The sequence below is a fragment of the Nymphaea colorata genome, unplaced genomic scaffold (assembly GCF_008831285.2).
Source record: "Nymphaea colorata isolate Beijing-Zhang1983 unplaced genomic scaffold, ASM883128v2 scaffold0001, whole genome shotgun sequence".
Lineage (NCBI taxonomy): Eukaryota > Viridiplantae > Streptophyta > Magnoliopsida > Nymphaeales > Nymphaeaceae > Nymphaea > Nymphaea colorata.
Window position 1 is genome coordinate 7,086,546 of NW_022204507.1, and position 72,089 is coordinate 7,158,634.

At 36.5% G+C, this 72,089-nt stretch overlaps 1 long non-coding RNA gene across 2 annotated transcripts; it reads right to left on the minus strand.

Moving 5' to 3' along the window:
* Positions 1-27,621: 27,621 nt before the first annotated feature.
* LOC116267850 (uncharacterized) lies at positions 27,622-38,320 on the minus strand. Of its 2 annotated transcripts, none has more exons than XR_007572168.1 (4): positions 37,551-38,320; positions 35,181-35,359; positions 29,509-29,607; positions 27,622-27,644 (listed from the first exon to the last, which is right to left on the minus strand). It is a non-coding gene; the product is annotated as an uncharacterized LOC116267850 (long non-coding RNA). The 2 variants fall into 2 exon arrangements; XR_007572167.1 differs by lacking the exon at positions 27,622-27,644 and adding an exon at positions 29,146-29,168.
* Positions 38,321-72,089: the final 33,769 nt, after the last annotated feature.

The following is a 72,089-nucleotide window of genomic DNA, read 5'->3' on the forward strand; positions in this document are numbered from 1 at the left end:
TCCTCGTGATTTTGAAAATCAGCAATTAATGACAATATCTAATCTTGTTGGGGTTCAAAAAGAAATCCTTAGACTTTGATCAAGTTCGAAACCACAAAAGAAATTCAATTTTTTACAAAACCCATTTGGGAATACTTATTTCCAAAAATCCAATCATCTCCAAAATCATGCTATTTTCCAAAATCAATATATATCAAGCTATTTCCAAAATCAAAATTAAAGAATCATTTCTTCAAAAAGTTTCTTCCTAAAGGACTTCGTAAAAGTGATATTGCTACCCAAAGAGAAAATTTGTCAAAGCTCAAATTCTCCAAATTTTCAAACAAATTAATTCCTTTTGCCTACGATCTAGGATAAACTGAGTTGAAATCAGCCTATCAAATGAATTTTTGAAATCCTATTTCAAAACCTAAGCTTATTCCTCCACATCAAGTTGGGGCTTGGGGAAGGTCTTATATTTTCTACCTCCAAGATGGACCTATGTCTATGTGAGATCAAATTTAATTATTCATGGAGAGAAATAGAGCGAAGCATAAATATACATGCAGTTTTTCATGCATACATGCACTCACTTCATGAATGCACCCACTCATATTCACTAAAATCTAAGTGAATCAAGTCAGAGTTGCTTCCATGATTAAGTCGTATTGTGACAAAAACTTGAGCACCTCGCTTTGTTTGATGCAAAAGCACAAAATTTTCAACATGATTATAAAACCCAAACTTTCAAAATCAATTTCAAAATGATTCCATATTTTTTTCAAAATCAAACCGATTTTCAAATCCAAAAATTACGCAAGCAAAATTTCATAACCTTGAGAAAATTCCAAAAAATAAATCAAAATTCAAATTTTTCCAATCAAGAAAATTATCATAAAACTAGACTTGGACACCCAATTTCCAAATTTCTAATCTCATTTCAGTATCAAAACCAACCAAATAAAGTCAAATCTCTCAAAATGCCAAAACTAGATTCAAATATCAAAATCTTAAACGCAAAGATGTTTTTAGGAAAATCGATCAGGTTCGACCCATTCCAAACCCAAAATTTCAATCTAAAAGATTCGATTCTCGAAAATTTCAACTAGCCTTCAACTATCCAATCCATTTTTTCCACATTCAATTTTGGCTTCAAATCGGAATTCCAGTTCCAAGGCTTCCAAGAGTTTTCATGTACAATTTCAAATCCCCAAGTCCAAACTATCTTTGAAATTCTAAAGTTTAGCTCAAACTTTCAATTTTCAATTCCAGGATCCTAGTTTCAAAAACAAAGTGTTAAATGTCCAATCCCCAATTCAATTCAAAAACCAATATTTCAATTCTCAATTTCCAATTCCAAATTCCAATTTTTGGGACCAAATCAAATTTCAATTGCTAAAATCCATGATTAATTCAAAAATTCCATTCCAAGAATGATTTTCCAATATTGAAAATTTTTGAAATACAGAATTATTCTGAATCAAATCCAACTCTTTGTTTAAAATCAACTTTAAAAGTCTGAAATCGAATCCCCACAATTGCATGTAGAAAAAAAAAAAAAAAAACTTGTGAAGCTTGAGAAAACTCAGACCTTGGATCAATTACCCTTGTTAATGGTGGCAGGGACATGTCCCTTTCTCTTAAAATCAATTTTCAATCAAAACATGATTTTTCCTGCTTCGCATGCAAACTTCCTAGCCCACACCAAGCGAAGTGGGGTGCGAACAATAAGCTCATAGGTATGTTCAACCCAATTTTTGTTGTTAAAAAAAGTCACATTTTTTTAACACATTTTAAGAAGTAAAATAATGGTTTTTTAACTCATCAATCTTTTATGCATTGTGATCTCTAGAATTTATATACTAATTTTGATTTTTTTTTTCTACATTGGGACCGGGAAGAACGGAGGAAGAACATAGTTGCTTTCATGCATCACCTCTGTCTCGATCAGCTCTGTTTTCGTCCAATTGTAATAATCAATCAATTTAAACTCACGAGGTCGTATTAAAAATCAATTGCAACCAGGAAAAAGAACACCAAATCCGATTGCATTCACAAAAGCTATTGATAGGAGTGAAAAATACAGAAATAGAAATTTGTGAAAGAAATGCAAAACATTATTCCAAGAAATTCTGCATGAGAATTGAATCAATGAACAAGACGGCAAAGAAATGAAGAGTCTCAAGATGATTGGAGAAGGAAATAAAGGAGGGCAGCCAAAAATAAATAAAAATCCAGTGGAAGTCGACGCAAAGAATATCTTCGAATTTCCATTGGATTCTTCCCCCAGGTTCACTTATTCGAAACTCAAAGCAAAGGATAGCTGAATTTCCAATGAGTCCAAGGTCAACTTATCCTCCCCAATTTTTGTATCTCCAATAGCGGGTATCTAGACCTTAAAAGAAATAAAAGAAAAAATGAAAATTCACATGTGAAAAAAATGTTACAAAATTCACATATCTGATGTAAAAATTTTAAAACATTATATTTTCACTGTTGTTTTAAAACTATAAATTGGTCCCTCATGAAAAATTCCTGACTCTGGCCCTGCTTGTTTCTTAGATGGCAACATAGGAATCCGATGAAGACAAATGAGAGAGGAAAAAACATGGTCGATAAGGTCACAAACATAGAGCATGAGAAGCGAAAGTGAAAGGGCGAGAATGCACACAGTTGATACTTAGAAGGGTGGTGTTGATTAAAAGTCTATACCATTGAATAATTTTACATGCATAGATTTTTCTTTTATGTATAGTTTGATCCTATAGAAACCTTTAACTGGTAACTTGTTTCTAGAAAATTGTTTCCAGGAATCACTGGAATGGGAACTGTTGTCCCCATTCTAGTTATGAGCCATGTATGATCAGGGGCCGTACCAGGGGGCAAACTATAGTTTCAAAATTTTAACAGGGGCAGAAATACAAAAATGGAAATTTTCGAAATTTTTATATATATTAAACTAAAATTTTTTAAAGTTTTTAAAATCTGAGGGGAGGGAGGGGGCAAGGCTCCCTGCCTGCCCACCTTCCCTCCACTCCTTGCGTGTGATGAATGGAATGAAGTTTCAAGGATGAGTGTTCTCATGTTTGATGAAAAAAAATGGGCTTGGTGATAGGGCAGACCCTCAACCCCCTCTTGGCAGAAGTCATTCCATGGCCAATGCAAAGAGCAAGGTGCACATCTACCTTCACAATGCATCCAATTGAAGCAACACTCACTGAAGTGTTCTTGAACATACTATTATTGTGCTCTTCTTAATCCTGCCAAGTAAATTGCCAACCACTGTTGACTGAAGGTGAAGGAGAAAGGAGAAAAAGCTGCTGTGGGGGGAGGGGAGTGTGTGGGGGAGAGAAGGCCAAGCGGTGACAAGCAAGCAATAAAAGAAATGAGAGTCAACAAAAAATTAGTATCTTGATTCCGCAGCAAAGAGGCAAAGAGGACACTAGTTAGCAAGGTAGATCACAAGGCAACAGAGATGGCCTAAGGTATTGATGCCGCCCATTGTAAAACTATTGTTTTTTTTTTTTTGTAGTGTTAATCAGGTTTTCCATTGAAAAGAATAAAACTGAACCATTAAACCACCACCATAGACTTTTCAGAGCTAGAAATAAACAATGAAGATCAAATCTTCAGCAGCTGAACTTTGGAACGGTTAACAAACAGAACGATTTGTTGACAAAACAAAGCATCTCTCTCTCTCTCTCTCTCTCTCTCTCTCTTTCTTTCTCTCTAAAGTATAAGCTCTATTTCCTAAGAAAAACTACAAATCTAGCGAGGAACAAGAGCACAAATTGAATGTAAAAGAAGGTTGATCTGATTGTATTGAGATTCAGATTCAGTTTTAGATAAATATTCCATTTGATTTAAATGTAGATTGAATTTTAATAAATGTCTATCCAATATCCATTTATTCTGGAAGTCGATTCTTAAAATGTCAATTACTGTGGTTAGAATGATTAGTTGTTTATTTAGAAGTCGGATTTGAATATAGATACTAATTAAAAAGTCAAATTCATATAAAATTCAGATTATGAATATAAAAGTTAGATTGAAATGTTTCTACATTTGAATTTGAATTCAAGTACGTGGTCCGTATCCAATAAACCGGATATTTATAACTTGTGTATGGTTTTGAAATTTTTTCCGTTCTTAATAAAAGGTGGGAGCCTGCTGGTCAGTTTTCATTGGAAATTGGACATTATGAAACGATACATGTGGTTCAAATCCAATTTGTTGGCATCCAAAGGCTTAGAACACAAAAAAAAAAACATTATTTAGATGACAAAAAACGTCAACTAAAATTGTCAAAACCACCATTAATATTTTTATTGATGGATGCACATCCATCAGTGTAGATTGTGTCGTTGAATACTAACGGCTGTTGCTGTTAGTGTATTGCATTGGGTTTAACGACACTTGCTTACATCTGTCAGTAAGTTGTACACTTATTCTGACAATCATGAACATCACGTATTGCTGAGGATTTACTGACACACACCCACAGCCATTATTAAAGTCCACCAGATATACTAACAACTGGCTACCGTCAATGCACTTTTTACTAAAGGAAATACCCGTCAGAAGAATTTATATTTAATATTGATGATCACTTCCTGTCAGTAATAGCTATTTTATGGACGCCAAATTACATTTTTACTGATGTGAGATACCTGTCAGTAAAAATTTATAATATGTTTCATATTATACTATATTATGTACAACCTGAAAAATAGGAATACAAAAGAGCCTTGCCCGATATCAATAACAGAACAAAGATGCAATCAATGTATTATATAGAACATATGGTTGATCAACATACAAATGAATGATATTGTCTTGAATAACAAGTATATAGGTATGAATAAGTCTAACAAGGTTTTTGATACATGAAGTCCATCTTAGATATTCCAATGGTATTTATACATGATATTCAAAACATGAGACCAAGTCCAATACTCTAGACTTCAAATTTCCTCTACACGTATCAATGGCAGAAATCAGGAGGTGTCGTCAAACCTGCGTAGAAGCAGTAAAATATGTTACAGGAAATGGCATGCATATTAATATAAAATATATCTCTTTTCCTTTCTTTTATATGCAAACAAGCTTTTATAATAATCTTTTTTACTTTTCTTCTCATTTTTTTTCCTTTCCGTACCAATTTTCTTTCAATTCCTTTCCTTTCTTGTTCCTTCCATCCACTAAACATTTCCTTAAGTTTCCCTCCATCTAAACATGGCTTAAAAGAGAAGGCCGAAGAACCCACTAGGTGGCAAGACCTTAACCACTATGTTCGTCCAGCTATCTTATGCTTTGTTTGGACATTCCCTTCTATCCTTATATTTAGCGGTCATAGGCAAATGATCTAGTCATTAAATATAGGAAACAACAAAAACATTTCAACCAAGCCTTCGATGCTACCTATTGCATGCCTTGCAAATCTGGTTATTTGCACCATACTGGTGCATGAATTTTCGTGTGTTAGTATGATTAAGGACTAAAATGCCCTTAATTCACATAGAAAAAGAAAACTTTTTGTAAAGACAAAATAGAAAATAGAAAAAAATTAAAAGACTATAGAAGACATTTCTTTATAACAAATTACTAAAATACCCTTCCATGCTTTACTCTCCAAACCTTGTTGCTAGAGTTGGCATTGGGCTGGCATGGCTGGTTCATTCTTGGCTGCTAGAGCTGCTGGGTTAACTTCTTCGTGAGGCAGACGGACATGCTAGAATAAGTGGATGCAGCAAGGTTTGATAAGGGCGTAGGACCATACTAAGGTCTGGACCATGAGACAGCCTCCTTGAAAGCTCCTATGGTGGCTCTTGTCAAGTGTGGCAGGTTGTAGCTGGTTCAAGGGTAGATAAATAGATGCAGGTGAAGCCGGGACGACATCAACCCACTCCCCTTAAAATGGGCCTTCTTCTCAAGGCCCAACGAGTGGGCAACCTACCGGTGCACGTCTTCTTGCTTAATCCATGGTAGAAGGCCTGCCAATATCATGAGGTTGCCGAATATCATGCCAGTCGGCAAGTAGTGATTGCCTTGACTAGAGGGAGGCGTGAAGACACATGAAGGATGCTCAGAGGGGGCTTTGACCATTTCTTCAATCTCGTATGCTTGCTAGTGGTGGTTGAAGCTGCCAACATGTAAGGTCATGGTGACTCTGGCTTTCAGAGTCACCCAGCCACTTAAGTACTATTGAATCTAGCATGACAGATATTTAAAAGAAAAACAAAGAAAAAAAAAAGATGAGCATTTTTTAGTTAACACATTTTTCTGTTCGTTTTTCTCTCAATCTTTATCTATTTTCAAAGAATGACCTTGGTTAGATGGTGGAGTCATTATATATATATATATATATATATATATACCTTTAGCTTTGGTTATTCCATCGGAAGCTGACAACAACTTGTCCACTTCATTCCAAAACTTCACGGCTTTCAATTTTAGAAACAGCGCTACGGGAGGTTTGGCCTGAGGAGTACCATTCTCAGCTAAATCCTTGTCAGTATCTCTCTTCCCATACTCGCCAGATACCATCGCAAAAGAGATAACATACATACAAAGACACCTTCAAACCCACCAGCCAATGATTTTAATATATATATGAGCTAGTTACTTTGTGTCAACAAACTCGAAACAATGAAGATTTTCAAGAAAGCCAAATTCACTTCTACCAGCATCTTTTGGCGATATCTTCATATTCGATTAAAACTGTTCAGATTTTTCAATTTTTTAAAAAAATTTTAAACAAGTTTCTGCGGCAGCAAAAATGTTGGCTTTTGAACTCCAGGTGCCGCATTCCTCAGCTCTTGACATGATTGTATGCGGAATCTTTATGTTGTAAAATTAACATTCATGAGGAGAGCTGAATTAAAGTTTCTAAATTTTGATAGAGACCGAAATATCATTTTTCAAAATTTTTATATAGGACAAGTGAAATTTTCTAAAATTTACAAGTAAATTTTTTTTTTTTTGAGTGCGGTCTAGGGCCCCTCTGCCCCTTCTAGGTGAGAGCGGACTGCTGAGCTTGTCATTCACCTATAAAAGGTTCCCTCATAGCCAAGAGAAGACGACTGTGTCCATAGATAACTTTGCAAGTGTTCTTGTTTATACTTCGGCCATGGTGGATCATGGAATGGCTCTCCATGATTTCACTGCAAGCCACGCTGAGGCTTCACGGGTGGCATGTCTATAAATGTACCGGTTAAGGTCACTGTTAAGCCAAGGTGCGGGCTGCTCAGAGATGCTTGTTGCAAAGGACTGCTTTGGCATGGATGTGGCAACCAGCCAATGGAAGCAACACAATTTGAGTTGCTTGTACAGCTGCCGTAAACAGATAGTAGTGCTCTTGGAATGGCTTAATCGTCAGGCTGTGTAGGCTTCCTTCGCTTGAGTTGGCTTAGGATGTAAGCCAACGTGAAATTTTAGAAAAATGTTTGTTGATCTTAGTACCTTCAATTTGATATATTAATTACACAAAATGTCTACAAAACCCTCAATTTTACCCTAATTTTTGTCATCACCGGATTCCAAAGCATTGTGGCTGAATTTTGGCATCAAATTTAGACCATGTCAAATTCAGGTACACATATATTTATTCATAGAATATTATTTTGATTAGTTGTCATATGAATGTTTTTTTGGATGTTTGAATGTTTCCCGTCCTTAGCCTTTTTAGCCACCCATCAGTGTTTGTACTGAATTGTTTAAATGAGTGAAAAGTTATATTCTACCAATGGACTGTCTCGCTGCTGGTAGTGTTTTTACCAAAGGTCACTAACATGTTGAAAATAATATATTATTATCGATGTGAGAGGACGTCGTTAGTAGTCAATGTTTACCTATGTTTAGGTCGCGCTGGTGATACCATACACTGATGCTTTGTCCAATGTATCGATGATGACTTTTACCGACATTCCCTTTACCAACAAAAAAATGAAATGTCAGTTAAACCATTACTGACATGCATTCTATTTTCACTGACATTTTGTGGCTGCCAGTAATGCTTAGGTTTTTTGTAGTGATAGTTGAACTCTTGCCCAAGGAGTCCTCAGCTCAAAGCAGTCCCCTGCCCAAGGCAAGCCCTTCTCAAAACAACCCATGCCCAAGGCATCAATTGCTTGGCGTCGAACTACTCCCTACCTTCAAGTCAAGCCCAGCCCGGCCTCCCCTATTCTCCCCTGTTCTACCCTGCACGATTTAAAAGCAGTGCGATGGGTCTCCACGATAATATACATATTAAAAGCATATGTGCATCATGATTCTCACAACTAATCCAAACTAAATTTTCTATTTTTAAAAATTGGGAAATAGAGTATTCAAGCTGAGTTTATTCCATAAAAAAAAAAATCTAATTTTCAAAGAGTCCTCCTACCTGTGCAAAATTGGAAAGAGAACACCACTATGGCTTGGAAGAAAATGTTGTTCATTGTCTATGTGATTGAATATTTTAATGATGTATGCAAAGAAAAAAAAAAAACGAGTGAAGCCTGAATGGTTTCCTTACTCCTTGGACGAGCAACGAATCAGACTTCATTATCTCATCAGATCGATTCCACCAAGAATCTGATCCACACAATTTATGAGTGTGGTTTATATTGTAAATGGAATATATCAATTGCAATGAGCCCGTTTTAACCCATTTGCTTGTGAAATTTTCAGAAATCCTCGTGATTTTGAAAATCAGCAATTAATGACAATATCTAAAATCTTGTTGGGGTTCAAAAAGAAATCCTTAGACTTTGATCAAGTTCGAAACCACAAAAGAAATTCAATTTTTTACAAAACCCATTTGGGAATACTTATTTCCAAAAATCCAATCATCTCCAAAATCATGCTATTTTCCAAAATCAATATATATCAAGCTATTTCCAAAATCAAAATTAAAGAATCATTTCTTCAAAAAGTTTCTTCCTAAAGGACTTCGCAAAAGTGATGTTGCCACCCAAAGAGAAAATTTGTCAAAGCTCAAATTCTCCAAATTTTCAAACAAATTAATTCCTTTTGCCTACGATCTAGGATAAACTGAGTTGAAATCAGCCTATCAAATGAATTTTTGAAATCCTATTTCAAAACCTAAGCTTATTCCTCCACATCAAGTTGGGGCTTGGGGAACGTCTTATATTTTCTACCTCCAAGATGGACCTATGTCTATGTGAGATCAAATTTAATTATTCATGGAGAGAAATAGAGCGAAGCATAAATATACATGCAGTAGTTCATGCATACATGCACTCACTTCATGAATGCACCCACTCATATTCACTAAAATCTAAGTGAATCAAGTCAGAGTTGCTTCCATGATTAAGTCGTATTGTGACAAAAACTTGAGCACCTCGCTTTGTTTGATGCAAAAGCACAAAATTTTCAACATGATTATAAAACCCAAACTTTCAAAATCAATTTCAAAATGATTCCATATTTTTTTCAAAATCAAACCGATTTTCAAATCCAAAAATTACTTAAGCAAAATTTCATAACCTTGAGAAATTTCCAAAAAATAAATCAAAATTCAAATTTTTCCAATCAAGAAAATTATCATAAAACTAGACTTGGACACCCAATTTCCAAATTTCTAATCTCATTTCAGTATCAAAACCAACCACATAAAGTCAAATCTCTCAAAATGCCAAAACTAGATTCAAATATCAAAATCTTAAACGCAAAGATGTTTTCAGGAAAATCGATCAGGTTCGACCCATTCCAAACCCAAAATTTCAATCTAAAAGATTCGATTCTCGAAAATTTCAACTAGCCTTCAACTATCCAATCCATTTTTTCCACATTCAATTTTGGCTTCAAATCGGAATTCCAGTTCCAAGGCTTCCAAGAGTTTTCAAGTACAATTTCAAATCCCCAAGTCCAAACTATCTTTGAAATTCTAAAGTATAGCTCAAACTTTCAATTTTCAATTCCAGGATCCTAGTTTCAAAAACAAAGTGTTAAATGTCCAATCCCCAATTCAATTCAAAATCCAATATTTCAATTCTCAATTTCCAATTCCAAATTCCAATTTTTGGGACCAAATCAAATTTCAATTGCTAAAATCCATGATTAATTCAAAAATTCCATTCCAAGAATGATTTTCCAATATTGAAAATTTTTGAAATACAGAATTATTCTGAATCAAATCCAACTCTTTGTTTAAAATCAACTTTAAAAGTCTGAAATCGAATCCCCAAAATTGCGTGTAGAAAAAAAAAAAAAAAAAACTTGTGAAGCTTGAGAAAACTCAGACCTTGAATCAATTACCCTTGTTAATGGTGGCAGGGACAGGTCCCTTTTTCTTAAAATCAATTTTCAATCAAAACATGATTTTTCCTGCTTCGCATGCAAACTTCCTAGCCCACACCAAGCGAAGTGGGGTGCGAACAATAAGCTCATAGGTATGTTCAACCCAATTTTTGTTGTTAAAAAAAGTCACATTTTTTTAACACATTTTAAGAAGTAAAATAATGGTTTTTTAACTCATCAATCTTTTATGCATTGTGATCTCTAGAATTTATATACTAATTTTGATTTTTTTTTTCTACATTGGGACCGGGAAGAACGGAGGAAGAACATAGTTGCTTTCATGCATCACCTCTGTCTCGATCAGCTCTATTTTCTTCCAATTGTAATAATCAATCAATTTAAACTCACGAGGTCGCATTAAAAATCAATTGCAACCAGGAAAAAGAACACCAAATCCGATTGCATTCACAAAAGCTATTGATAGGAGTGAAAAAATACAGAAATAGAAATTTATGAAAGAAATGCAAAACATTATTCCAAGAAATTCTGCATGAGAATTGAATCAATGAACAAGACGGCAAAGAAATGAAGAGTCTCAAGATGATTGGATTCTTCCCCCAGGTTCACTTATTCAAAACTCAAAGCAAAGGATAGCTGAATTTCCAATGAGTCCAAGGTCAACTTATCCTCCCCAATTTTTGTATCTCCAATAGCGGGTATCTAGACCTTAAAAGAAATAAAAGAAAAAATGAAAATTCACATGTGAAAAAAATGTTACAAAATTCACATATCTGATGTAAAATTTTTTAAAAATTATATTTTCGCTGTTGTTTTAAAACTATAAATTGGTCCCTCATGAAAAATTCCTGACTCTGGCCCTGCTTGTTTCTTAGATGGCAACATAGGAATCCGACCAAGACAAATGAGAGAGGAAAAAACATGGTCGAAAAGGTCACAAACATAGAGCATGAGAAGCGAAAGTGAAAGGGCGAGAACGCACACAGTTGATACTTACAAGGGTGGTGTTGATTAAAAGTCTATACCATTGAATAATTTTACATGTATAGATTTTTCTTTTATGTATAGTTTGATCCTATAGAAACCTTTAACTGGTAACTTGTTTCTAGAAAATTGTTTCCAGGAATCACTGGAATGGGAACTGTTGTCCCCATTCTAGTTATGAGCAATGTATGATCAGGGGCCGTACCAGGGGGCAAACTATAGTTTCAAAATTTTTACTGGGGCAGAAATACAAAAATAGAAATTTTCGAAATTTTTATATATATTAAACTAAAATTTTTTAGATTTACATAAAATTTTTTAAAGTTTTTAAAATCTGAGGGGAGGGAGGGGGCAAGGCTCCCTGCCTGCCCACCTTCCCTCCACTCCTTGCGTGTGATGAATGGAATGAAGTTTCTAGGATGAGTGTTCAAATGTTTGATGAAAAAAAATGGGCTTGGTGATAGGGCAGACCCTCAACCCCCTCTTGGCAGAAGTCATTCCATGGCCAATGCAAAGAGCAAGGTGCACATCTACCTTCACAATGCATCCAATTGAAGCAACACTCACTGAAGTGTTCTTGAACATACTATTATTGTGCTCTTCTTAATCCTGCCAAGTAAATTGCCAACCACTGTTGACTGAAGGTGAAGGAGAAAGGAGAAAAAGCTGCTGTGGGGGGAGGGGAGTGTGTGGGGGAGAGAAGGCCAAGCGGTGACAAGCAAGCAATAAAAGAAATGAGAGTCAACAAAAAATTAGTATCTTGATTCCGCAGCAAAGAGGCAAAGAGGACACTAGTTAGCAAGGTAGATCACAAGGCAATAGAGATGGCCTAAGGTATTGATGCCGCCCATTGTAAAACTATTGTTTTTTTTTTGTAGTGTTAATCAGGTTTTCCATTGAAAAGAATAAAACTGAACCATTAAACCACCACCATAGACTTTTCAGAGCTAGAAATAAACAATGAAGATCAAATCTTCAGCAGCTGAACTTTGGAACGGTTAACAAACAGAACGATTTGTTGACAAAACAAAGCATCTCTCTCTCTCTCTCTCTCTCTCTCTCTCTCTCTTTCTTTCTCTCTAAAGTATAAGCTCTATTTCCTAAGAAAAACTACAAATCTAGCGAGGAACAAGAGCACAAATTGAATGTAAAAGAAGGAAACATGTACAAATGAAAGCCAAATAAATTTAGGGTTTTCAATTAATTATCATCTTCACCCACTCCAAATGAACTACCCATCCATTTAAATAAAGCTTCCTAACTAATTGTATTTTGGATCCCTTCTAAGATCCAATTCATGTGAACCTGCACCATTGATCCATTCTTCAATAAGATCTGAACGCACTTCTGCTGTCACTCTCTCTTTAAATGTCTGTATGTATAATGTAAGTGAAAAGCAGACCACTTGCGTAAGAGACAAAAACTAGACCTGTTAAAATTAATTATTAAAACATTTTTGGGCAATTTAACCTCATAAATATGATCTTAATAGTGATTTGATGAGAAACATATATTAAAATAGTCATTTTCTTATTTAAATACTTTTTTAATAATAAAAATATAAAACACTCTCATAACATTAGATTTTGACTTTGCAGTGGGGCAGAATGGTTTCAAACTTACATATCTACATCTCAGCATTCTGTAATTCTATTTGAAGATGTATGGATCCAATTCAAAGACACAAGAGTTGGATCTAGTTTGAAATTTTATTGCATTCGCATGTTTTAATATGTGTCGTGTATTTTGATTGGATCCAAATCATATCTATAACGATTACTAGAGAGAGAGGTGTAGAAGCAGTGGAGCATATGAACTTACAGTAAACATGGCACAAACACAATATTTTTGCGTGTACATGCTAGCACCCATTTGACTGTGTGTTTGAGAGGCCGGAGCATCTTGACAGTTGGAGAAATCCGTACATGTACACATGCACGTAGACACAAACACACACACATACACCAGGATTTCGCCAGAGTATGTGCCGTATGCTCAAATCCAACATCTAACAAAATTTTGGATTTTGACTGGTGGATCCTTTGGATCAAATTCATTTCAAAACTGTCATTTTGCATTAGTTCGTAGAATAGGCCGAAGCCACAGATATACCAAATCTTTTGTGGCACCCTTTAGTCTTCCTTACTCACACTCGATTACAGATGTCAGCTCTGGTCTTCTTGTGAGCTTCTACAGAGTCCCAGCACAGTTTCGTCAGTTCCGACTGATAATGACATGTTCCCAAATACATGATTAACCCAACATCCAGATGACTTTAGATTTTGAAAAGTCAAATATTGTACAAAATCTCATGTTAAATCAATGTTTGCATAAACAAACTCAAGTAATTGAAAGTTAAAGATTTAAAAAAAAGAATAACTTGAAGGACGTTTATATTGAAAGATAATTGAGGCACTATAGAAAGAACCTTTAAGAAAGTGTTTTTCGCATAAAAATGCAGTTCTGTATCAAGTACTTAACCTGCTGTGCGTTAAAAGTATATTTTAAAACTTGAGCAGTCTTAACATTGTGTAGCTTTTTTTTTAACTTCTTCGAAAGGAAAAATACCGAGATACAACTTGCCATGAAGCTACTACATAGTTATTGCATAAGAAATAAGAATAAAAATGTCAAATGGCAATTAAATGACGATACCATAATCAATATGGCTCTGTGTTGTGACTTGTGCTTTAGTTTTGGGGGCAAAAAAATTACCTTGGAAACAATCAAGTGAAAGTAAATACCCTGGCGTGTAACGGTATCCATGTTGCCATCTTGATACACCAATGCGGCATCGAGCAGCAACTTGTACCATAACCTCCCATCTGTAATGCTCCCGTCTCCCTAACACCTGATTATTGGATAGTTGACTGAGCTAGTGATCATGTGCCTATGAATTGCTGTAACCTTACCAATTATTCTTCGATGTCTAGAAAAAAATCTGTCATTTTTGCAAATGAATCTTCATGAATGTTCTATGAGTAGGACAATTGGATTTTCTTAGAAATCGTATCAAACCTAAAGCACTTTCTATGGGAGATGTCTCAACTAACTTGTCTGTTTCAAAGATCGTTAAAGATTTAAATTGCCATGTTATTTTGTCCTCCACTAATGTTATATTGCAAGAGAGTATTTTGAAGAGGAAGATTGGTGAGGGAACTCAAGAAAATGACTTATATATGCTGAAAATTAATGCATGCTCCTTGACTACGAAAATCAGTCATGATGGGGAGCTTTGACATGAGAGACTTGCTCATCCATCATGACACAACCTGAATATTTTATTACCAAATTTGAATTATGATTCCCGTGTTTGTGAAACTGGCAAGCATGCTAAATTGTCCATAGACTCTCATTCAATGAATCTTTGAATAAGCTTTGTCTCCATTTGAACTAGTGCATACTGTGTCGGGACCAGACCCAGTGAATTCATACTCAATTTTCCTTATTATCTCACATTTATTGATGAATTTTCAAAAACTACTTGGTTAATTACCATAAACCAAAGATGAAGTTTTTGCCAAATTTTCTAAAATTTTACAAAATAGTTGAAACTCAATTTGAAATTGGTATAAAATATTTTCAATCTGACAACGGTACTAGATATGAAAACCAGTTTTCTGAACAATTTGAAAGAGAAAGTGGGAGGAACCATCAATTCGCTGGTGATGGAGCTGAAGGAGTGTGGATATTGCTGGCTCCTAGAGGAGGCATGTTGGAGGGTGTGGTAGATGTAGCTCTAGTCTGAAAGCTACATCTACACCTTGATGGAAGGAGAGTGGGGGTGGTTTGCAGCAGAATTTTAGAAGGTTTTGACTACAGAGTGAAGGAGGAAAAAGGGAACCCTATGGTCGATTTGGTGTGTTCATAATGCCCATCTAACGGAGAGGGGAAATTTATTTTGTGCAGACCAACAGCTGCTCATAGTTGGTCTTCTCTTTTTGCTCATCTGGAGGGTTTAGTCAACCCTTTGTTTTTCTGATTGTGAAAATTAGCATTTGTAAAATGCTAACCTTTCCCTGTATATGTGATTTTGTTTAAATAAAGGTAAGAGGCTTAACCCCCATAAAGCTGTTATTGCAAATGGATTTGTTTTTACCTGCCAAAATTCAATAATATGCATGTTGAATCCATTTTCAAGCTGATATGAATCCAATCCATTTGCAGTGGGTGTGGTGTCACTCCCGACTTGAGGAATTGCAACTGGAAGGTTTCACTGGGGACATCACCTTCGGAGGATACTGGAAATGCCTCGCGAAACTAAGACACCTATGGCTTTCTGACCTCCCCAGTCTCACGTCTCTGGTGGACTTTAATAATATTACTCACCAGCAAAAAGTTGCAGTAGCAAGAACATGTCCCAGGGATGCAAATGAAGAGATCGCTGGATGAACCTAGCACAGGACTAGATTGTGAACCATGCAAAACAAGATGGAGATGGTGATGGCCAGCTTAGATTCACGTTGGTGGTATCAATTAGTGAAGGAAGGAGCATGATTTCGGCATCTACTGTTGGTGGTCTCAATATAGATTTTTCATATTCTAGATTTTATCAAATTTTATAAAGATAATTATGCAAAAAAGATTGTACTTATGTTCAAATCAAAATTTGTAGTGTGTGTGTGTGTATATATATATATAGCAGCCACAACTGGCACAATTTTCATGGTCATTTTTGTGGGTAATGCAAACAACTGCTTTGTTTGTTACACGCAACAGCCACGTCGTTAACTTGTGTCTGTTAAAAATGATAGACACCCCTAATAGCCACGGTGTTTACCTTGCCTGAAACCCAGTAGGCAGGAAAGCTATAACTACAGCTCCCTGAAGGACAGTGCATGCACCTTCCCTGAAGTGAAAAGGTAGAATTGGGCATGTGGCACATGGGAAATTAACTGTTATTAAACTGATGTCTGTTGTGCAGTGATGTGAGTCCTTAAGAGCTAAAAATCTGTCCGTCTTCTTCTGCAGGATGACCCAATGTTGATGATCAATCAAGAATTGCATGTTGTAACTTTAATTAGGTGTACTTATCTTGGTCAAGAAAATGATTGCTAATGGATGGACAGCCATTTGATCCCAATGCTCGTTACAATTTCTCATATGTTATGGCATTTTGATTATATATACATACGTACATACATACATATATCTATCTCTCTCTCTCTCTCTCTCTCTATATATATATATATATATATAGTGTTTTTGTGTGTACATGTGTGTAATAAAGTGGCACAACATGTGTTCAATTTTAAAATATAAGTTGAGAACCCAATGGGAATATGATTCAATCCATAGTCACAGAAAGCACGTGTTTTGTAAAAAAAATATGAAAAAAACATGATAAATTAAATAGCCGTTCAATACTTTAAAAAACACGTTATTTTGAAAAAAACGTTAAAAACGAAAACACATGTTTTTAATGTGTTTTTTTCACTTTTTTCATTTTCTTCAGCTTTTTAATGTCAAATAGTTTTTTTTATTTTCTATTTTTTATTTGTTGCAAATCTACTTATCTTGTGATGTTTGTGTTATTAGTTTCTCAATTATTTTATTTTTCTCTCATTTTTAGTTTTTAGATTTTGAAAAAAATTTATTGTATTTTTGTCATGTTTTTCAAGCTCGCCATATTATACTTGAGAAAAACCTCGTTGTTTAAAACCTCGAGACGTTATTTGTGACTATGGTTCAATCACATGAACTGATTCAACCAACTAACAATAATGTGTAATAAGGTCTGTTACTCCTAAAGAAATGTTTGCTCTACTCTCAAGAAAGAGAGTGCTTTCTCCTTCAAGAAAATTTTGGAACCAGCTAACTGAACGTAGGAATAAAGATGATGCACATCAGATAAAGATATCATGTAAGGAAAATCAAGAAAAGAGGGCAGTCATGTTGATAACGAACTATTTACACATGTTCAAGGGGTAGACTCTTGTTGATGTAAGTTACACTGCAAGGTTTGGTGATGTTGAAAACTTGAAACTGACATCTTGGATGTGCATACTCGTTCATGCATATCTATAGACATACTTGACCTAACATCCAGAACTTTGAAATTAATGTGGGGGATTGAGGTGAAGGACTTGTCGTTTTCAGATAGACATAGAAACTGAAAATTTGACCATCTATTATTGTCTTGGGATTTAAACCATGCTGTGCCATTAATGTTGAATATAGAACAAGTTTAAGATACACAGAGAGGGGAAAAAAATTGAGGAGTGTCATGTCAACATGAAAAGTGTTTGGTAAAGAGTAACATGGCTGCCATATGCAAAAGCAAAGTGCAGGGTCCATGTCATCCAGCCAGAACTTCTTGGTGGTTGGGGCCCCTGAGGCAATATCTCTTTGGTGAAGGAATCTCATTCCTCATGGGTGGACTCCTTTTTTGTCGCTCAACTGTGTCCTTTCTCTCTCTCTCTCAATCTCTCTCTCTCTCTTTCTGCCACACAAACATACACATATGCATGCAAGCATGCATGCATATTCACACATACAGAGTAAAGCAGAAAAAAATTAACTAGAAAATGTCAGATGGAAGTTTGAAGTTTGAAGAAATAGATAGAAAGTACTCCAGTTGTTGCTTCATGCCATGCATTTGTTGTTAAGCTGAGCAAACTTGCTCCATAGATTGCACACACAGACAAAAGATGGAAATTAGGCAATGTTCCAGCAATAAAAAGAGGCTATGTCACCAAATCAGTTGAAGTTACCATATGGAATGAACACACCCACACACACACACACACAGAGAGAGAGAGAGAGAGAGAGAGAGAGAGAGAGAAGGGTTAAAGGGGCTTCTTCCTCAATGAATGAGCAATGCAATCTTTTAGTGCTTAAAGCCAGTTCAAGCACCTTGCAGCCATTCTTTTGGGTCTATCGTAAATAAAATTCTCTTATCACTGTCTTTTTGTCTGCTGGATGCATTGGATTAAATTCATTTCATAACTGTCTTTTTTTCGCTTTAGTTTGTACAAATACCCTTTGTCTATCGTAAAGAAAATGATGTTCCCGTCACTTTGTCTATTTTACAGGTGGATATTATGGATTAAATTCGTATCAGAACTGCCTTTTTTTTTTGCTTTAGTTTATACAAATACCCTTGGTCTTTCCTAATTAAAATGATGCTCTTGTCACCTCTTAGATTGAGCCTATTGATTCCTTCCTTGAAGAGTTGGCTACCAAAGGGCCATTAACTCATGATCACCACATGGGTGCTCTCTAGTTTCCTTTAAAATAAAAACAAAAAAGAGGCAGAAGGGCAACCATGTGCATGGTGTCCTTTTCTTCCTTTCTTTTCTCCTTTCTTTAATGGACAGGTAGATTTGATTCTCCATTTTCAAATGGGTTGGCCCTCCATGATGTACAGATTGTTATTTTTAGAGTGAGTGGGAGTTTTTGAGTGCACCCATCAACATCATTGAATCCAAACCATTTTGGCTATGAAACTAAAAGGCCCCATTGTACTACCTCTGCAACTTAAATATTCTAAGTGTCACCCACTCAAGGACTGCCTAGCTCATTGATGCCCATTTCGAGCTATGCTTTTTCTTTTTGGCTTCTTTAATTGACAGAAAATGGTTTGTTATTTTAAAAGACAGGTTGGAGCATGGTAGGTTTTGAACCTGAAAAACTGAGGAACTCTGCTCCAGCTTGTCTTCTAAAATTGGCAACTAGAAATTAATGAAACAGGGATTATTCATTCTTATGAAATCGGCAACTAGAAATTAAAGAAAGAGGGAAACCTATTGTATTTATTCCCTCTCTCTCTGTCTCTCTCTCTCACTTGAAAATTGCTCCTCTTCCTCTTCCACCTACTGAAAAACCAGGGAAGATGGCAATAGTAATCGATGCACTTGCAGAAGCAGCCATTTCTAATTTGTTCCAGTCTGTAATGAGTTCGTTGAAAGACAAGGTGGAACTCATCCGGAATGCCAAAGTCGAACTCGAGAAGCGCCAAGAGAAGCTGAAACGCTTGCAGGAGGCCATCAAAGTCGTAGAGCGAAAACAGACCTAAGATCCAAATAGGCTAGGGGTAGGTTGGTCAAAAGTAGGTTTAAACCTACATAGGGATAGGTTTAACTGTAGTAAATGTGTTTGATATTATTCAAATCATGTGATATATGATATAAACTTCATTCATTTCATATGAATGGGTGTCTAAAGAAATTTGACAAGACAAAAAGGTTATGGAAATAGGTTCACAAGTAGGTGACTCTAAGACGGATATGAGCTAGGTCTTTGTGGACTCGATGTCTACATGACCTAAGGTTTTTGAAATCATTTAAATAATTTAACTTTCTAAATATTTTAGAAAAACATGATTTTGAAATGGTTCTTGCGTGAGAACCAAATTGGATTCAAGTTTTCACATACTTGGGTTAATGCCAAAGGGTATGCTACTAGGCTGACCCATTGTTCCACTAGTGCCTAAACATATAGAAGTCGATTGCCATTATTGTGAGGGAAAAATACAAGATAGAACCGTGCTAACTTTATATGCCAGAAGTGAAAAACAACTAACCAATATTTTCACCAAGAGTCATGTGAAAGAGAAGCATCAATGCATAGCCAGAAAATTTGGACAAATTGACATTTGTACACCAACTTAAGGGGGAGACTATAACGTGATTTCAGGAGAAGAGGTCAGCATCTTCACCCCCAGCTAAGGCATATCAGGTGGTTGCACATTTTTGGAAGTGATATCTTTTATTCCTAGAAGCTTATTGTTGTCATAGTGAATGCATTTTGGCTGTTCTTAATTTCTTGGTTTCGAGATTTCTTCCCATGCTCATTATCCTGTAGCCCTTTATATTCTCACTTTGTATGATGTCTCTTCTTCTCCTTGGATGTATGCTAATATGTCAAACCATGTAACCTTCTGTGTGATGATTTCTTCATGATTTCGTTGATTGATATCATGATTTAATTGATAAAGAATAATCATATATGAGTCATGACATAGCGCAAAGGTGGTTAATTTCAATGATTGCCCACATCGGACCTACCATGGTCAATTCATGCACCAACAGTTGACAAGGTAACTCCATAAAGCTCATACGTTTGTACAAGTGTGTAAGCATGTAAGGGAAAGAAAAACATGGGTTCATGTAAATGGGTGGCAAAATATATTTATGAGGAGGTTAAGATGGATGAAGATAAAAGATCAAATGTACAATTTTTTCATCTTTATGCATCGCATGGATTAGTAAAGTTTATTCAAACAACATGGAGTTGCTAGTTAATTATCAACTACAAAGACACTTAAGGGCAAAGGAGTTAGCACTCACAGATATAATTCATGATTTCCATGAGTCTAATAGACTCCAAAGTTTGATTATGCACTCCTTTCAAGCGTCCATGAAATGTTACACAATATGGTTGTGAAAATTATCGAAACCAACAATCTAAACCAGATCATTAATTCACTGGACTAAAAGATTAGCGATATATCAGATGTTTTTTGACTTACAAAAATCAGATGCCAGGACTAATGAACATAACTTTTTGTCCGTTTTTTAGTATCATAAACATATGTTATACACACACTTTAGCAGTTAGGTTTTCAAAATGATTGTTCAGAAACACTGGAAAAAAAAACATTGGATGGCCAGATGCATGTCGATCATTATGTGTACTGCTTGCAATCTTTTTTTTATTTCTTGCCCCATGCATCTTTTTTTATGCATCTTTTATCGTAGCTAATTAGTCAATAACAAATCGTGTTCTTGTTTCAGCAAACAGACCTTGATTATATATAGATAGTGTTTCTAAATTCAACATTCAAACTTTGAAAGTAATCACACCAATTCCATGAACAAGGAAATTGTGTTTTTGAACTTGTACTCTAAAGACATGTGATATATATGATGCAGGTTATAAATTGTATTTTTGAATCTACATGTTTTGGTAACTTTTTTTACGCTTATAACAGGTACGCCATTTGCTGTGATTATCTAATAGATGGATATGAATTCTTCTCCTTAGGAATCATGCAGCTCCTTCAAAAATTAAGTAGATTATATATTCAATTTTTGTTAGCTTTTTTTACCTTGTATACCCATAGACCTATATATTATCCTTGGCTAAGAAAAGAGAATTGATATTTTAAAAGGAATATATAAGGATTATTAGAAAAACTTTTTTTTAGATGAATATTAGAAAAAGCTCTTTGCTTTGCATGGTTTGTGAAAAACTTTCTAATATGCCATTTGCCGTGATTAATGACGGTTGCATATTAGGGGGTTGAAATTAACCAGATAGCCATCCTACTTGGAAAGGAGTATCCTTTCCTCTAGGAGAATAGAAAGAAGAAAGTCACTTTCTAAAGAATAATTAAAATATATATCTGATATTTGATCTAAAAATAACAAAAATCCCCATCTCCTCGAATGGTAGAAGGAACACACCCATGTTAAGCACCAAACATGCGAACTGCTCTATCTCTAAAGCCCACCCCTCTCTCTATTTTGAACACGCCAAGAAGATGTTTGAATGCCATAAAACCTAGTTTTCTTGGCTCGTAATAATTTATTTTTTCTTTTCCTTACCTTGGGTTTTTTCATATATACTTGTAGGACACAGTATTTCCTCAAATTGTTCTAGCCAGTCAACTCTTATTACCTTTTCATTTCTCCATTTTTTTCCAGTGAACATATCCAAATAATATTGCAAAAGAAATGGTTTAAAGAAAATAAAGAAGCATAGGGACCTAAAAAAATTGAAAGAAAAGGAGAGTAGGAGGAGGAGGAGGATTGATTCCTTTTGGGGAAGAAGAGAGAGAAGAGATGTTGTTAATTTTCTTTTTGTTTTTTGCATTTTATCATTACTATTTTATGAATTTCTTCCTTTAAACTAGTTGGCATAATTTTTCAAAAAAATTATGATTGATAATACCATTTTCTTGAAATTTACTACTCGACCTTAAACTTTTTGCAAAAAGTTTTATGGTCTTGGTGCATATGTAATATTTTAAAAGAATTTATGGGTTGAGAAGTGCCTGGTTGCCTATGTTTTCAAAAATGGTTTTCATTTATTTTTAGCCATTGAGTCGAGGTGATTAACTTAATTTATATTTTCTATGTGTTTTTCTCCTACAACTACAAAAAAATAATTTTTTGGGTGCACAAAGTGAACCCTATCGCTCGGTTGACATGCTGAAGCATCCCCTCCTTCCCCTTGCCCTTGGATAGAGACCTGCGTTAGGACTCCACTAAGGATGTTGAATGTACCTACTCATAATTAATGATTTGGGCTCCCTATATAGGCTAATTAAGTACTTCTCAACAGGTCAATGATGGGGTAATTTTATATTGAAGAAAATTCTTATGTGTTTCTTTTTCCTTCTTTTTTTGTTTATACGTAACTAAACTTTCACTAACAAACCTGGCCTAAATTGGGACCAAAAGCTAATGGGGGCATTATTCTTTGTTATATATGTATTGGCCTTTAGGTTTAAACAGCCAATGATCTAATAAGGTCTACTGGCAATCTAGGCTTGGGCATCTGCCTGGCACCGCCGATAAAGAGGCAGGCTCAGACCGGGCCTCAACAAATAACTGTGGCCTGGCCCCGGCCCAACACCCGAAACCCGAGCTCAGACCCGGCACAGTTAAAATTTAAAATATATATTATTAACATAAAATAATATATAGATATAATTAATTGTAATAAAATACTATAATTATATATATATATATAAAACAATAACGTTAAAACTCTTTTATCAGGCAGAATCGGGCTTAGTCAAGCCCACCTGGTTCAGCCCCATGCTTTTTTTGGGCTTGAGCCTTGTTCCAGTCGAGCCACGTATTGGGTACCCGGCCCAATGCCCTGATGCCCAGGCTTATGGCAATCTCAAGGAAAGTGGGTATTCCATGTGCAAACACCCTACATACGACAAGGCACCGGGGACCTGTCATGCAAAGGGGGTTCGGCCCATTGAGCTGAGACCCACTCTTCCCAAACATTAAAATTATTTTGCATATTGTTATGACCAATTTACCCATTTAAGTGATAAAAAAGTGTCTTCGTTTTTTTTGTCATACTCATAGTGTTATCTCATTATCTCATAAATATTTTGTTATATCATACTTATGTTTAGCGTCATTTCATACATCCATCATTACCTCATACCTATTTGTTATCTCATATACATTATCGCATACATATTTATTATCTCGTACCCATTTATTATCTCAAACATCCGTCATTCTTTTGTACCTATTTGTTATCTCATATATATTATCTCATATCTTTTTGTATCTCCTACCTATTTGTTATTTCATACATATTATCTCATATGTATTTGTTATTTTATATATATTACTTATTTGTTATTTCATATATCTGTTATTATCTCATACCTATTTGTTATCTCATACTTGTGATCTCATACCTATTTGTTATCTCCTACACATGCATGCACAATGTTGGAGCATTAAAGTAAACATGCATATTGGTAGTAGCATCCACAACCGGCGTATGCTCATTATATATATGGAGCGACATATAAAACTTTATCAAAAACATATTCTCAAATGTTAGAAGTGAAGTGCTAGAATCTAAGACAAAGTAGAGAAAACTATGAACATTTAGGCAACTACAAATTATGCACATCTCAATTTTCGGAGAGCTACCTCAGGATGATCATTAAATTGAAGGGACAATTTAAAATTGCTTACATTGACCAAAATTACTCATATTTATGATTTTTGTCAAGCTGCCTTCTGCCAGTCTACACCTTGAACGGGTTAGGTCACCTCGTCTAATTTATTCTACCAAAATCCATAGTACATGAATTTGTATATGCAATCATGTTTAAGAATTTGGCTTGATCCAAACAGGAGTGTGTTTCCAATGCAAAGCTTCTAGGGAAGTAGTGCTCCTATCCGAGCAGACCACTATTTCTGTATCATATTTTTTTGATAATATCATTAGGAATTTATTATCAAGGGAATTGCCACATAGCTTCTATCGCTTCCTTGTGAGTTTTTTAGGAGAATGTGATTTCTATCGGTTCTTAGTTATGCCATAGACCTTCCAAACAAATGCCATACTTCAGTGAAGAATGGGAAACTACTTTGTCAAGGCAAACAAAAGCAGGAAAAAAATCAGTGGTTGCCCATGTTTATATATATATATATATATATATATATATATATATATATATTAGCTTGGAAAAACTGGACTCTCTCTCCCAGTACTTGACCCCCTCCCCCTCACCCACAAGCTCTCCTCTCTCTCCCTCTCTCTCTGTGTGAAAAGCAGAAGGAGGAGTATGTAGATCTATACCTATTTGTGCACGTCAAAGCAAAGAGTGTAACACCCTAGAAGTTTAGTCATGTATCAAAGATTATGAGGGATCTTCAAGGACTTATAAAGGGAGACCATTAATGAGATGATTGTCCTGGTTCATAGCGAGGCTAGAGCCGAAACTGCCAGGGGGCGGGTTGGGATCAGTCGAACCAGGGAACCGAGCCCAGGAGTGGGCCGAGTTGTCATAGTGGTATCAGAGATGTTTCAACACTCGGACCTGTGGATGTCACCACTACCGGCGAGACAAGGAGTGGCCAGGCTCGCTGAAAAGATGAGAGAGCAGCCAGCACGCCCTGTGGACGTCACCACTACCGGCGAGACAAGGAGTGGCCAGGCTCGCTGAAAAGACGAGAGAGTGTGAGAAGAGAAGAGAGGGAATGATAAAAGCAAGGAAAGTTTGGGCCGTACATATTCTAGATTTCATAGTTCAGGTTTTGATGTTTTTAAATGAATGTTCCGCGGTTCGGTTTTATATATATATATATATAAAAGAAACGTCAATTTAACCCGACGCCAAATGGCGTTGCCTATCCGAGCTCGCCCGATCAGACGAACGAAATCGATGTTTCTTTTTTATTTTTTTGCAACCTCTTCTCACTCACCCTCTCCTCCCGAGCCGGCGGACGCCTTCACTTTCATTCCCTTCCCCGCATCTCTCTTCTCTTGCCCTATCTTCCCTCCTGATCGGATGGCGGCCTCCATCCTGCAATATCGCCCGACCTCCTTCTCACTGATTTTTGCGTCTAAATCTATCAACTTGTGACGCTTGTAGTGTTTAAACCTGAGTAGAAAGTTTAAACAAAATATATATTTCGTCTGCCCATCGGGTTTAGCAGCGGGGGGAGGGAGGCCACCGATGGAGAGGAGGGGATGCAGGAGGTCGGCGATGGTGCAGGGTTCCGCCGTCAGGTTTAGCAGAGAGGGAAAGGGGGCAATCGGCCATGATTGGAGGAGATGGTGAATGGTGGAGGCGGCCTCCTTCCGTCCTATCTGGAGGGAGGATAGGGTAAGAGAGGAGGGAGAGGCGGAGGAGCGCATGCAAAAATTGGTCACGAGAGGAGGAGGTCGGGCAATGGCGGAAGGTGGAGGCTGCCATCGTCCGTCGGGTCGGGAGGGAAGGGTGAGCGAGGGGAGTCGGGTTCACATACATATATATATATATGAACATTCAATAAAGCAACTACTCGTCCAACAAAATTGTATTTTCAAATCCATTTCCTTCTGAGATTCACCCGTTTCAAAATGCAAACCCAATTGGTGAATCTCATCCAAGTCTCTTTTTTTTTTCTGCTTTCCCTTTTCACAACAATTTCATAAATTTAAACCTGGTGAATCTCATTGAAGTAAATGGTTGAAAAAAAAAACACAATTTTATTTAAAGACTGTTTTCATCGTTTCTTTTGTTAGTGATGCATGTTTATACTTTAGAAATGGTTCATGATGCTTTTAGCAATGGTTTATGGTGAGTTTAATATTAGTTTTTTAATGTTTTTTTTGTACAGGTCTGACAACGACCTTCTTACTGTTAATATGTACAGATTTTGACTTATATTAAGTATGACACCATGAATAATGACATTGATATAAATCTTTCTTAATTGAACATTGTACGATAGGCATATAACAAATAAATAAATTAACTTAAAGTCAATGATATTAGAAACAATAGAAGTCAAAATCCAATATATGATTATATATGTCTGTGCAGTTTAATTTGTGTGATGGGTGGGGCTTAATTTGGTTTTTGTGAAATTAAGCAGTTGACGTAGGAAACAGCTAGCTATACGTAACCCATGCATATGACATCGGCGTAGCTTGTTAAAATGAAAATCTTCCTAAATCTCACTTTCTAACCCGATTTTCTCTCTTAAATAGTTTTGACCTACGTGATTTTAAGTTCTTTATAAAAATACGCAATTTGTATAAAGAAACAAAGGACTATATGAAAGGATCATTGATAATAATTTGTACCGTAAAAGAATTTTCGTTTTCATTTTGCGAAGGACTTATCTATCAGTTTATGTGAAACAGCCCAAAGCATATACAATCATGATGACCATATAACAATATGCATTCTGATTTGAAGTTACGTTCTCCTCTGGTTGAGACGCTAGTCTTTGAATTAACTTCCGTGTCAACCATAGAAGAAACATTGGGGAGAGATATAGAATCAAATTGACGGTTTTTCTTCTCCCCCTAAAATTGATTTTTGAAATAGGCTCGTGTCTCATCAAACTTCACTTCTCGAGATACAAACATTCTTTTTGATATAGGGTCGAAACACCGAAAACCCTTTGTTCTAGAAGAATAACCCATAAACACACATTTCATGGCACGAGTTTGAAGTTTATTTCGATGCTTAGGTGATTTTCAAACATAAACAACATAGCCAAACTTTTTAAGGTGATCAATAAAATGTTTACGACCTATAAGAACTTCAATGGGCGCCATATTTTCAAGATTGTGTCTTGACAATCTATTCATAATATAATTTGCCATAGAGAAAGCCTCATTCCAAAAACGTTCAGGGAGTTGATTTTGAAATAATAAAGTTCGAGTTACTTCAAGAAGATGTCTATTTCTTCTGTCTGAGACTCTATTTTGTTGTGGATTTCCCTGCATGTTTTTTGATGTTCCATGCCAGATTGATTTGAGAATGACTCAAAATTATGAACACCGTACTCAGTTCCATTATCTGTGCGAAAGACTTTAATTTTAGTTCCAAACTGAGTAGAAACCCTATTATAAAAGACCTGGAACTTTGAAAACACTTTATCCTTGGACCAAAGAAAATAAATCCAACTCACTTTGGAGAAATCATCAATAAATGAAAGATAGTATTTGAAGCTATTGTAATGTTCAATTGGGGTTGTTCCCCAAACGTCTGAATGCACTAATTCAAACATACTGCTGAAAAAGGAAATGGTGGTCGAGTAAGTTTTGCATATCGACACACCTCACAAGAATTGCAATCAAACTGGTTTAATGTCGAAACTATCTTTAATATTAGATAGTAACACTTTTAAAACCGGCCATATTATAAAAAGCGCCATAATCTATAATCCAAGAATTTTCATCTAAATATGATAGGAGACTGTATGTACCTGCATAAGGTCATAATAGGTTTTAGTTTCACATAAGAAAATAATGTGCAAAAGAGAAAGATATGGAAGTAAATTGAAGCAGCCCTATGGAAGAGGTTATTGTATCTGCATCATATAGTTGCATTAGAAGTTAAACAAGTCCAAAGGTGGACTGTACATGAGCACATTAATGTGTCAATATGGACTCACCATAAAGTTAATCTCAGGCTTTCTTCGTCAGACATGTTACCAACTTGTAAATAATATTGCCCATAGTTTTGAAAGCTAATGAAACACATAAATAAAATGATTGGTTGAGTGGGCAGTGCTTCCATTATGTATACTTCGTGTATGTGGATTGTGAAAATAAATGAATGACTAATCGAGTGTATGATGATCAATTATTATGTGTACAAAACAGAGTTTTGTTTTGCAATCATCACGACGACTGATGATTATATGAGATATTATAAAATTGATGAACTTGCATTGGAAGTTGTAATATATATGTAAGGTTAGAGATCTGAGTTTCAAATGTGATATAAAGTGTACCACTAAATTATGTTATAATACACATATCCTAGGGTGTTAACCATTGCTGGTTATCTGTTCTAAAGGCTCAGTCTAGCTTTGTGACAGGTTTTCAGGTTCCAACAAGCTAGGGTAGCAGGCAAATCAGAGGATATAGCTTGCATTGCACAAGGGAGGTGTTTCATATGTCGGTGTGCCAGTCTGTAATTTTATTATTGTTTCTTTTTTTGTATGATCTTGTAGAAAAATGTAAATTGGGCCAATGTCTATTTTGCATAACAGTGTCTGCACACATGTTCGATATATAGTGAAAGTGAACGGCCTGATTTAGGTGCTTTATGTGTTTTGATCAGTGTCATCGAGTCTAATCTATCACATCACCAAAGTTTTGTGTCCAACATCCATTTAAAAAAATGAGTAAGAATTTGGGGTGTTGACAATTTTAGTCCAAAATTTTATATTAAATTAAATGAGGATTTAAACAAAAAAAAGATGATGTCAAGGTGTTATCCTTTATAAAGAAAACACCCTTGCACTTGCAGTCCTTTTTAAATGTGACAACAAGGTGCTGTCTTGAGACAAGGGTTTACATGCTTTTTAAAGACAATGATAGAGTGAAGAGACGGGGGTGTCATTCATGACACCGTTTTTAGGAAGGGGAACAATGAGAGAGAAAATGGAAAAGGGAAAAACAAGAGAGGGAGGAAGGAAGAGAGAGGAAAGAGAGAGAGAGATGGAGACAGGTTTTTATAGTGATGTCACTACTCTCCGTGCTTAGTCTATAGTTACTGGTGATCAGAAATAATATGTTCCCACCATTGTCAATCAACGTTCGCCGGAGAGATGAGAAGGATGTCGGTGCAACTGCATGCAGGTGAGCTTTTTTTTTTTTCTAATAGGAAAGAAGTGTAAGTACAATCAACAGCAGCACTCAACTTGCATTGACCAAGTTGGGTGCCACACAGGCCAAATTTGCACCAGCCCACTACCTGTTTATAGCCATATCCATGGACCCTGCAGTAAATATACAACAAGAAAAGCACTGTTCTTACACATCTTAATTTTGTGAGAAAGTTTGACTTTGTATTGGAAAAAAAAAATCATTTAATTCTTGAGAAATGACCATCTCATCAAGCTCCATGTCTATAAAGAATGAAAAGTTTCATGCTTCCAGTACAAGCATCCAATGTCTTCAAAAGCTTTCAGTAGAAGTCAGAACATTTTCTTTTTGAGCAATTCATTGGATTGTTGATGGGCATTTTGTCATAATAGAGATCTGATTTCAAATTATGCAGGGAAAAATAAATGCACAAATTCAGTCATAGAAATAAATGTCTGCAAGAATATTACGTACCAGGTTGACATGATGAACACGAGTCAAAACCTTCAATTCAGCAAGAAATGATTCTGTAGATGAACTTGATTCCATTTCCATCCTCTTGACTGCAGCTTGCTGATCATGTCATATAATAAATATATAGTTACCTCAATGACAAGAAACCTAGAGGAAAGTTATTTATTGTGCAAAGTGAAAGCTATAGTTATTCTAAGTCTTGCTAAGGATAGGGATAAATATCTTATACACCATTACATAACGTTAAGATGTGTAAAGCATGTGGAGATGGAACAATGCAAAGAACACAAAACATAAATAGATCTCCAGTTCAATTGAGTTTATAAGAAACCTACATAGTTCACAATAACTATAATTGTTGAGTACATTGGAGAGAAAACAGCCAAAAAGTTCTTTTCACTAATCCTAATCTCCCTTAAATAGAGATTAGTCAGAAATTACAAAATAGTTCAACACAACGAAAAAATAATAACAAAAGAGGATTGATGACTTATTAAAAGTTTCAAATAACTACCCCAACCTGCTAACATATTTCTTTCAACACTCCTCAAGCTGGAGCACAGCTTGTCACAGCACTTTTGAAAAATGGAACTAGAGACAGGTTTAGTCAACATATCAGCTATTTGATCTTATGAAGCAACATGCATGGAAGATATATAACCACATTGAACTAAATCACGAACATAGTGAAAATCGACTTCCATATGCTTTGTTCTCTCGTTGAACACTAGATTATTTGCAATCTACATGGCTGCTATATTGTCACTTGTAGATCAGCTAACATAGATTTAATCTACATCACCTCAGCTACATTTTGAGTCATTGCTCTATATTCAGATTCTGCACTAGACCTTGCCACAACATTTTGCTTCTTTCTTCTCCATGTAACTAAGTCTCACCCTACAAAAACACAAAATCTTGTAATAGACTTTCTATCTTCAATAGGCCCTACAAAATTTGCCTCTGAATGTGCTACCACATCAATTGTTGATCCTTTCTTAAATAGCAATCTTTTGCCAGGGGAGGATTTTAAGTACACGAGAATCATCATTGCTGCATCTCATTGTACATTAGTAGGCCTGCTCATAAATTGACTAACTTTACTCACAGCCAAAGTTGTGTTTGGTCTAGTGACTGTCATATAAAGAAACTTACCAACAAGAGACCGGTAACTATTACTATCAACTAGCTAAGGTTGGCCATCACATAAATGTTTCTTGAGATCAATAGGAATATGAGCAGGTTTAGCACCCAGCATCCATGTCTCTTTTAACAAGTCCAGCACATATTTGCATTGAGATAATATGATTCCTTCTTTACTCTCGGCATCCTCAATGCCTAAAAAATATCCAAGGGTCCAAGCCTCCAAGGTCTTTTGTAAAAAATTGCTTCTGAAGATGTGCCTCTATCTTAGATATATCCTGCGTGTTGTTTCATCTTTCATGTCAATATAAATGTCATCTACATATACTACCATGACCACCACTACATTACTTGCCTTATTAAGTAGTAATGAATGATCTGATGCTGATATATAGAAGACAAAAGAAGACATAACATCTACTAGCTTTTGAAACCATGCACGTAGGCCTTGTTTCAATCCATATATGCTTTATTGAACTTGCATACCTTATTAGTTATTACACTTTCCCTAAATGTAACACCCGATGCAATGGATCTGGATCAAGGTCCAAATTTGACCCGTATTATTCCCGTGGGCTGTGAAGAGAGCCCAACGACAAGGGATCCTCTCGTCAGCTGAAGGCGGAAGAAGAGGGAAACACTGAAAGGATGTGGAAGTGGGAAGAAGAAGAACAAAGGAAGAAAGAGAGCTGAGGAAGAGGAAGGAGGAGGAGCAGAGGTAGGTTATGGGCCCTCTAGAAGAGCATCGGAAAGTCCAATAGTCTAATCCAGATTCTGATAAGGTTATGGGCCTCCACCTTCCTCGAATCCCCTGGCTGCCATTGATTGGCAACCAGTACTCTGCTGCCGACTTTCAGGCCCCAGGAGAGAGAACGACACTAATGTCATGTTCTGACGAAGCGTGGATTAGGAATTACCCTTCCCTACCACCGTGAATCTAATGGAAGATAGGTGAAACCACTATTTTTTGAGAAACTCAAAAATAATCGGATAATCCAATCTGCGAGCTTCGTAGTTACCTGCAATAGTGCCAATAGCCGAATAGTCAAAACGTTTCGAGAGTTGCCGATAGACTTCCTTAGGAATGAAAATTTGTTTGACACCATCGATTTCCGATTTCACCGGAGAGACAAACTCCTTTTCAGAATCCGACTCTTACCCATTGCATTGGACTATATTAGCCCACGACCGTTTGCCCCATCCCTCCCCTGCAGGCAGAGAGTCAGAAACAACCCATTGCTCCTCACGACCATCGACAACACACTCCATCAGCTGATCCCATTCGACCAGCCCCATAGTGTCCAGCTCCACCACAATCACCATGCTTGCGATTTCTTAATAAAATCTGTTCCACGTCAATTGCCCCTTTTGTCTTTCTTTTTTTCTTTTTTTTTTTGATGAGAAAAGGATAGATCAGATATACATCTGTCAGCAGAAATAGACGTTTGATCCCCTTCCTTTCTTGCCTTTTCTTAAGACGTCAGTGGCTGTTAGTGGTCAAATAATATTTCATGAACCGAGACTAGAACAGTCTGGTTTAAACAGAGATAAGATCACATATAATAATAATGAAGTTTAAATCAAAACAGATATGTGAATGACAGTAAAAGGGAGCCCAGAAAAGGAGGACGATAGACAGAAGGATAAAAAACAGGTATGGTGAATCAAAAGATATAACACATGACCAGCTGACGTAAAGAACAGAGGAACCAAGAGAGGACAAAGTAGATATGAAGATGATATAGAAAGGACAGACCTGCTGACGTGCAGAACAAATATAGAGAGAACAGAGTAGATCGACTGAAACAGAGGAATCAAGAGAGAAGAGGAAAATCAAAAAGCATTGTCAAATCTCGCAGGACACACCTTTTGGTTTCGAATCAGTCAAAGGCCCAGACCTGCTGACGCGCTTTGATACCATGCGAGTTTTTCCAGAAGCTATCACCAGAGAAAGCGAGAGGAGAGGAAGAGAACAGAGCCAAAAGAAAACCGCATGTCTCATAATACTCTAAATGTGGTTCATTCAATTAATAAAAATGAGGATCAATACCCTAAGATTCAGTCTTTACAATAATACCCTTAAGTAAAACATTATTTAAAGCATACAGCATAACTTATTAGAAATGGATCTGTAAAGGATCCAGGTCCAATCACTTACAAGCCATCACATCTTAACAGATGTGTTGGACCTAGTCGTGTTTCTAATAGGTCCCTAATTCAATATTATCTAGTTTTAGTTTATGATTTCTCTAGAGTAAGTTGGGTCTTTTCGTTAAATAACTAAGGTCATATGCATTCTCAAACGATTCATTATTGAAATAAAAGCTCAGTTTGATTTCATTGTTAAATTTGTTCGTCTAATAATGCTCTTGAGTTTAAGTCCTCAATATTACCACAATTTTACTCTGAATATGGAGCTCGACCACAATTGACTTGCCCATATACCTTCCAACAAAATGGAGTTGCAGAAAAAAGCATAGGAAACTCTTAAATGTTGCCTGAACCCTTCTGTTGCAAACAAATGTGCCTGCATATTTTTTAGGTGATGCCATGCTTACCACCTGCTATCTTACTAATTGATTGTCATCCTCGGGCACTGATAACAAAATACCTATTCAATTAATCTACCCTCAAAGACCTTGTTTCAAATTCCTCCAAAGTCTTTGGCTGCACCTGTTTTGTGCATATCCTTGGCCCCAAAAGAGATAAACTTGCTAAGCAAGCCATCAAATGTGTCTTCATTGGATATCCTAGCAACCAAAAAGGTTACGAATGCTTTGATCCTATAACTCGGAAAGAGTTTATCAGTGCAAATGTGACCTTTTTTGAGTCTCAACCTTACCTTCAATCCTACTCTAATTCTTGTCCTGAGGTACGAGTTCATTCCCTTACCGATTCCTCTAGAGTCGGTTCCTTGGTCTTTTCCTCCATCCATACATGTTTTTGTGATCCTTTGCTGGTCTACTCATGCCAACAGGACCCTCTCTAGATCGTCCATCTATCTCTTCTCAAGAGGTAAGTAACCCTGAACGACATGATCTTGGATCAAATGATTATTACATTGATGATGACCTACCTATGCACTTTACAATGTATTTAATGATCATATGAGTAATAGTTTACAGCAGTTTGCTTAGGATATCCCCACTAGTCATCAACAAGCATTGCTAGATGTAAAATGGAAACAACCTATGCAGGAAGAGATGGATGCATTGATATCACGAGGCACGTGGGAGTTTGTACATCCTTCAACTCAAGGTGACGTAGTTGGATCGAAGTGGGTCTTCACCATCAAGTATCATTCTGATGGATCTATTGAGAGGTACAAAGCTTGCTTGATTGCCAGAGGTTATACACAGACTTATGGAATGGATTTTTTTGAGACTTTCTCTTCAGTTGCGAGGTTATGAACCATCAGACTTATCAATTTGTCATTGTTATGTGAGATTGGTCCCTTTACCAACTTGATATAAAGAATGACTTATCTTTACATTGCTTAGCTTGAAGCCTTGATATTTGACCACACAATTCCATTCACATAACCAAAAGTGCAACCATTTATCTAAACCCATGCTAGTAGACCAGACCCATTCAGCCGATGTCTTCATTTTCAATCTCATTAGAAAAGTTGGAAGGGTGTTTCCCAACATTCTTATGGCAAGGGAATATGTGCATTGCTCAAAAATATATGGTGCAACAGGCTACCAATTATTACACCTATAAGAGGTAGGAAGATTATGATTGCAACACAACCTAGTTGGGAAACCAATAGTACATCATCTAATCTTTCTCTAACAACAGATAACCACAGCATCACCCTGTTCCATTAAACAATTAAGACCCTCTATAAGTCAAGCCAATTCATCATTGATTCATTATGCTATATATGAGCTCATCTAATAGACATGATAATAGAGCACAGGACATCACATACCACTCGATAGCATCCAACACTGGAGGAATTCCACATGTCACTTGCAAGACAGCATTTAAGTACATTATTTCAAGATCAACTAGCTTTCAGCATATCATGCATGTATATTCATGCCAAAATTCACAATTATGCCTCTCTAGGCTAAATAAATAGCATAACGCATGTATTTTCACATTTTATACACATTTAAGCATATACCTTAAATGAATGCATCATATGTACGGCAAACAATTTCATACAAGCAATCATAAGCCAAAATTCATAATTTCTAAAAAAGAAAATGTAAACAGGTCATTGTTTGAATAGGCTAGAAACAGGGATAGGGCAGGGCAGTCTTAGGATGCATTGAATATACATAACAAGGAATATATGTGATATGTCCATAAGAAGAAGCAACCAGTGTTTTAAGGTTTTACAAGAAATACCCATTATGCAAGCCTACCAATGTCAATAAAAACACTTCATATCATTTCTCTAAGTCAAATGCTTTAGAATAAATCAACTTTATGACCCCATTGCAGAAACATACTTTATCCTGTTTAGAGATATTTTTCATATGCTTTTCAATGGTGCACAAATAGTAAGTTTCAATTACCTCTCCTCTTAATTCAGCATAGTAAACAGCTCCAAATCCTCCTTGTCCTATTTTATTAGCCATGGAGAAGTCATTTGTAGCCTCTGCAAGCTCTTCATAAGTAAATTCTACAGACTTGTCCACAGTAATTCCTGAAGGCCCCAATGATACACCAAATTCATCTGATCGGTTTAAAGATCCTGCAGCCACCAGAAAAAGGGTCTCTTTTTTTATGATATCACAGAAAAAGAGTAGAAACAGGTGAAAAGGATCCAAAGAATGACAAAGAGAAAGTTCAAGGTTTTATGTTGTTCCAAAAGCAACATAAAGCCCAAATCCTGATAGATCAACTAATTTTTTGAAGCTTTCTAAAGATATTGATATAGCAACCAAAAAATAACTAAGGCAAAATGAATTATTTATGAAAGAAACAGGCATCAGTTTTGCATTTTTAATTTACACTGGAAAACACAATTTCATTGAGGAATTTGAACAAACAACCACAAAGAAATCAGTATTATAGAAACAAGGGCAGCATGAGCTTGCCAGAGATCTTATGTAAATACTGTTGTGTGTATGTGCAGGAAAATGTGTATTTATTTATAAATTCATTTTTTGTTTTTTATTTTTTGTTTTTTATTTTTGCTCTCCTACTGGTCAGGAAAAGATGTCTCACAAATTTTATCTACAACAAATATAGCAAATATCTGAACCTCTCAAACCACTATGAGATAAAAGTACTATTGGAACTATGTCACTCAAATAGTTGAACCAATAAAACCACTATGAGATCAAGAAAATGAGACAACAATGAGATCTATTCAACTTTGGACATACAGAACCAAAATTTAGAATCCTAACTATGACCAACCTACAGACAAAATGGACACGTATAAGATCATGTAAAATCTTTTTGGAAAGCTTGGGATGCTAAAATTCATCTCCAAGCAACAGATCATGATCTGATCACTGAGTGAGGAGCTATGACCAAATTACTACAGAGAAGTAAATCTAGAAAGAGCACACTTAGAGTACATAGACCCTTAGATTAGGTCTGGGTTGAGGATGTTAAAATGTGTATAAGGTTTGGGTCATGACATCTGGATCTGGATTCAGATCCAAACGTCATATTAGGTGTTTACTTTTTAAAGTTATGTTTTCTCATTAATGGCATGGCTGTAATATTTTTTGTTTTAAATAGGACTTATTAGTCCATGGTGTAAAAGATTGATTTTATAATATAATCTTAGGGTTCAGCAGACACTTACTGCTGCTGCCGTCCCTATCCTTTGGCACTTCTCTTCCCCTTCTTTCTTGTTTTTCTGTGCATAAGTCTTTGGTGGATGACACAGTAATCTGATATTACAAAATCTTTAGAGAGGAGCAGTTCAATGGCCCATTAGAACCATATAGGGATTTTGTACATACACTGACATCCTCGTTTGAGTCTATAACTGACACTCAAAGATGGTTTAAACACTTGAATTAGGATCGCACCACCATATTCAAATTACAATGTCAATCTAAGAAGAAGAAACATGGTGGCTAGATACTAGCATGGCACCTTTAGTAAGTAAAGATCAGATACATTTCTAAGGTTGTAAGTTGCAACCCCTTAATAATTTGAGAAATGGAATCTCCTAGATCCATATGACAAGGATTATGGATCAGAAAAACCCAAGGAAATTATTTGGCCTAAATAAGAAGACAAGGCTAGGATTTAATCAGGTTCTAGGTTGGTTAAATGGGTAAAAATTTCTAAGGTATAGTTTGCTCCACTGAAATCAACATTCTGGAATGTTCATTCTGAAATGTTGATTCTAGAATTGGTGGAATTGGAAATAGAATAGATGGAATTGGAAATTACAATCCCTAATTCTAAAACTGATTCATGTTTGCTTAAATTGATTTTGGTTTCCTGGAATTTTCACTTTTCATTTGATGGACATGGACAGTTTTGAAATTTTTTCAAAGGTCATGGGTATATGCGTAAAATTTTATAAGGGATTAACACTGTCCCTAAAAATTATAAAAAGTAGACAGATGCTGAGGTAACTTTTAGAAAAGGACGCAGCACCATTTTGAAAATTTGCTAAAATTCATGGGGCGGAGTTGAAAATTTGTACAAACCCCATTAAGTTGCATTCAACAACTTTTTTTTTCATTTTATCTTTCATTTCTCACTCTTCTCATAAACCCTTCTCTTTCTCTCCTCACCATTTACGACTTACTACCTATGTTTTCCATTATCACATTAGTATTTAGTTCACTTTAGTCATTAAATCAAATAGTACTTTTCAACATGCTGTGGTGGCTGGTACGTTATGCAAGGCCCTCCAAACAGGCAAAGAGTAATAAGAAATGTGCAAACAGGTAAAATCTAAAAGTTACCAAATGTTTGCTTGGAGATCTCAATGCCAGAATCAGAGGGAATCAACTGTCCATCCTTCTGCTTCCTTCTTTTAGCAAAAGCAATCCAAAGAAAAGCAGCCAAAAAGAGTGCAACAATAATTACAGCAACAGATATGCCAGCAATTTCTCCCACAGCAAGACCTGCTACAATTGAGTCTTAGTGGACTTCACATAAAGTTAAGTAGAATAGCCTACCACATAGCAGCTTGGGTACTACCGGGAGATCACGTATAACCAAAATCAGAGGAAGACAGAAGAAGATTGTGCCCTACATCATGGGGGTGCTCCATTTTGGCCACATATCAATGGTGACAGGAGCAAGTGCTATTTCATGTGTCACGTTTTAACTTTTAACATTATTTATTAACTTAATTCCATTTGACCCATTTTAGTTAAAATTACATCGGAAGTGAAAAAAATATAAAATGAAAACATCAGTTTGATTGTTTGAAAAAGTGACAAGTAACCATTCTTTCATCCCATCTCCGAAAGATTTTCTGAATTTACACGTTGAACCTGCATTTAAAGTAATTCCTCCCATGAATATGATATAGAGTCGAACCTTTCGAGCTGCAAAAAGGCAGAAATACAACAAGTTAGGAATGAAGAAAGGTTTAAGGAACGAAGTTTCTACTGTAGGAGATAGGTGAACACCATTCATGTCAAGAGAAGCTTGTCAAGCAGCAGAATATCTCATCATGATAAGTTAAAAACAAGTACTTAGTTGAAAGATATATTATGTAAAATAAAACAACACATAAAATAAAACAACTGTGCAGAAGAGAATCACAAACAAAGAGAAGGAACAAAAGAGACCTTTTTATCAAAACAACTAATCAAACATACAAGAATTACATCATGCATGCAGGAACCAACAGTTTGTCGATGCAAGATTGAACAACAGGGGACAAAAACAGAGGCAAGTTCAATTCAGATAGAGGGAGATACAAAAAACTGGGATACATTTAATGTGTACATCATATTTACTTACAGTGAGATGCTAAATCCAAACATATCGTGTAGTACAAAGGACTTATAAGATTTTCTCCTTTACAGTTAAAAACCTAGTTCTGCTAAATAGCAGTTATCCATAAAAAATTCCTTCTTATAGGAATCACAATTCTTTAATTGCAAAATGTGGTGTTCAAACTTCAAAGTATCCCATCGATGCCCATAAAGGCCCACCTTCTAGCAGTGACCGACCATATGTTCCTTACTTCATAAGGAATAGACATGACTGAAAGCATAAGAGGCACCCTTAGCTCAAGGTTAAGGCTGCATGTACTTTCAAGCAACTGTTTGACCGGTCAGATAGCTGAACTCAAAGACATTTGGTTTAGTTCTTAGAGTAGGGCCCACATACACCATCAAACATGAGATGATGAGACACTGGAACAAAAACCCTTTGCAACCTATCAAACTTCTTTTCCAAAATATGCCAAACAGAATGGACTAATTGAAAAAATGACCACCCAATATTCACCTCTTGTGATGAAGCCAACTGACTCCTTCCGGTCAAGGATCTACTATATCAACACCTGTAACATCCTCAAACTGACCTTTGGCGACTACTTCCCAGGTCAAGGATCTACTATATCAACACCTGAAGCCAACTGACTCTCTCTCTCTCTCTGTGGGGGATGAGAGCCTACAGTCTCTTTTTAATATACATGTGTCATCCTTTTAAAAGGGATGACCAAAGTAGTCCTTTTGAAAAGGGACGACTAGGCTGCAGTCCTTTTCAAAAGGACACAGGGTGTTGTCTTCAAGTGTTCTACAAAGTGGCACCCAAGACAGTTATCTACAGAAGATTATTACAATATAACATCTAACTGTGTCATTGTTCATATCATTTTTTTTTGCATGTGCTTGTTATACAAACATATAGTATTCTTTAGAATACATGGAGTCATTGTCACAAATATCATTTTTGGGGATAAAATGGCAAGTTTTTTTTCTCAGGAATAATACGACAAAGTTGTTTTTCTGGATAAAATCATGGTAAATTCTAAAAAGTTAAAAAACAAAAAATAAAATGTGAAAATAAACATCTGGTAATTAAGAAATGTAAAAAACATGAAAAAAAGCAAAAAAGACCAAAAAACGAAAAGGGCGAGAATAAAACACGAATAAAATGTGTTTTTATCGTCTTGGCGTTTTTTTGAAAAAAAAAATGTTTTCCCGTTTTTTTTGGCAGATTAGGTTTTTAACATTTTTTCCACCTTTTTTTCAAATAAAACGTGTTTTCTATGACAATGCATGGAGTATACCTGTTGGGCACTTATGAAATTATACTCAGGCTAAGCACATCAATCTTAAAATGGGTATACTACTTCAGTTCTATTAATCATTGTAGACAGTCATTCTTAGTTGATGTTCTTTTCCTTGTCTTTGTGCTACCTCTATAGATGGCAGAAAAACAAGATAAGGGTTACAATTTACAACCCAGCAGCAGTTAGATGATGCTTATATATGCATCAGATAGAGAGAGAGAGAGAGAGAGAGAGAGTTATGGTATTTGAGATTGCTCATCTGTGAGCAAAAACATGTTTTAGCTTCAGCCTTAATGATACGTTGAGAACTTACAGAATGGTACTCTTGTATGTACCTTTATATTTTATTTGTTCAAAGAGACGTAAGCTTTTGTGTTACTTCCAACATGTTCATTTTGTTAATACTTCCATGTTTGCCATATCTTCCAGTGTTTTGTGACAATGATATCCACAAAGTGTTACAGTTTACAAACCACTAGCAGTTAAATAATGTGTACCTGAGATTGCTAATGTATGAGCAAAAGCATGTTTTAGCTGCAGTTTTAATGATACCTGGAGAACTTATAGAGAGGTTCTCTTGTGTATACTTTATTTATTCAAAGAGAAAGCAACATGTTCATTTTGTTAGTGCTTCATGTTTGCCATAACCTCCAATGCATTGTAACAATGATACACAGAAAGTGACAACCATATTCAGAAACTTCCACATATTGTAAATTGTACCTTGGAGATAGGGGGTGATAGCTTCCATCTAAACCTGCCAAGAATTAAACAGAAAGGTCATTGCAAGAAGATTTGGAGAAAAGAAGCCTTTATGTGTCTTCCATGTCAACAATAATCAAAACAAGAAAAATAACTTTATGAAAGATAAGTAGATAGGGATGCATTAGCGTTTGGTTGGGAAGCTAATTTATCTTACCCTCACGAGACCTGATATCACCTTTGCGGTGAATGTTTTGAGCCAATTCATGCATGCGCCAACCGATGCACATCTGAAGGCTGTGGACAGAGTGCTATGCTACCTGAAGAAAAATCCTGGCAAGGGACTCCTGTATGTGAAACAAGAGACTGTGGAAATTGAGGGCTACTCTGATGCGGATTGGGCAGGTTGTGGTGATACCAGACGATCCACTACAGGGTACTGTGTCTACTTGGGAGGAAACCTTGTTGTATGGAGGAGCAAGAGACAGGATGTTTGCTCTAGATCCAGTGCAGAGGCAGAATATAGGGCAGTTGCTATGGGAGTGTCAGAGTTATTATGGTTGAAGATATTGTTGACTGACATTGGAATAGAGATTGAAGGACCTATGAAGATGTACTGTGATAACAAGTCTGCAATCAACTTAGCCAACAATCCTGTTCTTCACGATAGAACAAAACATGTTGAAATTGATCGTCACTTCATTCGAGAAAGAATTGATGCGAAAGAGTTGATCTTACCTTACATGAAGTCTGAAGACCAAACTGCTGATGTTCTGACGAAAGCTCTTCCTTCAGCTTCATTTGAGAGGAATGTATCCAAGTTGGGCATGTTTGATATGTATGCCCAACTTGAGGGGGAGTGTTGATAGATTATGTGTTTCGGGTCCGGATCCATACCCGACCCACCTTGTAGCCCGTTTTTGGGCTCTACTTAAGTCATGTAACCCTAATCCTTATGAGTTAATGATAATCTTTAGAGAGAGAGAGTCTGGCTGCTAGTGGGCACCAACTCCTCCTCATTCGTGGTTTTTTCTCCCTCGTGTTGAGGGTTTTCCACGTTACATCGTGATCATTGTTTCTCTTCTTCTTCGTCTTGTTCGTATTTCTACACTCATCTTTCTCACTTAATAACTTATATTGATTATGACCAGGTAGAATCTCAATAATAGACATTCAACTACTGATTTATACATTTTTTAGGCAAATCTCTTACATCCTGAAAACACAAGAAACACCAAAAAATCTGCTTATCTTCTATTAAGGCAGAATACAGAGCAATGGCTACTTAAATCACGGAAATCGTTTGACCAAGGTCACTAGGACCAAGGCCACTGCTGGAAGACATGCGTTAATCTAGATGAACCTACAAAATGTTGTTGTCATGCTAAAAGTTCAATCTGCATAAGCCTGTCATCATACATTTCATAAGCGAAGAAAGACATAGGATAGACTGCATTTTGCCAGAAAGAAATACCTAAAAAGGCAGTTGACCTCCCCTATATGGCCTCGAAGTTTTGATAGTTGGTTGAGACAAAAAAAAAAGTGCTTCTCCTTCCAAAGCATTATGTTCTTCTCGGTTTAATTTCTTTTTAACAAACACCTAGACATAACACCATAAGTTTGAGGGGGTTGTTAAGACTTAAGATAATGTAAATATGTTAAATATTTATCCATATATATACATTTCTTAATTATATGCATTTGCATACCATTGAGCATTCACACACACTCTCGTATATCAATGCATACATATATGTATGTATATAGGTATGTATGTGTGTGTGTGTGTGTGTTTGTGTGTGTGTGTACATAAGCATTGAACTAGCCTTCATTTGCATTATTTCTGCTATAATGCAGCAACAGGTAGCTTATAATACTGCCTTGCTTATGTTTTTCAGCTTGTGATGCAAATTGTGTTTATGTTTTGAATTCCTTAACAGTAAAAAGGTTTACTGTCTTCAGCCTTGGTTTCAGCCTTTGGGGATACTATCAGCAAGTCATATCTATTTACAGACTTGTCCCAGTCCATTTCCCACGGAGAGGATCTAACTGTTGCCTGTCTTCTGTCAGCCTCAAGAAAGTAGAGAAAGAATACTTGGCAAGATACACCTTGGATCCCAATTGGGCAACCAGCCGGTGGCAAACCCCTTATTAGTACAATTTACACACAAGAACCCCTACTCTCATTACAAGAAACAATAGACAGATAAAATATTCAAACTGCATGCAGTAAAATGTTAATCATTGTCATACCCAGATTCAAAGCACCACAACGTTTCATATGAAAGTTCAACACACCTGTCCGCACACCATTTGTCTCAACCAAGAATCTGGAGTTGCCAAGATTGCTTAATTATTTACCTCTAGCCAAGAATCAGCTAATTTTGCTTCCAAACCGAGTTATGGCCCTAGGAGGAATTGGACTGTCATAATAGCTGAACCTGGACCACTGCCACTACAGCCAAGAACACTTGCAAACCACCCTAAGCACGAGGATAGTCTTGGCAAGAATCTTGTAAGTTGTAACTCATACTGAGTTTTCAGGCTGGGGTGCATGTCCAATCGAGATTCTTTAAATGTGCTTAAGACCTACGTCACAGACTCACATGAGTGCAGGGTGCCAGTGCCGGTGCAGGTACAGATGCAGGTGCCAGTGCCGGTGCAGGTACAGATGCAGGTGCCAGTGCGGCACATCCTAAGAAATTTGGGTGCAGGGGTATGGCGATGGTGTAATATATATATATATATATATATATATATATAGTTGTTTCTTAGCTTAACGTGTCCTTTTTTATATATATGGTTGTTTCTTAGCTTAACATGTCCTTTTTTATTTTGTAAACTGTTGACGGGTTTTGTTGTTCGGGTCCGGATCCGTACCCGATTCGGTTTGTCCTAATTAGGACTACTTATACCTCTGTAAACCCTAATCTTTGTGTTAATGAAGTGTTGAAGAGAGAGAGTGTCTGGAGGCTAGTGGGCACCAGACCTCCTCACCCGTGGTTTTTCTTCCCTCGAGTTGAGGGTTTTCCACGTTACATCTGTGTGCTTTCTTCTACTCTCGTGCACATTTTGTTTCTACATGGTATCAGAGCCGTCGGACTTGGAGAAAACAAAATCTGTTTTTTTTCTATGGTTGTGAAGTTCCAACCCTGACTGTCGCCGTCGCTACCACCACCGCCGCCGCTGCCCTTGCTGCGCCGCCGCTGTCGCCGCACCGTGACCGTGACCACCGCCGCTGTCGCCGCACCGTGGCCACGTGACTGCCTCTGTCGCTGCCCCGTCGTGGCTGTGACCGCTGCTGCGTCGCTGGTGTCGTGACTGCCGACGCCAACGTCTCTGCTGACGCCTCTGCCGACGCCGACGTCCGACCGCCGACGTCTGACGCTGTCGCCTCTTCTCGGCGCGTGCTGCCAAGCGCCGCCCTCTGCTTCCACCGCGTCCTGCTGCTTCCGCTGCTTCCGCCGTTGATCCCCGACTGCGTCATCTCACCTCTTCTCTAGGTTACTGCTGTTGTGTGTGTTCTTTGGCAGCCACTCCTACCTGGTGATCATGGCTGACTCGTCTTCTTCTTCAGTCAACACTACTCTACCTGATGTTGTGTCTGCGCGGACTGATCATGTACCGGTTCAGGTTACCACCATTCAACTTACCAAGGAGAACTATTCCCGATGGTCTGCTGCGATTACCATGGGGATTGCTGGGCGAGGACGCATTGCCTATGTGAATGGGAGAAAGGTTGAACCTGCTGCAGATAGTCTGGCTTGGGATACATGGTTTCTTGAAGACAACCAGGTCAAAACCTGGATTGTCAATTCAGTGTCCCCGGATATCCAACCCCTCATTCTTCGTAAGAAGACTGCAAGGGATATGTGGATTATTTTGGAGCAGATGTATGGCCAAAAGAAAAGGAAAGTTCGTGTGTATCAACTTATGAAGGATGTGTATTCCCTGCGACAAGGTGCTCTCCCGGTTGCAGACTTTTATGCAGCATTAAAATCTAAGTGGGAGGACCTTGACTATCACTCTGATATTCCATGGAGGTGTCCTCACGACCAGATGCAGTACATGACTGATAAATGGGAAAACAGGGTATTCCTTTTCTTATCTGGACTGAATGATGACTTTGAAAATATAAGGAGTCAGATTCTTAACTCTGACGAATCATTTAGTATTGAAGATGTCTATTCCCGTGTTGAAGCTGAAGAACAGAGAAGGCTGCTCTCTAGTGGACGAAAGGGGGAAGAACAGTCTGCCTATGTTAGTCGTGCCCCTGTGGGAACTCCTCGTTCTTCCCGAAAATGTACACATTGCAAAAAACTTGGTCATACTAGGGATTTTTGTTGGGACCTGTATCCAGAGAAGAAGGATAGTAGGGGGAGGTCTTCGAGTGCGAAGAAGCCTGTATCGTCTGCAACAAGTCTGAGTGATGGGAAAGGTTCTATTTCTGCAGAGCAGATTCGTGAGCTACGAGCATATTTGAGCAAGATTGATGTTGGTCAGGCAGATACACCAGATGAGGTGAAGATCAATCAGGCATTGGTTGTTTCAGGGGGAGAAGGTACTTCTTATATGGGTGAATGGATTGTTGACAGCGGTGCCACTCATCACATGACTGGCAACCTCAAGCTTTTCCATGACTACAAGCTATCCTCGGGAAAGGAACGTGTGTCCCTTGCCGATGGTTCCTTTACTTCTGTGGCAGGGAAAGGGAGTCTTTCCTTGTTAAATAATTTTTTAGTTCATGATGCCTTACATGTTCCTCATCTTCCCTTAAATTTGTTATCTGTTAGTAAGATTACCAAGGAACTGAAGTGTGAGCTTATATTTTCTGAAAAACGTTGTGTTTTGCAGGACTTGGTGACAGGGAAGAGAATTGGGATTGGTTTGGTGTCTGATGGGTTGTATCGGCTTCCTATACGCGTTGTCACAGCTCTTATGTCAGCAGTCAGCAGAACAGAGAAGAAGGAGGAAGAGTGTCGTCAGTTATTTTTGTTTTGGCATGAACGCCTTGGTCATCTCCCATTTGGGATTTTGAAACATTTGTTCCCTGAACTATGTTCTAGTTTAAACATTTCCATGTTATCATGTGATGTGTGTCAGTTTGCGAAGCATGTTAGAGCTTCTTATCCAATTTCAAATAGTCGTTCTAATAAAGCTTTCTCCTTGGTTCATTCTGATGTGTGGGGGCCTTCGGGCATTCATTCTCGTGGTGGTTTTCAATACTTTATAACTTTTATAGATGATTATTCAAGGTGTACCTTTGTGTATTTGTTGAAAGATCGTAGTGAGGTGCCTCACATTATTGAAACTTTCATCCTCCTAGTGGAGAACCAGTATGGAAATTCTGTCAAGACTTTTCGGTCTGATAATGCTCGTGAATATCTGTGTCTCACTGTTGAAGAATTCTTTCGAAAGAGGGGGATTGTTCATGAGACATCCTGTAGTTATACCCCCCCCTCAAAATGGGGTTGCTGAGAGGAAAAATCGTCAGTTGCTCAATGTCACCCGAGCCATACTGTTCCAAAGAAATCTCCCAAAATACTATTGGGGTGATGCAATCCTTACTAGTGTCTACTTGATTAATCGCATGCCTAGTCGTGTGCTAAAGGGTCGTACTCCCTACTCTATGCTTCCAGGGAGTAGTCAACCTTTTCATCTTCCTCCTCGAGTCTTTGGATGTGTGTGTTTCATACATAACCACAGCCCCAATGTGAAAAAACTTGATCCCAAATCTATTAAGGGGGTCCAAACGCGTGGACACGTGTGGATTAAGGGAGGTGGATTGTAACACCCCAGAAGTTTAGTCCTGTATCGAAGATTGTGAGGGATCTTCAAGGACTTATAAAGGGAGGCCTTTAATGAGATGATTGTCCTGGTCCCTAGCCTTTTTGATGCTAGGGTCGAAACTGCTAGGGGCGGGTTGGGATCAGTCGAACCAGGGGCCCGAGCCTAAGAGTGGGTCGGGTTGTTATAAAGAGAGCGGCTCGTGGATGTAAGTAGTTGGCAATGCCAAAATTTAGAAAATCAGTACATGTAAAGACTAAAAAAAGGAGCCTTAGGTGGAGTGAATGACTCATTCATTCTCAAATAAATATTACAATGAATTGGGCGAAGAGAATTTACTTTGTCATGCTTCCCTTTTGCTTAAGAACAATAGACTCTTTTAAACAAATTAATTTCCAAAGAAGCAAGGAGCATGCATTACAAAGCGTGAAAATACAGCATGATTATTGGCAACCTTTATCAACTGAAAAATCTCATAAACTTCGTGGTTGATACATTTGGGCTCAAAGAGATTGAGGAGGTCAGCTAAAATAAAGTCAACAATGATTTAAAAATTTGCTTTCACCACGCATGCGAACTTATTCTCCCAAGTCATCAGTTAAAATAAGGTACATTTGTATTTGACTCACAAAGATAATGGCTCCCCTAATTAAAAATTTTGATGCAAAAATAAAAATTCTAGAATCATAATTTCTTCTCAAACAGGAACAGAATCAAAATTTTCAAGTTTCAGTTTCCTAGTTCCAACAAACGAAATACCACGTTAATTTGTTTAATAATTTCAATTTCTTAAAAAAATGAGCATTTTGTTTCTAAAATTCCATGGTTCTGGATATGTCAAACGCCTCCTTAGAGAAATGATCTTCTTTGAGATTTAATTATTGATTGTAGAAAAAGGACTGACTACCCAACAGTTAACAGTATGGTTAAACTTACTGAAGTTGGCTTCTTAATTTGGCCAACAATTATGCTTAATTGGCACTTAATTAAGATGTGGGGAGAGAGACAAATTCTCCCCCTGCTTGCCTACTGAAAGCCAAAAGTAGATGAAAGCTAGGCCAAGCTAGGGGTGTCCATTCATTTAAAAGAGAAGAAGAACAGCAGTTCGGTGAGAAGTTGAATGGCGGGAATTTACCTGGTTGCCTCCTTCCGACCGATGATGACAATGGTTCTCCACGAATTTACATCGGCCTCTGTCTATATGTCACACAAGAAGCAGCCTTATATTTTTGTGAGAAGCCATTAACTGGTTGTGCTAGCAGTAACATTGGGATGCCCAAACAACTGTGCTGCGAGAGGACAATGTAAAATCAAACTCAGTAAATGATAGCTACATACATGCATGTATAAGAAGTGTCAACTGTGAAGGCAATCTTGTCCTTTCTCACTCTACGTTTAGAAGGGTCAATTTGTCATCGTTTGCTCTTGGTGCCTTTTATCACGATTTCTCTTCCTCTACCGTGCAAAGTTTTATGGTTACGAGGAATTTTTTTTTTCTTTAATTTCCAAACAATTCCTCCCCTATAATTCTGAACAGCAAAGAAGGAGATCAATCGCTCAAGTGGCTTATTCAATCTTCCTGAGAGTGAGGAGCCTGAAGTTTCTGGCTTAGTGGCCCTAACATTTTAAATCTTAAGACTGATAATGGGAACTAAGTATGTAAATGAGAAAATAGCTACGAGATATGAAGTTATAAGTATGCACTTACACCGCTATGGTTTCCAGATTATTCCATACGACGCATGAACTGCTAAACGAAGCTTGCTACCTTATGAACAAGGTCTTAGAGAGAGGGGCAAGAAACCATGGCTTCCCTTTTCCTTTGCCTCTTAGGTACAAGGTTGTGTCCCAAGAAAAGGCTTGAGACTAACTGTATCAAACTATTGTGGCAGAAGAGAATGGCAGGAGGCTAGAGATTCGAATTCATGTATCAGAAAAAAAAAAAAAGCTTGTGGATAGAAGATAAGGTTTGCATGAAGCGTACCCCTTCAAGGATCTGAGTTTCTTTCCTTCTGCAAAAACGAGCAAGGTGCATCCTCCGATCTGCTAATCAACACATCCATTGTCTTGATGGGAAACTTAGGGCATATGTAACTCAAGTTAATGCTTCTTGGCGAATGACAGAAGGAACTTTAACCAGCTCTCATGCCTCAGCATGATCTTAATTGCCGTTGATCTTGACTCCCACGTTCATTGGTGAAGTCCCTGCAATTGTTGATTTTGAATTTTCAGAACGTATTTTTGAGGGAAAATCAGAACCTCACATGTCTAAGATGTAATTTAAAGGATTAAATAATTTAAAAAATCAAAATCCCTGCCTTGACCGCTAAACAAAGGGCGTCCGGTGCATTTTAATATAAATGGGGGGAAATAATGGAGTATTATTGTAAATGTGGACGTTGGAAAACTTAAAATTCACATTCATGATCCACTAAACAATTAACGACCAACAGTACATCCGGTGTGGCGGCTTTATAAACAATTGGCGCTTGGGGATGTTAATGGATCAGATCTGGATTGGATATCCATTCAAAATGCTTTTAAAGAATTGGACATAGCAATATATATATATATATATATATATATATATATATATATATATATATCCGAGTAAGAAATCGGAATTCATCATATTTAAATAAGAAACTTCATCTTATTAGATAAATGTCTTGTTAGATAACAAGGCTCTTAGCTTAGATATCCTATTCCAAGTTTAGATATCTGAATACAAACTCCGGGTAAACTGAATTAATTGGGGCAGTTGAAAAAGCAGCACCCTTTTTAGTTTTCCCTCGTAAGGAACTTATGTTTTTTAAAATTATTGTTTGAGAGTAGGGAAACTTGGTTTTGAATGTCATCCAATCTAATCATTTGATTGGGGAATCTTAAAAAGTTAAAATCAAACACGACCAATTTTCCCCACTCAAGTATATTTTTCCTGTATTGGTGAAATCTGGATGGTCTGCGGTTCATCCCCTTTTAATATGATAATCAATGATGAGGTAGCGTCTAATCATGTGTCTTACCTAGGTATTGAAACCTGACCTTTAGAAGTCATGCGTCTAATTATGTAAAATATGGCCCATGCATTTGTTGGAGAAGTGGTCTTTTCAGCTTTGAAAGGAAAGTGTTGCTTTGGACGACTTTCTTTATATGATACAGATGTCAAAGAAACACTCCCTTGTAACATATCACAGATATTACTGCAAAATATTGAAGAGTTGCACAACAATCTACCGTGCCATCCACACCTTCGGGGATGAAAAGATATTCTCAAAATTGGTAAGAGTTTTTAATAACAAATAGCTTTTTCCCCATACCAATTAGTAACCAAACAACATGGTAGACAACCTAATTAGCTTGTGTCTATACTTATATCTAGAAAGGCAATTCTAACAAGTCTTTTAAAGTTGGAAAACATGATTCCAAAATGTAAGGGATCAGCTAAGGTTAATAATAGAATAGAACGAGTGAGAACCATTCATAGACCCACTACATCAAAAACTTCACCAAGATAGAAACCTTTTTTGCTAGGGAGAGATGGCTCAAAGGATAAGCAGGCAATCAATACTTCATTTTTCAAGAGTTTGATGTTGAAGGAAGTTTAACTCTGAATACACCTAATAGTTGACAAAAGAAGATGCACAAGAGGTTATATAAAAAAAAACCCATGAGGGCATGTGTAGTGACACCTTGGCTATTAAGCTCTAACTAAACATCTTATGCCGCTAGTGGACAACCATGGAAAAAAATGCTTACCAATTACTGAAGAAGTATGTCTTCTCAAATGGGCACCACAGATCTCCATTCACTGGCAGCTTATCTGCTCTTTTCCTTATACATAAATTGGTGTTTCATGTTATTGGATTTATCAATCCATTTTGAACATGGCAACGTCGGCAGACATTGATGTTACAAAATATGAAGGAAAAATTAAACGGTAAGTTCAGTTTAGACAAAATATGATATATCAAGGTCTTTTTTTTTGAGAAAGTCAACTAAGTGCATATGTGAAAGCAGCAAAACATGAATTAACAGTTCATTGCCAAGTTTAGTTGAAAAATTATAATTAACAATTTATTTACACCTTGTACTTTCTCTGTCACAGAGGTCAATACTGAAAGTTCATATATTGGGGTCCACACATTAAAGTATGCTTGTTATGTACATAGGGTGGAGTAGAAACCTTGCTTTCCATTTCTATTTCTATGTTCAACAATTCTTCGACTCAAATCAGCTCCAATTGGCAGTCTGATAAGTGACCCTTATATAGGATATAGGCTGGCGCCATGCTGCCAAATTGACTGCAAGCTCTTATTGGCCAAAAAAAGTTTAGAACAGAGTACCATCGCCCCAACTACCATGATAACTTCCATATATATATACATATATATGTATATATACTTGTCTCCCATTTGCTTTCTTATTATTCATTTTCATTTAGTCGGCTCTCTATCTCTCTCATTTACTCCCTTTGCGTCTTCCACATCTCTCACTTTTTCTCAACAAATTTGAACAGGTACATACATATATATATGGTTGGTTGCCAGTTGCAGGTTTGAGATATACATAAAAGTTGGACTATTTTGCCACCATCACTGTGGGTTTTGAAGCTACAACCATGCTGCTGTTACAAAACTGGACAATTTTGGCAAAAGATTTAAGCAAAAGCACCGATATAAATTTCTGATATTAAATAAACATGAATTTTTTGTGAACGTTGACATGATTTCACAGGAAGTTTAATGCTGCTAATAAAGAGTACTATTGTTTATGCAACCTTAGTTTAAATGACAAGGAAGTTGATGTAAATAGAAGACTACTTTTTTTTAAACAATATATATATATATGACAATTCAATCCTATTGAATGTGGAATATTCTATCAAATGACTAGAATTTTCAAAAGAATATCAGGAAAAAAGGTGTTATTATATTGATGCTGCAGATAGTTTATGATGCAATGACGGTCTATATAGGGTGGCTGTAGCAGCAACGCTTGTTTTTTATTTGTCTTAATATATTCTCATTTAGTCAGGTAGCTCTCTCTCTCTCTCGCTAAAAATTGAACAAGTCCCCTTTGTTGCTTCACATACGCTATACGGCCTGGCAGTATGTGCCTTGTGTTTGCTGCCAAGGCAGGGGCAGTCTTAGAAGATCGGTGCAAAACAAGGGCCCAAGTGCTAATCAAACTCAGGTCTTTGAAGCTCAGATATTTGAAGGTATGTATGCTTCCCTGCAACTTATGTGTCCACAGGATTTCTTTCCCATATATGCATGAATTGGCAATGTGTGACTCCTTCCCCTCCATTAATTTCACTCCAAATAACAAGAATGTTGCCCGTTGCTGGTTCAAGATATACATAAAATTAAGTTTGCAACAAATTGCGGAGAACACAGTTTGGAGGCAAAAGGGAGTGGCAGTCCGGCACCAGCCGTGTACCCACCCACTCCGTTAGCTTATTCCTTTACCAGCTCTTGCATCTTATTGTATACATGCACTCAGCTGCTACTAACTAGATCTCCTCCTTTGCCTCTTCAAATTAGGAAATAATTCCTTGTATCCTGAAAATTAGTCTGCACCATAGAGGAATAGAAATTGCGACAGAAGACCTTCCCATGGCGAACACCGCAAGGCTTAGGTGGCCCTCAAAAAGGGAAAGGAAAAAACATAAAAGGTTGATCGTCTTCCCAGTTCGTATATAAATGTTCATGTCCTGAGTTTCATTTTCGGTCGTTCCCTGTCATGCAGCTAGTGGAAGCTTCTTTTCATACCAATCCGACAGCTGGCCACCAAGGGGTCATTCCCCAAAGTATATAGGGATGCAATATCTGATCGTTTGATGGGCATGTAGACAAAAGGAGATGATTAATCCATGGACAACATTGCTGATCATCATCAAAATCAAAAGGAAAAGGAAGAGCCAGGTAAATTTCCATTTAAATTAACTCTGCGTTCCTTTAGTGCTCGAGTCAACTTGATCTCCACTCAAGTTCTCAAGTTTAAATTTATGCTTGACTCCAGCTAGGTACCCCATATAATTTTGTCATGTAATATTAACCCGTATAGCTTTCCATGAATTTGTTTCATCATCTAAATAGGCACCTCTTGACGAAAATGAACAGAATATACATCCTAAGCTTTGCTCGTTCAGGCAGTAACGCGCAAGGCATGCCCTCTTTCCTACTAGCGCTGAATTTACTTCCAATGAAGGAAAATTATGGACCAAATTCCCTCTACCAAAAGGCATTTCATATATAATGCTCATAACTTTGATTAGGGAGAGATGGCTCAAAGGGTAAGCAGGCAATCAATACTTCATTTTGCAAGAGTTTGATATTGAAGGAAGTTTAACTCTGAATACACCAGATAATTGACAAAAGAAGATCCAAAAGAGGTATAAAAAAAATCCCATGAGGGCATGTGTAGTAGACACCTTGGTTATTAAGCTCTAACCAAACATCTTATGCAAACTAATTAAGCCGCTAGTGGACAACCATGGAAAAAAATGCATACCAATTACTGAAGAAGTATGTCTTCTCAAATGGGCACCACAAATCTCCATTCACTGGCAGCTTATCTACTCTTTTCCTTATACAAAAATAGGTGTTTCATGTTATTGGATCTATCAATCCATTTTGAACATCGCAACGTGGGCAGACATTGATGTTACAAAATATGAAAGAAAAATTAAACGGTAAGTTCAGTCTAGACAAAAAATGATATATGAAGGTCTTTGTTTTTTTTTGGTAAAGTCAACTAAGTGCATACGTGGAAGCAACAAAACATGAATTGACAATTCATTGCTTAGTTTAGTTGAAAAGTTATAATTAACAATTTATTTACACCTTGTACTTTCACTGTCACAGAGGTCAATACTGAAAGTTCATATATTGGGTTCGACCCGTTAACGTACATCTGTTATGTACATAGGGCGGAGTAGAGACCATGCTTTCCATTTCTATTTCTATGTTGAACAATTCCTCAACTCAAATAAGCTCCAATTGGCAGTCTGATACGTGACCCTTATATAGGATATAGGCTGGCACCAAGTTGCAGAATTGACTGCCCTCTCATTGGCCCGAAAAAGTTTTGAACCGAGTATCATCGCCCCAACTACCATGATAAATTTAATATATATTATATATATATATATATACTTGTCTCCCATTTGCTTTCTTATTATTATTTTTCATTTAGTCGGCTTTCTACTTATCTCATTTACTCCCTTCGCGTCTTCCATGTCTCTCACTTTTTCTGAACAAATTTGAACAGGTATATACATATATATATGGTTGGTTGCCACTTGCAGGTTCGAGATACACATAAAAGTTAGACTGTTTTGCCACCATCATTGTTGTTTTTGAAGGTACAACCATGCCGCTGTTACAAAACTGGACTATTTTGGCAAATGATTTAACCAAAAGCACCGATATAAATTTTTGATATTAAATAAACATGAATTTTATGTCAACGTTGACATGATTTCACTGGAAGTTTAATGCAGCTAATAAAGAGTACTATTGTTTACGCAACCTTAGTTTAAATTACAAGGAAGTTGATGTAAATAGAAGACTACTTTTTTTTTAAACAATATATGTCTATATATATATATATATATATATATATATATATATATATATATATATATGACAATTCAATCCTATTGAATGTGGAATATTTTGTCAGGTGACTAAAATTTTCAAAAGAATATCAGAAAAAAAGGTGGTATTATATTGACGCTGCGGATAGTTTATGATGCAATGATGGTCTATATAGGGTGGCTGTAGCAGCAATGCTTGTTTTTTATTTGTCTTAATATATTCTCATTTAGTCAGATAGCTCTCTCGCTAAAAAATTGAACATGTCCGCTTTGTTGCTTCATGTACACTATACGGCCTAGCTGTATATGCCTTTTGTTTGCCGTCAAGGCTGGGGCAGTCTTAGAAGATAGGTGCGAAACAAGGGCACGAGTGCTAATCAAACTCAGGTCTTTGAAGCTCAGACATTTGAAGGTATGCATGCTTCCCTGCAACTTATGTGTCCACAGTATTTCTTTCCCATATATGCATGAATCAGCAATCTGAGACTCCTTCCCCTCCATTAATTTCACTCCAAATAACAAGAAGGTTGCCCGTTGCTGATTCGAGATATACATAAAATTAAGTTGGTGTCAAATTGTGGAGGACACAGCTTGGAGGCAAAACGGGGTGGCGGTCTGGCGCCAGCCGTGTAGCCACCCACTCTGTTAGCTTATTCCTTTACCAGCTCTTGCATCTTATGCTATACATGCACTCAGTCGCTACTAGCTAGATCTCCTCCTTTGCCTCTTGAAATTAGGAAATAATTCCTTGTAGCCTGAAAATTAGTCTGCACCATAGAGGAAGAGAAATCGCGATAGAAGGCCTTCCCATGGCAAACACCACATGATGGCCCTCAAAAAGGGAAAGGAAAAAACATAAAAGGTCGATCGTCTTCCCAGTTCGTATATAAATGTTCATGTCCTCAGTTTCATTTTCGGTCGTTCCCTGTCATGCAGCTAGTGGAATCTTCTTTTCATGCCAATCTGGCAGCTGGCCACCAAGTGTTCATTCCCCAAAGGCATGTATAGGGCTGCGATATCTAATCATTTGACAGGCATGTAGACAAAAGGAGATTGGATAACAAAAATCTTAACATGGGTATCCAACTCTAGTTTAGATATCTGAATACAATGTTATGAGTTAATATTTGTTCCGAATATAGATATCTGAATCCAAAGTCGTGAGCTAATATCCGATTGATCTGACATCTGAATCTGGTACAGTGTTGTGAGCTAATTTTTGTATCGATTAAAGATATCGAAATATGAAGTCGTGGTCCCCCTGAGCAGGTTTCTATGGATGTTGAAGCTGCAACAGTGGGCTATTTTGGTAAAAGCTCCAGCCAAAGAAACCAATTTAATTGAGTTTCTAGTAATAAGTGAACATAAATTTTGTACCAAAAGTTCACACGTAGTGCTAAACCATCATTGTGGGTTTTGAAGCTACAACCATGATAACGTTGCACTCCTGTGACAAAACTGGACTATTTTGGCAAAAAAATTAACTAAAAAGCACCGATATAAATTTTTAATATTAAATAAACATGAATTTTATGTGAACGTTGACATGATTTCACCGAAAGCTAAAAGACAAGGAAGTTGATGTAAGTAGAAGACTACTATTTTTTAAACTATATATATATATATATATATATATATATATATATGACAATTCAATCCTATTGAATGTGGAATATTTTCTTAGATGACTAAAATTTTCAAGAAAATATCAGAAAAAAGGTGTCATTATATTGATGTTGCCGATAGTTTATGATGTAAGAACGGTGTATATGGGGTGGCTCTAGCAGCGATACTTTTTTTTTCTTTGTCTTAATATATTTTCATTTAGTCAGATAGCTCCCTCTCTCTCTCTCTAAAAATTGAACATGTCCGCTTTGTTGCTTCACCTATGCTACACGGCCTGGTTGTTTGGGCCTTGTGTTTGCCATCAAGGCAAGGGCGGTGTTGGGGGGGCAAGGTCAGATATCCCCACGCATATATACTAATTTCTAGACCCCAAGCAACAAGAAGGTTGCCAGCTGCTGGTTCGGGATACACATAAAAGTTGGGAGGCAAGGAGGTGCGGAGCCACACATATCTTGTGCATCGATCCGGTGACAGCCACGGCGCCTCCCTCCTCCTTGCTTAGCTACCATCGTTTCCAGTATTCCAGAGGGCACCCAACCACCCAGCTGGCTCATTCTTTTACCAGTTCTTGCATCTTCTTATGATCTACACGCACTCAGCTGCTACTCTCCTCCATTGCCGCTTGATATTAGGAAACAGTTATTTATAACCTGAAAATTAGTCCACACCATAGAGTAAGAGAAATCGCTTCAGGAGGCCTTCCGCCAAGATGGGCCTCAAAAAGGGAAATGAAAAAACAAAAAAGGTTGATCGTCTTCTCGGTTAATATATAAATGTGCATCTCCTGAGTTTCATTTTCGGTCGTTTCCTGGCATGCAGCTAGCGGAATTTTCTTTGCACGCCAATTCGACTGCTGGCCACCAAATGGGCTTTTCCCTAAAGGCATATATAGGGCTGCGATATCTGATCGTTTGATGGGCATGTAGACAAAAGGGAGATGGTTAATCCATGGACAACGTTGCTGATCATCATCAAAAGGAAAAGGAACAGCCAGGTAAATTTCCATTTAAATTAACTCTGCGTTCCTTTAGTGCTCAAGTCAACTAGATCTCCACTCAAGCTCTCAAGTTTAAATTTATGCACGACTCTAGCTAGGTACCCCGTATAGCTTTCCAAGAATTTGTTTCATCATCTAAATAGGCACCTCTTGACGAAAATGACCAGAATGTACATCCTAAGCTTTGCTCGTTCAGGCTGTAACATGCAAGGCATGCCCTCTATCTTACTAGCACTGAATTTACTTCCATGGACCAAATTCCCTCTACCCAAAGGCATTTCACAGATAATGGTCATAACTTTTATTAATTAATTGTCGGTGAGGGAAGGACCCAAATTGCAAAGCTGATAAAGCAATGAAAAATGTCTAAGGTGACATGCAAGCAATGGCTTGGCATGTTCAAATTAAGATTGAAATTAGGAAACTAATTTAGCCGAGCGCAGTAATAATTATATTCCAACTCAAAAATTGAATTAAATATGCCAACTAGTCACTCTGACATCAAGGTGAAATATGCACCACTCTGTGCAAATTTACCTTTCATTTGTTTTTCAAAATCGAGTTGTTGACTTCCCCATAGTTGTTTCCGTCCTTCCTTTCGGTCCGAACTTATCAACCGGAGTTACGTACGGTGGTTTCAATTCATAAACTAAGATTGATAACGAAATATATTTCCAGCCATGTGCAGGTGCCTACAAGTCCTTCCTTTAAAGTACAAATATATATATATATATAAACAAATTATCTCTGCCCAATTCAGTGCAATTGATCAGAATAAATGTTGAATGTGCACTTATGGCCACCTAAGCCGCCTATTAAAAATTAAGTATGATATTTGCATCAATATATAAATTTGATTTCTTGAATTTCGAATAAGACGTGTTTTCTGTGACAATTGCTCCTAACCATCCTCCCTTTTTCAAAAGATCTCTTATTGCGCCAGATACATTAGCCTCCATAATATCCTACATTTGTTGAAAGAAATATTTGGTTATCCATCAGGGCAAGGGGCAACATTAGAGTTTGCCTCTGAAACAGCCCCCCGAATTTTTGGATGTGATGTTGGGTTGAAGGAAAAGAATCATCTCGTCTGAGACACTTTCTCCTTGCAAAAGACTATCTAAAAGCCAACCAGATGACAAATCTTTAGAGGAAGAGCTCTTAAAATGTGCAAAGCATGCATCATGAGTTTGATCCAGCTTATAGAAGTTACCATGATCATTCTCAGAGGACAAAGAAGTAAGGGGTGTACAGTTGTAAATTTGTATAGGTTATCTCTTTCTTTGCCAAAATGTTACCTTTAATAGATTATATAATTAATTAATTTCATTCTTTACATAAAGATATTATATTAGGGTAATTAGTTTGTCTTAAGTTTGTAGCAGAATATGCATCTACTGAAAAATTAAAAGACAATTTGGAATTGATTTCAACTATTAAGGGTATTATATTAGGGTAATTAGTCTGTATTAAAAATATTACGATGAATTGGGCGAAGAGAATTTACTTTGTTATGCTTCCCTTTTGCCTAAGAACAATATACTCTTTTAAACAAATTAATTACCAAAGAAGCAAGGAGCACGCATTACAAAGCATGAAAATATGGCATGATATATATTGGCAACCTTTATCAACTGAAAAATCTCATAAACTTTGTGGTTGATACATTTGGGCTGAAAGAGATTGAGGAGGTCAGCTAAAATAAAGTCAACAACGATTTAAAAATTTGCCTTCACCACGCATGCGAACTTATTCTCCCAAGTCATCAGCTAAAGGAAGCTACATTTGTATTTGACCCACAAAGATAATGCCTCCCCTAGTTATAAATTTTTATTCAAAAATAAAAATTCTAGAATCATAATTTCTTCTCAAACAGGAACAGAATCAAAATTTTCAAGTTTCAGTTTCCTAGTTCCAACAAACAAAATATCACCCTAACTTGTTTAATAATTTCAATTTCTTAAAAAAATGAGCATTTTGTTTCTAAAATTCCATGGTTCTGGATATGTCAAATGCCTCCTTAGAGAAACGATCTTCTTTGAGATTTAATTATTGATTGTAGAAAAAGGACCGACTACCCACCAATTAACAGTATGGTCAAACTTACTGAAGTTGGCTTCTTAATTTGGCCAACAATTGTGCTTAATTGGCACTTATTTAAGATGTGGGGAGAGAGACAAATTCTCCCCCTGTTTGCCTACTGAAAGCCAAAAGTAGATGAAAGCTAGGCCTAGCTAGGGGTGTCCATTCGTAAAATCAAACTCAGTAAATGATAGCTACATACATGCAAATATGAGAAGTGTCAACTGTGAAGGCGATCTTGTCCTTTCTCACTCTACTTTTAGAAAGGTCAATTTGTCATCATTTGCTCTTGGCGCCTTTTATCATGATTTCTCTTCCTCTACCGTGCAAAGTTTTATGGTTATGAGGAATTTTTTTTCTTTAATTTCCAAAGAATTCCTCCCCTATAATTCTGAACAGCAAAGAAGGGGATCGATCGCTCAAGTGGCTTATTCAATCTTCCTGAGAGTGAGGAACCAGAAGTTTCTGGCTGAGTGGCCCTAACATTTTAAATCTGAAGACTGATAATGGGAACTAAGTATGTAAATGAGAAAATAGCTACCAGATATGAAGTTATAAGTATGCACTTCCACCGCTATGGTTTCCAGATTATTCCATACGATGCATGAACTGCTAAACGAAGCTTGCTACCTTATGAACAAGGTCTTGGAGAGAGGGGTAAGAAACCATGGCTTCCCTTTTCCTTTGCCTCTTAGGTACAAGATTGTGTGCCTAGCAAAGGCTTGAGACTAACTGTATTAAACTATTGGGGCAGAAGAGAATGGAGGGAATTTTCGCATCTGATATTGGGTTGAAGAAAAAGAATTATCCTCCTCTGAGATACTTTCTCCTTGCAAATGACTATCTAAAGCCAACCACATGAAGAGCTCTTAAAATTTGCAAAGAATGCATCTTGAGTTTGATCCAACTTATAGAAGTTAACCTGATCATTCTAACATGAGAAAGAATTAAGGGGTGTATGGTTGTAAATTTGTATAGGTTTTGTTTTCTTTGCCAAAATGTTGCCTTTAACAAATTATATAATTAATTAATTTATTTCTTTATATAACGGTATTATATTAGGGTAATTAATTTGTCTTAAGTTTGTAACAGATTATGCATGTACTGAAAAATTATAAGAAAAAAAGTAAAGCACTATTTGGAATTGATTTCAACTAAAATTAATAGACATATACAAGACAATACCGAACATCCAAGAGGCAAAGCACAGTTGGTTGGGCTGGTGGGTACATTAACAACATGCTGTTTGTTCAAATCTTTTTGGCGGCTACTCCCTGAACTTCAAAGGGCGGCTAGCGTGGCACTCTATTTGATGGGTGCATTGTAGGTTTACCTAAATGATGAAGCAACCTTAGACCTTGGGGACGTGCAGGGGGAAGGGGACTAGCCTTCTTTATGTGGCTTCTACATAGCCCAAAATTAGACTTGACAAACCCATGTTTGCTAATTTTCTTTGCAACTATTACAATTCTTTTTGTAAAATTAGAGATTTCAATATTTGAAAAATCAACGAGATGAAAGTGAACAATATTGTTTCACATCAGCTGTTAAATATTCTTGCTAAATTGATTTTTCCTTTTATTTTTCCTTCTTGTTTGAGGTTATGTGAAGCGATTAATAACTCAAATAAGAGTTGGATGTTAAACCTTAGACTGATGGTATAAGCAATTATAAGAATTAATTGGCCCACATTGCCATGTCATTGGTGCAAACAGATTCAAGTCCATATCCAACTCAAGAATGCACATGTCAACTTTTAACTATTTTAACATAAGAATTTAAAATAATCTTTTATTTTTAATTAATTTCTATGCATTTTCTAATTTGGATATTCTATCAAATACACTAGTTGGTAGGGAGGGAGGGAGGGAGAGAGAGAGAGAGAGAGAGAGAGAGAGAGAGAGAGAGAGAGACTTCCAGATTGTTGGATATTCTATCAAATTTTTGATGGAACACCCCATGGTCCAGAAAGGACAACTTAATTTATTCCACAAATTAGAACATAGTAAATTACAAGTCCATCACAAACATCAAAACTTTTACCAAAACATATACCATTTAAAATTTTGAGATCCACTCTCCAAAATTGATTACTTTCCTGTATTTTTTCCAAGGTACCATCTTTTAGTGCTTCACCTTTTGAACTACACAATCAAAAGGTTGGGAGACTATCCTTCTAGTAGGATTGGACAGGAACCACTGGATCCTCATTTTATCAGTAGCTCCTTTTCATCATCATATTGAGTAAATCTCATTTTTTATCCTCCTATTGATTCTTTAGAAGCTATTTCAAAATAAGATTAATGTACTTCTTGTTGTAGAGATGATGGTGTCATTATGTAGATGATTAATTGTTGGATTTAAATACCATCCAACAATTAAATAGCAGCCACTTTTTTGGAATTGCTTGGTTTAAATAGCATATCTGAACACTTCATATTTCATAGGACAAAAACATAGTTTCTTTTCCTATTCACAAATTGCCTAATTGAATAATTGCAATGAGAAATATGCATGGGATAAATAAGCAAAAATTTAGACATATGAAACCATCAAGCTGGTGGCCTACTTTGAGCAATATTTATTTCAAACACTTAACTGCCAAAGTACATGTGCCATATCATCAAGAAAACTAAAGATGTAACAAATGTATATTTTTTGAAGCAAAATCTTTTAAAGACATAGCACACAAAAATAATCTTCCAACATCCATGACTTTATAATTATTAGAAGTTATTACAAACTATTAATAACAAACCACTAAGACTACATATAAAATCAAGTCAACAAAGTCAAAACTTAAAACGCAATTAGAAAACACAAAATTTTTCATAGTTATTAAAACTTTTGACATATCTTGTACCAGTTTGGCATCATCAAACCATCTCAGCAATGTAGCAGCTGCATTGCCTACTATTCTATTTGCAGTCACCTGAAAAGGGAAAATGGGGTGAGAATTTGAAAAAGTTATCATGCAATGTCTACATTTGCTTTATTGCACCTTATGTGAAGCAATCCCAAAGTCATCTTACATCACTACTGCACGAAGTGAAGTGACTCAAAATGCACAGTTTCAATATTATACAAATAGGTGACAAAACATTTAATAGTACCAAATATTTATTGCAACAATTTTCGTAAACATCTGTGCATATGCATGCAATTATTATTACTGCCGACATGCTTATAACCACATTTTAGTTTTACTTACCAATCAACTGTAGGCACACAAAAATAACAAATTGGACAACTCTTGTATTTCTATACGACATTTATTTAGTCCCCAATAATAAAACAACAACAACAACAATATCTCAACTTGTATGCTTGTACTAGACGTATGAATCTATAATGATTCATAAATTGATATAGGAACAACCGTATATTTGTCAAAGTGCTTTCCTTGGCAATTGTTTGTTGTTTTCTTGTCTTCCATGAGATTATATTATTGTGTAGATAGGTGAGATATTCTTCAGTTCAACTTCAGATATCCTAGCTAATTTGCTCCAAAGAACACATGTAGGTTAAGATTATGTATTTTTAAAATATGTCCCCAATTATCTTGAGTGGAATTTTTTATGAAGAAACAAATTTTATTATTGCATATGCCATGTCCAGCTTGGTGAACAAAATGCATTGTAAACATCCAATGGTACTCTTGCATAAAGTAGCATCTTGAAGTACTTCACTTTTATATTTGGACAATTTTATTTTAGGAGCAGTAGGAGCATTGATAGGATTTTCTCAACTAAAGCAATTCTTTGTGAGAAGATCGTTTATATATTTCCTTTGTGACAACACAATGCCAATATTATCCTAAATTAATTCAATGCTTGATAGGAAATTTAGGTTGCACAAATCATTGATGGAAAATTCTTGAGAAAAGCTTTTAGTAAGATTTTTTGTAGCATTCTTGCTGCTACTTGTGACTACGATATTAGCTACATAATCCAATGCTAGTCATTCCTATAGTTTTTTTTAAGTAAACTAAATAATGATGAATCAAACTTACATTATTAAAATCGTGACCAAGTAAATAGCCTTAGAATCTATCAAACCATGCCTGAGCCATGTCCTTTAAATCATATAAGGCTTTCATGAAGTTGTGAACGGAATGTGGCTGCCTTGGGTCAACATGCCCAGTGGTTGCATCATGTAAATATCCCCTTTTAACTTTCCATGTAAAAAAAGCATGATTGATACTACACAAGATAAAATGTCTCAAAGTACTTTATCCCTACTTGCAAGTGACACCCTTAGTGACTAACCCAGCTTCAAATCTAGTTATAGAGCTATCTACATGTCTCTTTATTTTATGAATCCACTTGCACTCTGATGATGTTTGAAATGTTCTCTGGTGGTACAAGCAACCATCTTTTGTTTTTGACAAGTACATCCATTTTTTGTTGCATAGCTTGTTGCTATTCAACATAATGACTTGACTGAAAAAAGTCTATTGGTTCATTTGGGTCCAAGATTAGAATGAGTTGATTCTCAATATCTTGGATTACAATTTGAAATAAACGACGGTTTAGTGTAACATTGAGATATTGTGTGATCATATGGTGTATACAACTAGGCTCAATAGTAGGAAATAATGAAGTGGGAGAATTTAGGTCAAATATAAATTAATGCCCACCTTAGTTTGAGATTCAAGGCTAGGACTTTGGGTTATAGGAACTAGAGTGGTAGAGTGTGGCTATCGTTTTGAGGAGAACTGTGACTATTAACTTGAGAAGAAGACCATATAGGATCAGATTGCTTGGTTTTACTTGTGGTTATCAATGAAGAAAAATAGGAAAAGCAAGGAATTATGGTGGTCGGATGTCATTGGTTGGGATGTAAATTTCTCTTGTCCATGGATATGTTTGATCACCTACGTCCTAAACATTGATCGGATGCTTGTATTAAACCCCTTAGACTTTTTAATCTTCCTTGTCATTTGGTGTTCTGTTACATCAGTAATATTACTTTGTATCTTCAAGTAAGAGATAAGTCCTTCCATGAGGCTTTCTAGGATGAATTCAGCCATTTTTCAATGTTTGTTTGACCAATGACCAAGCAAATGCTGGCAAAAAAATGAACATCTTATGTTACATGACCATGCAATTACTCGTAGATTCTCAAAATCATGAATCCCTCTAGCAAAGGGGAACCAAACCATGGCCTCAATTATATTGTGATATCTGAAATCACTAAACCACTCCCCTCAAAAGCAGGGTATCAAAAAGTCTCCGGCGATAGAGGTGTCTCAACATCCCAATCCTACGAATCCGACAATTTTGATGCCCTTATCTCCCCATTTTGCTTACCACATGAAATTGTATAAGCCCTATACCAACATGAATGATGCAGAGGAAGATGGCAATCCTTTTCCATTGGGTGAAGTTTGGAGGTAGGGGCATTTTGATTGCAGAAATTCGTTAATGTGGCAGACAGATGAGGCTGATTTAGTTGATTGAAATATATTGTTTCTCTTACGTAGAAACAAATGCAGGGTTATTCGTGATCATGAAGTGCCAAAAAGGTACAACATGCAAGAGGGGAGTCCAATATAATTAATGAGAATTTGGAGCATAGCCTATCCTATAATGGCGGTAAACCATCTTTTCCTTTTCCTTTGTTACCTTTCATGATTATCTTTTCAGCATCATGTTTTCTCCTATAGGAATTAGCCACTATGGCTGCAATGAGGCCAGATTGAGGGGAAAAAATTGCAAGGTGTATTATTTCCAAAAAATCATGATAGCATGTGCTTAATATTAGTCACATTAATGGTGGTGACCAAAGGCTGCTACTATAGAGTTCTTGTCAAAAGTTGAGTGGTGGTATGTGGAAAATAAAATGTTATGCTCTGATTTGTCTACTGCCCAAGGCAGAGGGTGATTTATAATTTTTGTTTATTCCTTGACTAGCACTATATCTATACTCATATTGATGTTTTCCACTTGAGTTTTCTCATGTTTCACAAAAAATGGCTTTGGTCACCATTTCGAAATGTGCGAACTGATATCATAGAAATGGCTATGCAACTTTGCATAAATTCAAATGCGATTAACATCTTGTATAATATGTAAGGCCTACATTGTGTACACTAATTTCTCAAATACCATCATCTTCCAACATCACTCTTATGCTTGAAATAAATACTTTAGTTACCAAGAGAAGCTCAAATAATTTCTCTGGTTGCACAACCATTTCCCTCATGCTGAGTATTCCTGTAAATTAATTCATCATTTGATGCAGCAAATAAGTGAATTACCATTATTTTAAAATATGTACTACATATACAGAAAAGTAAGCAAAAAAAAATGCAAGTTTTCGCCTTCACCCTACTACTTATTCTCATTTCTTGGTTTCATGTTTCTTTGAGGTTTGTAAAACCAACCTTCAAATTGTGGTAATATTGCAAAGTTACATGGGCATTACAGGTCATTATGGAGGGCTGCTAAAGCAAGGAGATCCTCTAATTTCTGGAACCATCAAGAAAAAGAATTTGTGAAAGGGTATAAACTGGGATGGAAAAAAATTATAGCACTCTCAACTTGCCCTATCATTAGTGCCTATTTTTAGTTGTGACAACTCTAAATTTTGGAGTGTTAAAAAGAATGGTTATGAAGATGCCGAACAAACAAATGCAGCAGACAAGTCAACCAAAAAAAGGATGTGAAGGCATTTTTGGTATTATAGTAGGTTGTGTCTGATGTGATTTTTCCAACTATTGTTAGTGCTACAAAGTCCAAAGACCCTTCGTTACTTTTGAAACTTCATGAGGATGAAAAGATTAACCACAGTTCAAATTTAAACTTTATGAAGAGAGTCTAGAAATTTGACAAGAAAATGGTGAGTTCAAAAATTTTTAGGCTACACCATTTATTATTATGAAACAAACGAAGACTTTTGGTGAGGTTATAAATGAGCAAAAAGGTAGTTGAAAAAGTCTTGAGAAGTCTCCCCTCTAAATCTGAACATGTTCGTATTGCAATAGAAGAATCCAAGGATCTGTCTATGTACTTTATTGATGAGTTAAGAGGGTCTCTTCTAGCTCATGAACAACATATAAATAGGTCAACAGCAAAAGCCTTTCAAACTTTATTAGATATTTCAAAGAAACGATTGGAAGAAGTGATCAAAAGAACGAAGGAAAAAGTCAAGGACAAGGAGCCTTTAGAGGAACCACTCAAGGGCATGGTAGAGGAATGAGAAGACCTTTTGGTGCTTTTCGAAAGTGTTATGACATAGCAGGAAGGCAGTTGAGATCAATATTTTAGAGGAAATTAGTTTCATGTTTGCAAGAAGTTTGTCATATCAAAGCCAAATGTTTTGAAAAGCCAAAGCAATAAGCTAGTTTTGTTGAACAAAATGATTTTTTTTGTCTTATGTACATCTATGAGTTTTAAAAGTTGAACGTGTAAAATATATATAGTTTGTAGATAGTGGTTATAGTAACCATATGACATGTGGTATTCAAAAACATTCATGAGACTGTAAAGCTTGATATGTGGCTTGGAGACAACGAAAAAGTAACTGTAAATTGCAAATTGAATAGTAAATATCATGATGTGTACTATGTTCTAGGGTCAGCTGAAAATTTATTTATTGGGGAGCAATTGATCCAAAAGGCCTACACCCTTTTATTTGAAAATGATGCTTATAAAATTGAAAATGGAAGCAGTATTATTCAAATTAAAAAAATTGCTTTTAAAATCATCTAGATAGGTGATTGTGCTTTTATTGCAATGGTTGATCTTAATTGTAAGCTATGACATATGAGGAAAAGTCAAGGACAAGGAGCCTTTAGAGGAACCACTCAAGGGCATGGTAGAGGAATGGGAAAATCTTTTCGTGCTTTTCGAAAATGTTATGACATAGGAGGAAGGTAGTTGAGATCAATATTTTAGAGGAAAGTAGTTTCATGTTTGCAAGAAGTTTGTCATATCGAAGCCAAATGTTTTGAAAAGGCAAAGCAATAAGCTGGTTTTGTTGAACAAAATGAATTTTTTTTGTCTTATGTACATCTATGAGTTTTAAAAGTTGAAAGTGTAAAATATACATAGTTTGTTTCTAGTGGTTATAGTAACCATATGACATGTGGTATTCAAAAATATTCATGAGACTGTAAAGCTTGATATGTGGCTTGGAGACAACGAAGAAGAAAGTGTAAATTGCAAATTGAATCATGATGTGTACTATGTTCTAGGGTCAGCTGAAAATTTATTTATTGTGGAGCAATTGATCCAAAAGGTCTGCACATTTTTATTTGAAAATGATGCTTGTGAAATTGAAAATGGAAGCAGTATTATTCAAATTACAAAAATTGCTTTTAAAATCATCTAGATAGGTGATTGTGCTTTTATTGCAAAGGTATCTTAATTATAAGCTATGACATATGAGGTATAAATGAATATTTATTGGCTATTGCATTGAGCCTAGCTAAAGGTTATCATCTTGATAATCCTACTACTAAAAAACTAATTATAAGAAGAGAGGCCATTTTAAGGAAAAATCTTGTTATAAATGGGTAAAAGATGAAACTGTTATACTACAAATTGATGAAGTTGAAATGCAACTAAACCATCTTGATGAAGCAGCATCATCAAAAAAATCAGAAGGTGGAGATGAACATTCAAATTAAAAACCCAACTATTGAAGATATAGAGTGTACACTTGGTGATAACACTCAACCAAGAAAAGCATGTTAAGTGTGTCTTTGTGTCTTAGCTTTTGCTACTATAGAACTATTAACTTATGATGAAGCATGTTTAAGAAAAAATTGGATAAATGCAGTGAAAAAGAGATGCATGTTATTGAAAAGAAATGACACATGGGAGCTTTCCAATTTGCCACTAATGGGTCTATAGGTTTTACACATGATGCTAAAGAAATAGTGAAAAAATGTGAAGCAAGATCGATAACTGGATGTTTTGTATAAAAATATGACATTAATTTCATTGGAGGTTTTTCACATGTTGCAAGATTTGAGACAGTAAAGATGGTTTCTTCTGTTGCTGCCCAATTCACATGGAAGATTTTTCAGTTATTTGAATGAGAGGTATATGTTGATCAACTACCTGGGTATATCATTAAAGGAAATGAAGAAAGGTTTATAAAATATAAAATTCCCTTTGTACATAAAAAAAAGCCGCTCGTGCATGGTATAGTCACCTCAAAAAAAAATTTATCAAAATGGTTTTCAAAGGAGTGATAGTGAAAAAGTTTTAACTCATGAATTGCAAAAGGTTGCGCAACTCCCATTGATATCAATGAAAAAGTGACTGTGGATGTTGGAATGACGAAAGATAATGAAAGGTATTTTAGAAACATGGTTACTTGACGCACATTCAACCAGATATTGTGTTTTAAATAGGTTTCATCAAGATTTGTGCACCACGCGTTGGTGCAACACCATGGTGCGGAAAAAAGACTTCTTTGTTACGTTTGCTCAGCCATTAATTATGGAACTTTTTATAGACCTATTGCTAACTTTGCTTTAGGTTGTCATACCAACATCGATTGGCAGGTTTAAGTGTATGACTCAAAAAGGCAAAGTTCAATAGCCTTATTTTCATTAGAAGCATAATTTATTGCTGCTATTACTACTACATGCCAAGCAATGTGGATGAGGTGTATTTTAAAAGATTTACATATGGAATAAATAAGTCATACTCAGCTTTATTGTGATCATAAGTCTACCATTTCTATAGCAAAAAATCTTACCTTCTATAGAATGACTAAGCAAACAGAGCTGAGATATCATTTCCTCGGAGATGACGTTGAAAAAAGAAAAGTTGTGCTGAAGCAATGATTTTCCAATGAGAATGTTGCCAATTGTCTTATAAAACCATTATCACCATCAAAATTTGTTACGTTTAGAAAGCCCGTCGGTGTGCAAACATTTTTCACATTAAGGGGAAGAAATGTTAATTACTCTTCAAGTAAAAATTTATTGGTATCCTATGTGGGTAGCCACCGTGGTGGTCATGGAAGTTTCAAGGACTTGATAGTTTATTATTTTAGGGGACTTTGCGTGGCGTGCATCTCCTCCAAAGCATGGTGTTTTTTGGTGGGTCGTTTTTGAGTGGTGTTTCAAGATGGCAGGGTGAGCCGTGTGGCAGCTTTGCTTCCTTTTTTTTCCTTTTTCCTTTTTGGTGGGTCGTTTTTGTGTGGTATTTTTGGGCTACGTTTGTCCAATTTTCTTTAAACCAACCTTCACCGTGATGCCCTAACACCCAGCATGAATAGCGGTCCAAGAAGGGAGGAGGTGGAGACCATCAGAAGGACACCGTAGACCTTCATTGACATGTGATCACCTGCAACATGCTGCACTTTGTTATTCTTTTTGGGTTGTGTGCAATTTCGGAAAAGGAAGACTCTTGAATTTCTCCGTGGTGGGGGTCAAGTATCTCAAGTGGACACTCGTACCACTGGGAACAAAGAACAGAGAAAAGTACGAAACTAAAAGCAGTACCCACCTGCTTAACAAAGGAAGAGGGAGAGGGCTATGCCCAGCGAGGTAATGCCCACGTACAAGGCATGGGAGCGGGTGCCGGTTATGAAAAGACTGGTGCAAGAAGGGTTGAGGAGTGCAAAGCAGATCATCAGATTCCCTTTAATCATGCTGCTTTGGGAAGTAGTTAGGGAATTACCACCTTCCTGCTCAATTTATGGTGCAACTTTGACAAAACAACACATTAATTTGAGGAGGACGCTACAAAGAGAGACAGAAGGAGACGCAAGAGGAAGCGGATGGCAACTAGGATGGACGAATGGGCTAGTAATAATTCTCACCACCATCGGATAACACTGCTGATGTCGATGCCTCCTGCCAGCCCAATTCTACATCTACCTCCACCTGCTCAGGTGGAGAGTACCGGCATCTGCATCTACTTCCAAATCCACCAAGAAGGCAGCGGGAAGTTAAGGGTCCTCTGGCCTGTTTACCGCAGGAGTGGTGTAATAGAACAACCACATAGTGAAGCCGATGAATTCCCTCACAAGGTTTGTGATAGAATTCATGTCTTCCCTCCATTCCTTGCAGATGACTATGACCGAAACACTCTCCCTGTCCCTGGAAGAGGGGCACCAAGGAGTCTTTCTTTCCTTCGTCGTGTTTATGTGGGCTTTGCTCTCGAATAGGTGGGCAATGTAATTTTTTTTTGTTATTGTGTTGCGGCCAACCATCTGGCCATTTTGCATTGCCTCATTAATATTTTGGCTCTCTCCCTGATTTAGGATTTCTTTCTATATATTTATTTCTGTAAAATCGAGACCGTTGATCAATGTCACTTTTAAAATAATTTTTCAGCTGTGGTCTTATATTCTTCCAATGGTGTGGACGTGCATTGCATTTGGACCTGGAAGTAAATGGGCGTGAAACCTGTCTCGCCTAAAACTCGTCTCCCTCAAATATGGCCAACACACTGGTTTCCGTCTATAATAATGGTTTTCACTTGGAAGCCTCTGTTCTAGGGGAGAAAGGCAGGTTGCAGGAGGTGTGTCGCAGATCGAGGGGAGAGATGCGAGCAACTTGCAGGCAGTGTGTAGCAGATCTTACAGAAAGAGGCGAGCGATTATATCTCTAGACAGGATGTTCTCTTAACCACATCCATTATTTTTTGGATGTTCATATATTTTGGTTCGAATTCCGATTTCAAAACAATTGTAAAAGAAATCAATAGCATATCCAACTTAAATCTCATTTTTAAATTCACATTTATATTTGAATCTGCATTTTAAATTGAATCCTAGCTGCACTATAATATGTTAATAGCCGACTTTCAAAACCTTGGACATTGGATATCAGATATTTACTATTTCAAATTTAATCTAAATCCTCGTCTGATCAGATATTTATTTAAATATGAATTTATATCTAAATTTAATCGGATGTCATTTCTTAAATCCAGATCCAATTTGATTTATTAATCAAATGTTATATTTTGTTTCATATTTCTTTTTTTTTTTTGGTGTAGTTCAATCGTACGACGGATCAAAATTGGATTTTATGACATCCTTGCCAGAAGGAGACCTCCAAATATATTCTGTGAAAGTGGTTCTTCTTGAAATTTAATTTACTCCCTATTTTCTGGTGTACATGCAATTCTAAATTTCTGAAATGTACATTAAACAAGCATATGTTTGGCTGCCCTTATCATGATCTTGGGCATCAAAACTCTTTCATTTGAGTATTTAGTCAATTTTTCACTTTGTCTCTCCCCCTCCCTCCCTTTCTCTCACTCTCTCTCTCTATACATATATATGGGTGTGTGTGTGTATGAGATGGTAGAATAAGATTCACAAAATGTAGAGAGAGAACCAGAGCCATGTGTTTGCTTGCACACCATGGCAGGTGGTTTGTGAAAGTCATGACTGAAAGCCTAAATTGACGTTGAGCCACGATTGGTAGCATGTGAAAACTGATGACAACCATGGAAATCCACAATCATGATGGAAGGAATTGGAGATGAAGATCAGAGACAATGTTACACAACAATTAATCACTTTTAAAATCAGCTCGCACATTTTGGGAGCTTAATATTTTGGTGTTTCATGCATAAAAATTACACGTCATTACCACTAGTCAATATATGCATGCATTTTTGTTCGGACAAAAGTTTGTTGGCCAATTTATTGTGTGAGATGGCACAGCTTTACCTATTATCATCTGTGACCACCTCATTCTTATTGACATTCGGACAAAAGAACACCCAATTGTTATGCGTTATGGGTAGTGAGTTCACTTTGTAATAGGGTAACTGCTTACATGTCAAATTTTTTAATCTTACATGAAGAAAGTTACAAATTGAGGTTGTTTACCTATACATGCTCGTGTTCCTTGTGTGGGATTCTGAAAGACAAGGTCAGACCTGTCGGCATGAGGTCTGTTCATTTATGGCACTTTATCAAGGAGTAATTATACCAAGAACTATACTAAAATGTGTCATTTCCTAAATCTAAATGTCATCCAAAACCTAAGAAAGCAAACGTACCCTAATTTTGAAATCATTCATATGCTGAAATTTTAGTAGATATTAGAAATAGACTGATAAACAAGAAGAAATTAATATGAAGTTTGTTTATATCCAAATTATTATAGATCATTACAAATCATTGTCTTAAATTTAATATGATGCATGCAAAACTAGGCCATATAGACCTGGAGTCCTGTCTCTAATAGGACTTGAGTGTAGGACATGGACCTAGCAAGGAAATCTAGATCTGAAACCAAAAATTGAAATCAAAATGTGTGAGATTTATATAATTTTGGTTTCAAATTGAAATGAAAACTATTATGTCATGATGTTGAGATTAAGAGTTCGTGATTGAAAATTTAAGGTCAGAAATCCATTAGATCATGATCTCATATTAAATCTTTTAAAATCCAAATTTTGAGATAATAGATTCAAATATGGTGATACATGATTTAAAGACTGGTACTTGGGCTTCAT